Raw genomic sequence first — 60572 nt, 5'->3', positions numbered from 1 at the left:
GTAGACTTTTGGAGGAAGTAGGCCTTTGTGTGAATTCTAATCTTGAGAGATATTAAGACAGACAGAATCTCTCTCTCTATTGTTCTCTTTCTCGGTTCTCTTTGTATTTTTGCAACGTATCTCTCTCTCTCAACCGTATTTTGGCAGAAAAACCTAAAATAAGTATCAATGCAACATTCAATTCTATACTTATTTAATCCCAAATATTTCGTTAAGATTAGAAATAGAAGTACCCAAACTAAAATCAATTTTTTTAGTGATTTCTGTAATCTAAACAAACAAACAAAAAACAAAACAAAAGCAAATATCTAAAATTGAGAAAACAAACATTTTGATAGAGAATCCAAAAAACAAAAACGAATAAAATCTAAACCTACCGAACAAAAAAAAAAAAATCAATTAAAAGTAACGTTTTATACCCAAACCTACAAAATTGAGAAAAAAAAAATGTGTCGTTGTCGATGTCGGTTCCGACGATCTGATGGTTTGAATCTGGAAAGGGAACGGATGGTGGTGGGGAAACTGATGGTGATGGCCAGCCTTAGATATTTCTCTCTTCGCCGGTAAGAAGTTTCTGAAAAATTCAATGCGTACCTTCTAAATATGGAGTGAAGGGGATTGTTTTTGCTATTCAGTATATGGTTTCGACGAAATCTGCTCTTTTTCCCCACACAATGGACTGCCTTAGATATTTCTGCGTTTCAAAGCCATGGGCCAAACTAATCAAAGCCAGATTCATCAATACCCACTTCAAGCGCTCCATCAACAGCGACACTCTTGACCTCTATCAGCAATGAAATTGAACGAATATTTGCTCATTAGAGGATAGTATGGATTTTCTTTGCGGCGAAGAAGTGATAGAGTTAGGGACACACTACTCTATTATAAATATGTGCTCTGGAATGGTTTTTTTTTTTTTTTTTTTTTTTTTTTTTTTTTTTTTAACGGAGGTTTTTGTATCAGATTGAACGAAGCTTTATCGCCTCATCGCCTCTCTCTCTCTCTCTCGTCTCTCTCTCTCTCTCTCTCTCTCTCTCTCTCTTTGTGTGCATAGTATTTTCACTGGTTAATTTTTTTTATTTATAGAGAGGCTTTTAAACGGTGCTGCAAAATTGCTAAACAACATAATTTATTGCTTTTTAACTTATACGTGTTAGAATTTTAAAGGACCATTTTTCCTAACGTGGCAGCACCTCCTTAAAGACTTCTGCTATTATATATAGTATTAGATTATTAAACAAACATCTTTTTCATGTTTTTGATGTGGATTTAAGATCGAAGTTAGTTTTATGCATAAACATGTGATGAACAATCAAGAACATGTGAAGAACATATAAGAACATATAAGAACAATTAAGAACATTCAAACATATTCAAGGAAATTTAAATGATTATTATGATACTTTAATCTTAAACTCTTATCATGGCAACAAAAAAAAAGGGTAATAGATTATACCTTTATGCAAGATCCATATGGTAGAAGAGGAGACTCTTAAGGGAGGTCCTAAGGGTGGAGGAAAAGAAGAGTTAGGAGAGGAAGAGTGAGTCTCACTCAATATCTTGAGTCTCAAGAAGACCAAGATATGATAAGACTAATCAACTTCCTAGAACTTAAGAGAGGAGAAGAGAGGAGTTTTTTTTTTTTTTTTGTGTCCTTTGGAATGGAGGAGAGGGAGGGTTTATATAGTAGTAATTGAGGAAATATGAACGGAAGGTCATTTAATGAGGATTGACAAAGAATCATGAACCTAGATCTTATTTTAGTCTTTGGGGAAATCTAGTACATTAAATGTAGAGATTGGTGGGAGTGAGGAGCAAGCCAAAATTCGGTTTTTCCGTAGTTGCTGTAACAGTCTGTAGAGCCAACTTCGAAAAATCATATCTGACTCAATTCTGATTAGAATTGTCTCATTCTTATGTTCAAATTGAAGCTCCGGATGTCTAGTTTCTAGGAAAATTAACCTCATTCACAGATTCAAAATATTCTGAGAGATATCGATGAAATGGTGAGCAGAGGTCATTTGTTAGAAAATGATTTCAGCACAATTAACATTAAATGGCTCCAATCACTCCCATTTCAGACTTAATTAGTTTCAAATTTACCCTAATTAAAAGATAATTGCACAAATTACTCATTGAATAATTAATTTTTAACTATCTAGTTAATTTGGTGTGTGCAACCCTACTATAAAATGTAGTCCTAACTAATCAAATTATAACACATCATTGATCTCAAATTGATTATACTTATAACCAATTGAAATCAATTGTTCATAATTACATATAGTTGGACTCAATTTGTGATAGTGCATCTTAGCTATTAAAACTTGATTTGATGATAACTTTCAATCTGGTGGTCCGATTAGGGTTTATGACCAGTCGATTTAATCGTTACAATATCAAGATCATTTTGATGAAATTAGATTAAGGATCTAATGACTAGAATTAAGATACATATTTTCAAGGCAAAATTACCCTTTTACCCTCTAGGTGAGGTTAAATACGGGTTGCAAAATGAGGTGTCAACAGAATGTCCTTCATTGATAGAGCTTGAAGAGCAAATGTTAATGTATGAAAAAGACACCTAACTTTGCAATCAGTATTTAACCATGGTGAATGTATGATGCATGCAGATAAGAATGCGGATCGTCATGTAGTGGATCAAAATGTGGATTGAATCTCAGGAGAGATTGCCTACGTACCTTTTGGTGAAAGGATCAGGTCCAAACGTAGTTCATACATGTAGCTTTTTTTTTGAAAAAAAATGAGTACAAGACATGCTTTCCAATGGTCACGACAAAATGAGGATTTCAGTCGTGCTTTCCAGAGGACTAACAATCTTGAATTTTGGACGTGCTTCCTAGAGGTCCAAGGATTTGAATTTTGGACGTGCTTCCTAGAGGTCCAAGGATTGGAATTTTGGACGTATTTCCCATAGGTCCATTGAAATTGAATTTTGGACGTGCTTCTCAGAGGTCCAAGGATTTGAAGTTTGGACGTGCTCCGCAGAGGTCCGATGGATTTGAAGTTTAGATGTGCTTCCCAGAAGTTTGATGGATTTGTGGAAGGTGATATTTGTGCCAATGTGTATGGGTCCTTTACTCTAGTTCCTGCAAAATAAATATTTTCAATTAGTAATAGAGTTATTCGTTGAAAGAAATTGGACATACCAAGCCAATGCCCCTAGTTTGGGATATCTTGCATGTTTTGATGAATGCTAAGTGTGGATAGCTAACTTGCTATTGTGACCACTGGAGAATATGGAAGGAGATCGCAATCTGTCATTTGTTTTGGAGATCTTTCATTTGAAGCTATGCTCAAGAGATTTATCCTTTGAAGCTTTGACTCTGGAGATTTTTCCATTGAAGTTTTCAAAATTTTTAATGAAGATTTGTTCATTAGAGATTTTTCCTATAAAGATTTATTCATTGGAGATTTTTCCTTGAAAAATTGGGATTTTTTTTTTGAAGATTTATCCTTTAAACATTTGAAATTTTTTTTTAAAAGATTTATTCATGGAGATTTTTCCTTTGAAATATGGAGATTCTTTCTTGAAGATTCATTCTGGAGATTTTTCCATTGCAATTTTGAAAAACTTTAATGAAGATTTGTTCATAGAAGATTTTTCCTTGAAAAATAGTTTTGGAGATTTTTCCTTTGATAATTGGAAAATTTTTAATGAAGATTTATTCATTGGAGATTTTTCCTTGAGATTTTTCCTTTTGAAGATTTTTTCATGGAGATTTTTCCTTTGGAATATGGTTTTGGAGATTTTTCCTTTGAAAAATGGAGATTTTTCCTTTTGAAGATTTGTTCGTGGAGATTTTTCCTTGAAGATTTATTCTGGAGATTGAAATTTTGAAAATATTTTAATGAAGATTTGTTCATGGAGATTTTTCCTTGAAGATTTATTCTTAGAGATTTTTCCATTGAAGTTTTGGAAATTTTTATTGAAGATTTGTTCATTGGAAATTTTTCCTTTGGAATATGGTTTTGGAGATTTTTCCTTTGAAAAATGCATAATTTTCGTTTTGAAAATGGAGTTTTTTTTTTTTTTTTTTTTTTTTATGATCACAAAGTGAAGAAGATGAAGATGGACTAGAAATGATGAAGATTTATTCATGAGGCAAGAATGATGATGATTTTTTTTTTTTTTTTAATAAAAAAACCTAGACTTTGAATGAGAATAACTTTAGCCGGAAGTTGATGTGGATTGCTGGATAAGTCCTTGCTTAGTTCCTGTAAAAAGATCATTTCAATTAGCAATGAATTTTTTCATTGAAATGAATTGGAAGTACTTACCCAATGCCCCTAGTTTGGGGCATATTCCATGCTTTGATTGAACTTAATTTCATTTAATCTTGCGACCATTAGGGAACATGAAAACAGTTCGCGATCATTGGTTCCTACAAAATAGCTTTCTTTCTCTTGCTTATTAGAAACCAATTATCAAAAAAATATTTCTGACCAATGCCCCTAGTGTGGACATGCTGCCAAAAAAATGGATTGGTGCCTCAAATGAAAACATACTTTCATGCAAGAAGAACATATTTGCACACAATATAAATAGACCAATGCCCCAAGTTTAAGCACACTTGATGCAAAACAAATGAGCTTAGCCAATCATGCACCCAAACAATTTTGTCACATTGTTTTGAATTTGTTCTCCAAGGTTATTTGTGTGATTGGGACCGGGCCTTTGGAAGGTTGCCTACGTACCTCTTTCATAGAGGATCAGGTCAAGATGTAGTTTAAGATAACTGGATTTTGGAAAAGATTTTTTTTTTTTTTTGAAAAAAACAAATTTCCATTTTTTTTTTTGGAACAAGATGTGATCCTTTGAACAACCATTTTAGAAAATCATAGTGTTTAAGAACCAAACAAATCTCTTTGATTATGAAGGATCAAGATCATTAAACTCGTGTAATCAAATTTGCTTCATCCTTTTGAAAATCGTCAAATTAAGTCTCCAAAGGCAATCAAGAAATGAAATGTGATAATATTTATGAATCACATTGTTGGGTGCAAATAATGAGAGTGCTCCAAGTTTGGAAGTTCTTTTGAGTCATTTTGAGGATTTGAGAATTTGAGAAATTTTGTCCTCGGACATATCATCATGTGGGGTTTGTCAATTTTAAGCATTTTTTCTTTTTAATTCAAGAGAAAAATATTATTAGAGTTTAAAATGCGTCTACAATTAGCAAGACTTCAAGGAGGTCTTATTCATAGGTTGTAATGTAGGCCGGGTTTAGGTTACGAAATGAATGATATAAAAAGGCTCAAAATTCCCTATGATGTTCCCCCAAGTATGCATTACTCAAAAATCATGTTTTGGAGAAGTTTTCTCATTTCTTCGTTGTCATTTTCTCACTAGTCTTCACTGGTCACTTGTATTAACATTTGTTTTTATGCTCATTCATCTTGAATCATACCTTTAGACTTTCATCTTGTAAAATTCTTTTCTTTTTAGGTTGCATCCTCAAGTTTCCAACTTAGTAGGATTTTCCAATTTTTTATTTTCTTCTTCTTCTTCTTTCTTTGGCCCTAACTTTTACTTAGACCACCCTTTTGGGTTTTCATTTTTTTTTTTTTTTTTTTTTTTTTTTTTTTTTTTTTTTTTTTGTCTTCCATTTCTTGATTGAATGAACTTTTGGGGACATTTTTCCCTCCTTGTTTTCTCAGATTAAGGATTTTTGGTCATTTTGATGCAAACTCTAGACTTCTTTCTTGCTTCGATGCACTTGCACCTTTCTGTCCTTGATAAATTTTTTCCTTTTTCGATGAACTTTCTTTTGGATGAACCTTCTACTCTTCTTGGCATGATGAATTTTAGGTTCTTCAAACTTGATGCACATTTTGTTTTCTCTCACATTGATGGAATTTTGTTTCTCTTTCCTTGATTGAGTGAAAGCTCATTTTTCTTTGAGGATCTCTTATCTTCAGCTTAATGAATTCTCTACTTGTCTTTCATGTCTTCTAGGAGAGCTTTATCAATTAGCTTCAAAGCTACAAGGTCGACTCCTCCTCAACATGAAATTTAAGCCTGCATACTTTAATTTTTCCCACCCCAAGTTTAGATTTTAATGGGTTCATGCAAAAAAATGTTAAGTGTTTGAAGGCTCAAATGGACTAACAATGGATGATGAAAATTCTAGGTAATAGGAAATAATTTGGTTTAACCAAAGATTGCCCCTTATCCCTAGTAATGCATGCTTGTAGGCACAGTGATTCAAGCTCTTTCAATAAATTCATCTTAAAAGAAAATGTATGAATGCTCTAATGATGTGAAACAAAAGACTTTTGAAAATTGGATCAAGGGCATGGACTCTTGGGATTTTCCGATGGATAGATTCTTTTTTATTGCCTTTTAAGACCATTTCTTCTTATATTCTAAGTCAAGTAGCAAAGTCTTTACATGGATCAAATGAAATTAATCATTCCTTGGTATAAGTTGATTGCTCAAGCCTTTAAACATCAAGATTTAGAAAATGTTTTGTCCAAGGGATCCTTATGTACCATTTTGAAAAGGAGACTTTAAAAAAAAAAAAAAAAATCTTGAAAGAGAAAAAAAAAGGGGGTCTTTTTGAAAAAGTCACTAGGAAGTTCAATGGCCCTAGTTCAAAGATGTTTTTTTAAATGACTCAAAGGCCCAATGCCCCTAGTCCAAACACTTTCTCATTTGAATTTTTTTTGGAAGATTTGGGAATTTTTATTTTTTTTTTGAATTATTTTTTAAACATATACATGAACAAAGTACATTAAATGCTATGAGGATCTTTAGAATTCAAAGAAACATAGAAACATGGAATAAACAAAAAAACTTTAAGCTTAACCATGATATTGCAAACCAAATGTGAAGTGAGGCAAAGTTGGGTCACTTGCTTCTTCTTGGTCCATTTAGGATGCTTAAGACTGGGTATGCTTGAACCTTGATTATGATGAAATGGCTTGGGCTTGCACTTGGAAAGCTTAAGCCTTGATTATGATCTTTTGGTATTTGCTTGAAATGGCTTGAACCTTGATTATGATCTTTTGGAAGGCTTGAACCTTACACTTGGAAGGCATGCATCTTGTGAGCTTTTGGGCCTTTGATGTTGATCATGCGTATACACCTTTCATGTGCTCAAGTGGTGGGCTTAGAATGATTCAAGAAACAATTTTGGGTTTCCACACCAATTAGGGTTCAATCATTGGCTTTTGGGATTGAGTTCATTCATAACATACAAGGTTCAAACAATTATGATGGGTTCAAGCATTGGATTTGAGTCATCACGGCTTAAACAATGGCCACACACATGTGTAATGCAATGTAATTTACATGGACCAACCTAAAGGTAGGTTCTATGGGTCATTATAACATGGGTAGAAGGTAGGTTAAAGGTCCCCACAAGCTAGGATGCCATACTTCCCAACTTGTGACGCCAGAAGCACCACGTTGGTTCGAACGGTACAGTTTGTCCCTATGAACCATCATAGTATGACCATGATGATCCTTGTCACAGTGGATGGTAGGTTCACCGCTGGGTATGTGAGTCTCAAAAAGACCACAATCCACGACTAATACTACTGGGCTTCCGGGCTAGCACACAATCCACGACACCTATCATCATCTAATATTTTTCGTTTTGCCAAGTTACCTTGGTCGGAAGGATTTCATGGCAAACTCTCCACCTAAAAACCTTCAATTTGCTAGGAACTTTCAATCTCCTAGAGCTTTCCATGTTTGCTGTCCCTCTGCACTCCCCTCTGCACTCCTTGAATTTTCTGCCCAATTCTTAGTTGTCACCACTTTCCTAGTAATGTGATAGCCTGATTGGATCGAATATACACCATTTCTAGTGTGCATCCAGACCACTGAATATGCTACCCTCCTTCAGCTTAATGGAATTTTGCAAATAGCATTTGCATCATCTCTCTGAAAGCTCTCCATGATTATGTCTCGCCACCAACAATGTAAGTCTAGGTCTATAAGTTTTGAAACCACCCATTCCTCCACTTCCTCAGCCACCAGGCGCAACACCTTATTTGAGGGATAATTGGGGATCCATTTATCCTTCCTTACCCGAATATCTTCACCATTACCCACCCTCCAAAAGCAACCACTCTTTAAAATTGGCAAGGCAGCCAAGATACTCCTCCATATAAAGGAAATGTTAGGAGGAATAGCTGCATCTAGGAATTGGCATCGAGGGAAATATCTAGCTTTAAAGCATTTATAAAGAAGCGAATCCTTCTCATGCATCAACCTCCACCCTTGTTTTCCTAGCATTGCAAGATTGAATAATCTCAAATCTCTAAATCCCATCCCACCTTCATTTTTTGACCAAGAAAGAGTGGCCCAGCTTTTCTAGTGGATTTTCTTTTCATTCCCAACTTGACCCCACCAAAATTTAGCACATAAAGCATTTAATTCATCACACAGTTTGACAGGTAGCTAAAACACACCTATAGTGTATGTTGAGATAGCTTGAGCTATAGCCTTGATGAGTATTTATTTTCCAGCTTTAGGCAGCAAGCTTCCTTTCCAACCTTGCAATTTCTTCCAAACCCTATCTTTCAAATAGGAAAAAGTATGATACTTCGCCCTTCCCACCAAGGTAGGTAACCCCAAATATGTTTCAAAGTGCTCCACCTTCTTCACCCCAAGTGCTGAAACAATCTCTACTCTATGATTGGCTTAGGTGTTATTGCTAAAAAACACCGAAGATTTTTCCATATTAATACATTGCCCAGATGCATTAGCATATGTTCTAAAAATATCATTGATGACCTCAACCTCCCCAAGATTAGCTCGGCAAAATAGAATGAAATCATCTGCAAACATTAAATTTGTAACTGGTGGTGCCCTTCTGCATATAGAGACCCCTTTGATGCAACCCTCCATTTTTGTCCTTAGTAGTAGTAAATTAAAACCTTCTGCATTAATTAGAATAGAAAAAGAAGGTATAGTAACACACCCCATTACCCAATTAATCCATACATTTGGGAACCCCAATTTGGTCATAATACCCTTCAAAAATAGCCATTTCACCCTATCATATGTCTTACTGATATCAAGTTTCAATGCAAGAGAACCTTTTTTGCCTTTCTTCCTGGACTGCATAGTGTGTAGTAACTCATATGCCACTAGGACATTATCAGTTATGAGCTGGCCTAGAACAAAAGCACTCTAAGTAGTTGAGATAACACTTAGGAGGATTTTTTTCAACCTACTTGCCAACACCTTGGAAATAATTTTGTAAATGACATTACATAGGCTAATAGACCGAAAACTAGACATTTTCTTAGGTAGTTTTACTTTAGGAATCAACACAATATTAGTATGGTTAATTTCAAGCGCCATAAATCCCATATTCAAATAATCCATAACAATAGCAATAACACTGTCACCCATAACATGCCAAAATTTTTGGTAGAAAAGTGCGTTCATACCATTAGGTCCAGGTGCCTTTGTTGGTCCCATTTGGAACACTGCAGTCTTGATCTCAGTAACAGTAAACTCACTGGACAGCATCTGTTGCATGTCTGGGGTCACCTTGCTCATGACCGTATTAAGACATTCATTCATCTGGAAGCATGTACCTGCATTAAACAAACTATTAAAATAGTTAGTTGCCACCTCAGCAATGTCTTCTTTCTCCTCCACCCAATTGCCATCCCTGTCTTTAATGCCTTGTATATGATTCCTTCTCCTTCTCTGTGAGGCTTTAGCATGAAAAAATTTAGTGTTTTTATCCCCATGCTTTAGCCAGGAAATTCTAGACCTTTGAGCCCAATAAATCTCCTGTTTCATTAGTAAATCATCTAAGGTCTTGCTTTCTTCCAAGAATTCAACCTTTGACTCCTCAGTGACCTCCTCACTGTTTAACACTTCCATTTTCTTCTGAAGTAGTTTTATTTCCTCCGCATTCGGCTTTGTTTTAGACAGCCCCCACATCCTCAAATTCTCTCCACATACTCGAATTTTCTGCTTTATATCTTCCAACCCGTGCCCATCATTTACAGTAGCCTCCTATGACTTTTTAACATCCTCCTCATAGTCCTTCCATAACAGCCAAACCTTTTCAAATTTAAATCCTAGCCCTCTCTGCATGCTATTCTTTCTATATTGGTCTGTTTGGAGGATTAAAGGTAGATGATCCGATGCATGAGGGGGTAGATGAGTGACTGAACTAAGCTGAAATCTATTTTTCCACTCCACTGTTGCTACTGCTCTGTCCAGCCTAAGCTTTGTATTCACCTCCCCCGGTCTTTTATTATTCCATGTAAACGAGTTGACACCCTTCCAGAGCTTCACAAAATGCATCAATGTGATTCAATTATGGATGTCATTTACTTAGCTTCTTTGTAGAATGAAGAATGGCATTAGAGTCTCCAATACACATCCAAGATTCACCCACAAAATATTTAAGGTGAGCTAGTAACTCCCACAACCTACTCTTTGATTCACATCTGGCCATCCATAAAAACACGTCAACCACCACTCATACTCATCATCTTCTTTAAATTTTACAAGTATATGGTTGGTTGTATAATTGATTAACTCCATCTGCACTTCATTCTTCCATATTAAGGTCAAACCTCCCCCAGAGTCAGGCTTTTTAACAACAATTTTATTCGGAAAGGGTAATTCACCATAGAGTTTGTCAAATCCTTCTTTGTCCAGCTGTGTCTCCATAAGGAAACACACATTAGGAGCTTGTTCCCTCACAATTTTGCCAAGGCTTAATTCGACTTGTCCAAGGGTTCCCAATCCCTTGACAGTTCCAGCTTGAGAGCCTCATTGTTCCTAGTAAGGGTGATTATTCACCCTCGTCGATATATCATTAGAATCTTGACCCACTTTTTCCCACTTCATTCTCTGAATTTTCTCCTCATCCCCCTGTATGGAAAGGTTAGTATTTTGTGTACTAACTCTCGTCCCAAGTATTGGTACATCCACTTCCTTAATTGCACTCCCCAATCCAAAGTCCATTCTCATAATTCTAGTCCATGTGGATCTTGGTTTGGAGACTTTTGGTCCATTCAATTCACCACCTTGCATGTCGTGCATGTTTTTTAAATTCTCAGAAATTGTCTCCAAGTTTCCAGCAACCTCTTCCTCAATAATAGGATCCAGCATATCCCTTGGAGTCTCAGAATTCAAGTTAGACTCAACTACATCCCCATTCCCGATTTTACTGTCGTGCACATCGTCAAGAATATCACAATTTGAATTTAAATTATCCATATCCTCTTCCACGATAGACTTACCTTCCTGATACTTCTCTACCCCATCATTCACGGGCTTGGACTGCTAAATATCTGGGTTTATCCCTTTTTTTTCGCCGTGTAATGCTCGTGGATCACCAACCATTCCCTGATTCACGGACCTCCATGGTTGCTGCTTGGGACTAGCAGTTCTGTCACGAGGTGGTGATCTTTGACGTCCATTGGAAGCTCTCAACCAATCTCCATACTGATAATCAACCTCTCCACTAAGTTTTCCTGCAGCAAAGTGTTTCGCACTGTGATTAAAGTCATGCCCCAAGAGGCCACAAAAGTGACAAAATATGGGGAGTCTTTCATACTTAAAATGCAACCACGTTCGTCCCCCCTCTGAATCTGCAATGAACCCACCATGCCTTAGAGGTTTTGAAATAGGCAGTGCCACTCAAACTTATGCGTACACAAATCTGTTCTAGCGTGCGTGATGCCGTTACCTAGAAAACCCTAATTTTTGTTTGTTTTGATTCTGTCTTCACATGTTTGTCTGCATAGCCTCCTTTTCACATGTTTTTATGCCTCGTAAATGTTTGCTCATCTTTTTAACATGCATCTTTGTTATCACATGTCTATATCTATGCTTTGAGAATGAATTGTCTAAGTTTGTAGATGAAGTTATGAAATATGAAATTATTAATTTTCATTTATTTGTAATCTAAATAATTCATTTCGTGTTAGAGAATTATTTATTTTTGTTATAAATACAAGGTTAGTGAATATGATCATTTCTATAAGTTCATGAATGAAAAACTTGTCTAAAAAGTAAATTGATCAAGATTCAATATATTATTTAGCTTGGTGCTACGTTTGATCTCTACTTGTATTCAAGAGAAAATTAAACAAACCAGTAGAAGTATAAAAATAAAATTGTAGATAAAAATTTTGTGAGAATTTAAGATTTGGGAGTTAGGAGAAGTACAACACATAAGTTTATTGTGTTTTGAATTCGATAAAATTTGAGGCAACTATAGAATGTTCTCTCATATATTTATGCACATTGATTCGTGTATGTCATTTTTAATTATTTAAACTTTTAAGGTAATGAAAATAATCATTTTATTGGACAAATTAAAAAAGCATGACAAATTTATGTGGTATTTAATGAAAAATATGGACGGAATGGCTGATGATGCAAACCGAATAGAATTTTAGAGGCTAAAATTTAAATTCTAAAACTTCAGAGTGTAAAATCTAAATATTTCTAAACTTTAGGATTGTAGTTTGCAATTTAATCTAAAATTTTACCACATCCCTAGTATTTCCAAACCCCCCCCAAAACAAAAATATTAACGTAGAGGAATACGAAGAGCATGACCAAAGGTTTTATCCAAAGTTTCAATGAATGAAATATGAAAAACTTTTATCGTATACCAGCTCTGTGCATTGCCTCTAGATTACAATGCCACAAAAACCTGAGCTTTCTTGTCCAAAGTTGGAATAAGAACATGTTTAATTCATGCATATATTCATATGGCTTGGAGGCCCAATGTTATTTGTTGTTGTCAATTAAATCCATTGGGTTTAGAGGCTCAATGTTTTGTAACGTTGTCCCTTAAGAACGATTGGGCTAGGGCCCAATGCAGTGCGGCCCAAAAAAATTGAGAGTTGTTCTCTCAAAAATGTGTGATACCTGCACTCCTAAACTCTTATTGCTGAAAGGGAAGAAAATCTATGAAGATGGGCCTAAAAACTCGGCCCAAATGTTCAAGAAGTTTCTCAGTTGATAAAAAATTAAAAAGTCTTTATAAACCAAATTTCATATATTTCCTAAAGCAATCTAATCTATATATATATATATATATATATATATATATATAAAACCGAAGCTTTTGACTTTTTATTGGCCCCTTCAAAATTTACCACATTATTATTATTTTTTTTTCAATAAAATTATTTTTGTTTAGTTCAAACTTAATAAGGAGTGAAACTCTATTTCTCTAACAAGTCTAACTTAAACTCAAACTCAAACGTTGATAATTTATTTCCAAATTTGCGAGGTTAATCATGAACACTGTAAAAGTAGTGTAAACTCTAATATTTTTTTTTAAAGTCGAGTAGAGGTATGAGCTCTTCTTCTATTATTTTCTTTTCCTTTACTTTGTTAAATTTTTTATTTTATTTTATGGTTTTTCACGTATTTTTAAAAAGCAATTTTCGTACATGAACAACCAAACTTTCTTTAGCCGTTTTTTACAAGAAAAAAAGCTTGCAATAATTGAAATTTAAGGTTGCTACTACTGCATATGTTTTTACTTCACCTCATGATATGAAAATATGTTAATTTCTTGGGCAGAAAACTTATATACGATATATAAAGAGGAGATATGACTTTCATTATTTCAATGTGGACACCTGCTCATCATTATTTAGGGTGGTCCACATGCTGATAAGGTTCGTTTAAAGTTTAGATTTGTTATACCTTTTTTTCGATCAAAAAAAAAAAGTTTAGATCCATTAAAATTAAAATTTATTACTTTATGAGTTTGTGTACTTTTTTCTTTTCTTTTTTTGTATTTCTCTTTTGAATAATCATATATTTTTTGAATTGTTTCAATAACTTATTCTTTAATTATATATATTTTTTGGTATTTTGAAAGTTTTAACATCTGAATTTATGTAGTCACACACACACACACACACATATATATATATATATATATATATATGTATATATTACCTATAATTCGTAAGCTCTAAATCTTTTGATTCCTTTCAATAGTTATAGCCATAAATTATTCTTTTAAATGTAATCCATCTTTCTTTTATATTTCTCTATTGTTTAGTCATATATATTTTATTTTGTTTCAATAATTTCTAAGCAGTGAACCATCTGATTCTTTAATATTTTTTGGTTTTTTAGAAGTTTTGATATCTGAAATTTTGAGTTATTTTTTTACAGTATCTGAAACTGTCTAAAATTTTTTTTGTAAGTCATTACATGTTCAATCAACAACTTCTTCATCAAATTCTAATACAAATTGAAGTCATACAAGAGCAAATCATGTAATGGTGTAGTTTCTTAATCAATTTAAGATTTTATAAAATTATTTTAGTCTACCTCACAAATAGGTAGATTCTTGTATATAGCATGGGTTAGCAACTAGTTTCACGTATGGGAGAGTTCAATGAATATAAGTCCATTTATACAAAAATTTCAATATAATATGTTCAAAGAAATCAACCCATTTTATCCTACACACTATGCATGTTTGCATTATTTTTTATTGATAATCTATTATAAATTTTTGGTTTGATAAAAACGGTCTTACAAGATGTAGTTTTGCATGTACTTAAAATTGTACTTAAAATATGAGTGTATGAATTAAATAAAATAAATATTCAATTAAAATGAAATTTGAAGTGTCTTGAAAACATAAAGATAAGATGTAATCCAAAAATAGGATTTTTAAAATATTAATCTAAAAAAAAATTATTAAATGATATATTGTCAAGTAAGAATTACACATGATGTAACTATATCTTAGCCTCTTTTATATATCTTTGAATAATATTAATATAGTAAGAGAAAAATATATTATTATGCCACTAATTGCTTAGAAATTTTAGGTATTAATATTATCTTGAAATTCTCGAGTTTGCATTAACTCAGGTTAACATTAGCATGTTCTAATAGCTAGAGAAGATAGACTTCATTAGTTAGGAAAATACTCACTTATATTATGTTTTAATTTGTTTGAGGGAAAGAGGAGGGAAACAAAGAGAAATTAAGTCTTTTCTGCTGTTTGGATAAAGCATGAGAAAAAAAGAAAATGAGCTAAATTTGATGAAAAATATATCACTTGAACCAACATTTTTCCCTTACCCTTAGTCTCTATCTCTTCTTTTCCATTCCTTTCCCTTAAACCAAACATAGGGTCAATCATTTCGAGTCTCCTCTCCACAAGTGTTATCGATCCCAGATCTGTGTAATCTTATCTGTTTATAGTTGTAACATGTAGGGAAAATGTGTACAATATCATGTTATGAATCCGGCATATATTATCAACCAGTGTAAAATGTGCTCCTAGTCGTCATATCTTTCTTTTCTTTTGTTTTCTATTTTTAAGAGGAAAAGAAATTACGCAGATACTGGTCCAAGCTCATCTTCACCTTTTGGAACAAAAAACCCAATGTGCGTTTTAAGCAGGAATTAGAAAATTAAGTTTTACATGGTGCAAACAAAAAATCCCAGCATTCAAAAAAAGTGAAACTAGTCATATTCCACTGACTAAGAACGAAGGCTGCCAAAAATGTAGAGTTTTGGAGTGTTATTTTGCCTTTTCAATCATGAATAGTTACAAAGGATCCCCTAGGCCCCATATTTTTATGGGCTCCAATAGTGTTTGCTAGCGATTTTTCATATCCAATAATGTTGCACACTACTTCTGGGAATCGAGTACACACATTCATCACTTCAGCAAAAAAACAACATCATGAAAAGATGAAATCGCACTGGAAAGATATAAAGATGAAGTCTGTTTCACATCTTCAATGTCGATGACACTTAGCTATGAATGGTACATGGCCTTGTCAGTTTGCCACATGTTTTTATTCTCTTTTGTCGTATCATATATCTTTACCAGGTCATGGTCATGGGCCAAGTTTGATAAGGAGATTAGAAAAAATAATCTGGCTCTTTCTCAAACACGTTGATGATGAAACTAGTGTACTGTACATCCAAAAACAGAAGTCCAGAAGCCCAAAATAAAACACGTGGACCAACACTTTTTTTTCACTTTCCAGATAAAGAAATTGATATTTTCAGTGTGAATTTATCAGCTCCCCTTCAAGTGATGACAATAAATGATTCTATGTGTATTAGAGGGGTCTTGATAAGATTATCATTATGGGTACAACAAGGATTTAGATGATATGTGAGAATATGTGAGAATTCTATTTGTTTTGTTTAGAGGGAGATAAAATTGTTTTTCAAAAGGGGAGAATATAAAAACTTTTATGTTTATATATCTTTCTTTTCACACATGCGGTGATGTGTTTGTTGAGTGTTTCAGGAAAAACAGGTACATTCTGATCAAGACCTTCTACCTCTTCTTGCAACTTCTAAGTTAGGAGTCTTAGATTGGGATTTTTGATATAATTGGGCATTTTATTGTATTGAGTTGTTCTTGTATTTGAGCATTTCATATTGTATGTAAGTTTTGTCATGAATTGCCAAAGGGGGAGATTGTTAGGTTTTAAATGTTTAGAACAATTGGCAAATCGTGAATACAAACTTGTCTAGATATAGATCTTAGAGTCTATAGGTATTATTAGACAATGCTCAAGGTGATTCAAGTCAAGATTCAAGAACATATAAGCTGCAGGAAGAAGATTTCATAATCAGCCTGGTTCGATCAATCGAAAGACAGGCTTAACCGATTTAAAGTCGTATCTGCAGAATTTTAATTAAGCCCAAACAGCAGTTCAAGCCCATTAATGATTAGGGTTTTTGATCTATTTCACCCAGAATTTAAAGGAAACCCTAAGCACGTTTTTATGAGCCTTTTCAGAGAGAGAAGAGTGTGTCTCTTTTGTATTTAGGGTTTTGTACCTAAAAATCCCTCTTATATTTTCTACTGGTGTTATTCCTTGAAGAATCTCAAGATTCAATATTGTAGAAGTTGTTGCCTTCTCTAGTTATCAAAAGTGCTGATGATCTAAACCTTTAATGGTGGTCTTGGAGTCACAAACATGAGAGTTTGTGTTGCTAAACCTTTGAGTGTGATCTCAAAGTCACAAACGTGGTTGTTTGTGTTTTGTAAAGGCCAAGGAAAAAAGTAGTTCGTGGACTTGGAGCTATTATGGGATTATGGTAGTAAGTTTTCTACTCGAGATAGTAATAGAATGTTTGTGGTCTAAGTCGTTATTGTGTAAACTTCAATTCTTTCATAGTGGATTTGCTTTTTACCTTGACGATAGCTAGGTTAAATCCTCCCTAGGTTTTTTACTGGTTTGGTTTTCCTGGGTTATCATATTGTTGTGTTCTTTATTTTCCACACTTTACAATAATATGATATATGTGTGTTAACCTAGACTTGATAATTTGACTAAGTAATCACTTGGCTAATTACCTAGGTTAATCTGGTTGTGTTTTAAGGGGTCTAAAAACAAACGAAAATTATTGATGCAGTTGATCTAACAGTTAGACCTCAAACCTAAAAACACCTATAATGGAAAAGAGAAAAAAAATATATATATTGAGAAGGAATCACCAAAAGTGGCTGCTAGGGTTTATGTGAATAGCTTAGAAGTTAAATTATTCTTATAAGGGATTTACTAATGTGTGCCCTTAGGGCATACATCAGTAAACCATTTTAGAAAACTTTTTATGAAAAAACGAAAAAGTAATTAATTTTTTTAATAGTTTTTTCAATTTTTCATAAAAATTTTCTCAAAATTGATGGTTAGGACATACATTAATTGGACCCTTCTTATAAATGTGATTCTAATTAGGACTTGTGGTGATTGGTCCTCAAGCAAAATCAATTTTCTTAACATTTAGATGTAATCAGGATTTATAATGGGAAGAGATTCTTAGATACAGGATTAAAAAAAAAAAAAAATTATGGAAGATATAGGGGTTTTTTTTTTTTTTTTTTTTTTTTGTTTTTTGAAAATCAATAATGCAATTCTTAGGATTCCTTCTCGAAACAGTAGCTCATCAGATTAAATCAGGTCCACAGCATTTGAAACGTGCCCATGAATAGTGACATCCTATTGGGGTTGTTTATTTAAAGTGACATCTTTAAGCTGCATATTATTTACACTTTTCTGTGTTTAAAAAGGAACACACGAGTACAAGATATCATGCGAATAATATGTAGCATCTGTAGCCTGAATTCAAATGCGTTCGATCCCACACGTCAAACATGTCATATCATTACTGATTATATATTATGGTTTGTTTTTTTTTTTTTGACCATTCTTTTGATATCACTTGCTCTAGCTACCATTCTAGTTAAATAATAATATATCCTTCAAATTCGACTGAGTCCATAATAATAATAATAATAAAATTAGTGATTTTCTCTTTAACAATATCGTAGGTCAAGACTTTCTGATTTGGGTACCTCTCAAAAAAAGAAAAAACGTGGAACACATTTTTTAGAAAAGTGAAATTTTAATAAGCAACAAACCATTAGTTGAAAGTCTAAGGATAGCCTTGTCATGAAAGGTTGAGAGAATAGAATGGAATTATTCAGTACATTTGAATGCCCTCATCTATATATATATATATATATATATATATATATATATAAAACCGAAGCCATAAAAGCTCCCACAATTTTCCACATCATCATTATTTTTAAATATCAGCATTATAAAACAAAAATTCTGATTTTAATAACTATTTCTCCCCGATACTCCTTCTCCTTCCTTATAAAAACCCGATCAACTCTTTCTCCTCCCATCTTCCTCTATATCACAAGCGTAGCACAATCCAAAACCAAATCAAAACAATAAACCAACCAAAAGTTTCTCCAAAAAAAAAAAAAAAAAAAAACCCCAAAATAAACCCATCTCCCTCTTCGTCATCTTCCTTCTTATTCCATCCACCCAAAAACTCCATTAAAACACCTCTGAAATTCCAACAACCCAAAAACTCTATTAAAACACCTCTGAAATTCCAACCACCCAAAAACACCCACTAACAGCAAAACCCATGGCCATCCATGGCTACCCACGACCCCACGGCTACCCACGGCCACCCACAACCCCACGCCGGTCTGAAGCCAATCTGAAGCCACCCACGCCACCCTCGTTGATCTGAAGCCCACCTGAAGCCCACCCACCCAAAGCCGATTTGAATCCCACCCACCCAAAGCCGATCTTGAGAAGAGAGAGGCTTCACCGTGAGTCATGAGAGGAAGAGAGTAGAGAGTGTGAGAGAAAGAGATGAGAAAAAAGAAGAAAATAAGAAGAGAGAGATCAGAGGAGTTTGAAGTGAGAGGAAGAGAGAAGGTAGAGAGAACGCAGGAAGAGAGAAGGTAGAGAGAATGCAGAACAGAGAGAAAGAGAAACAGTGAGAGAGAGATGACATTTATGACACCATCACATGCCTTATTATTCACAAAACTGCCATTACAACATTTTATAAAAATATTTTTTTTAAATAAATAATCAGATAATCATTTTTAAATATTTTAGCTTAATAATAACAGTAAATAAATTTTGACATAAAAAAAAAAGTAGTAAACAAATAACTTTATTTCAATTTAGGAAAAAAAAAAAAAACTTATTTCGGCCCAAAAATAGTAGAAGTAATAACCATATTATTATTGTCTAAAGTCTAATTGAAATGCACAAAAAAAAATAAAATTGCATAGATAGGTGATAGCTTAAACACTTCATTCATTGTTTTTTATTTATTTATTTTATTATTTTTTTAAAAAAATTTAAGTAATAGCTTAAATTCTTCATTCATTATTGGAATTTTTTTTCATAATCAATAATTTTCCGTGCATCGCACGGGTTAGTGACTAGTTTCATATAAAGATGGATCCATCATGGGTTGTACATAATAGAATCAATTTTTATACAAGAGGAAGGTATAATATGTCGAATATACAAAATAATTTTTCATATGCTATATGATTTTTAATCGTTTGACCTAATGTGACATTTTTAATCACAAAATGCTGTAGTTAATTAGCATTGTGTCTGTGCATGCAAGTTAATTGACAACATATTTTTCAACATCAATTTTTCACTATTAGTTTAAAAGTAAATTTCCTTTAGAATATTTGGTGTTAAAATTTAATTGAACAGTATTTCAAACTTTTTGATACTAGAATTTCAATTAGAAAAAATATCTTAATGATTGGATTAATTTTGAATTAAAAAAAAGAAGAAGAAAAAAAAGAAAATACCATATGGTATACTGATAGGAAGCATGTCTAAGACTAAATTTTTTTAATATTACATATGAAATAATGTGCAATTAATAACACAAAATATTTAGGCGTCGTGATGCAATCATATCACACTTCAACTGGCTATGTATATATATTTAGGATTTCTCAGTTTTGGTACTGGAACACCAATTTGAATTGCTCCTACAATATAAATAAAAAAATAAAGTCAAGCTAGTAATTGGATTTTTTATACTACCAAATAAATATTGGTATCGAATGAGAACCCTTAATTAAATAACTAATTAACTATACAATGAAAATCAAGCTGATCAATTTTTTCATCCTTGAATATCAATTTCTCTCCTGTTTGATCTTTTGTGAAACTTACAGAAAAAATTGCAAATGGTAAGAGCAATTGCATCAGTTGATGCAACAAATTTTCCATTTTGCATATCTAAAACCTACTTTTTCTATTTTACACACCAATTTTTACAAAACACCCACATCAGTTTATCTATTCTACACATTTATTCAATAAAATATTCATTTTTTCCCACTGTCATCTCTCTCACAAACCCAAGATAGCCCACACAACCACCATCATCCAACCACCCAACCATCATCATCAAGCCACACAACAACCCAGCCACCATCCCATTCAACCAAGCTACCATCAATGAAATTCACATACCCATTCAACCGAGCCACCATCATCAACCTACCCAAATCCAAAGATCCAAAAACCCATTTATCAGAAAGAGTGAGGGATGGCGGTAAGGGTCAAAGAGAGTGAGGGACGGCGATGACCTGAGCAATAACAAGATTGACGCCTCCAGCTTCAGCAACAAGATTGAGCCCACTGATCAAACAACGAGATTGAGGCCCTGAGCAACAAGATCGAGAGATGATGGCCTGAGCACTGAGCACTGAGCACTGATCGACACCTCTGGCTTGAAGCTTGAGTTAGAGATCGACGCCTCCAGAGATTTATGAGATGAGAGAAAGAGAGTGAGGTGAGAATCAGGTATAAAGAGGAGAGAGAAAAAGAGAGTTGATCTGAGAGAGAAAAAATTATTAAAATATTAAATGCACATGCTACACTAACCATGCATATTTGCATATTTATTGTAGCAATTGTGCATTTATGCACAAGTTTACACCCACTGAGTACATTTTTCCATTTTGCACAATTTTGCATCAACTGATGCAATTGCTCTAACAATGAAGATGTAGCTGATGACTTTTATCATCATTATAAGGTACCCTATTGTACTATTTGTAGACATGTTCAATGTTATTATTTGTATTGATAATTATGAAATGGGGGACGGGTTCCTCTCCCGTTTGTTACTCTCCAGTTCTCTCATGTTTTAATATGGATGAATGCCACGTGGAAGCAAAACAATCCAAAGGCCAAAAAATAAACCACGAAATTATATCTGTTGTTTTGCCTCTCTCTCCATCACTTCACCTCTTTTCTCTCTTTCTCTCTCTTTTCAAGCAAACCAAACTTGAGCATCAAACTATCAGAGGCATCAAAACAAAAAGAACAAAGGATGTGAGTGCTGTGCTTGAGATTTATCATTCTTGGCAAGAGTGGTCAGATTGGGTTCCTCCTAGGGATGGCAATTTTTCCCTGCCCCGCTTAACCCGCCCCTCCCCGCTTCGTCCCGTGCGGGTTTTCCCCGCCCCGCAAAGGTGGTGGGGTGGGGATGGGGCAAGATTTTAGCCCCGCACCACGGGGCGGGGCGGGGATGGGTTTAGGCTTTTTAGACCCACCCCGCCCCGCATTACTAAAAGTTATAATTGTGAAATTTTCATACCTTAAAACCCTACTATTTAAACAAACATATTAATATTAGCATATTTTATTCTACCCAATGTGATTTTCTGCCTTTATTTTGTTGCGTTATACTATGAGATATATATATATATATATATATTTTTAATGATTGTCTTGATAAACACTTGGATATATTATTTAATTTTTTCTAAAAATTGATTTGATTTGATGGGATAAATTTAGTTGTAATTTCAAGTATATTTTTATTAATGAAATAGGTTTTATTAAAAAAATTGTACTAGTTATAGGGCAAATTAACAAAAAGTAGAGTTTTACAGGGTGGGGCGGGGCTTCGTGGGTCCCCAAGGGGCGGGGATGGGGTGAGAAAGTATTCCCCGTCATGCGGGGCGGGGCGGGGATGGGGCAAGATAAAATCATGCGGGGCGGGGACGAAGACCCCATCCTTCGGCCCCGCCCCGCCCCATTGCCATCCCTAGTTCCTCCCAATAGAAGGTTAGGTATAAGGGTAAGGATAGTAATCTCACACCCACCTTACACAGCAGTATTGTCTTGGCTTCCCCTGAGAGAATAGAGATCTTTAACTCCTTTTTGGTCTCCTCAAGCACCGATGTGGGTTGCACAGAACCCACATCCTTTGTCCCCCCCCCCCCCCCCCCCCCCGTTTTTTTTTTTTTTTGAGAAACTCCTTTGTCCCTTTTGTTTTGATGCTTATGATGCTCAAGTTTGGTCTGTTTAGAGAAAGAGGAAAAAGAGGAGAAAGAGAGAGAGAATAGTTGAAAGTAACAGGAGAGTGGAGAAAGAAGAGAGAATTTCATGGCTTATTTTTTGGCCTTTGGATTGTTTTGTTTCCACGTGGCATTCATCCATATTAAAACGGGAGAGAACTGGAGAATTAACAAACGGGAGAGAAGCCCGTCCCACGAAATGGTATAGGGGGACATAAATTGATGAAAAAATTGGATAGGACTCTTTTAGATTCTCAATTTCATGGTCAGGAATGTTACCTAGTAAGATTTCTCACTTGAACCAATTCTCATAATTTATAATTATAAGTCTCTACCTAGTAATTAAGTATCTAATTAAGATGGGTTCCATTAAGAAAAACTTCAATCTAATTTGAAGGTCAAAATGGTGGATCAGCAATGAGTTGATGTTGGTTCATTCAGGAAAACCCACTAGTTGATGTTGTTGTTGAATCATTTCAATTTTGTTTACAGAGAGAAAAATAAGCAGGGGAGTGAACCCACAAGGTGTTAAATTCTACAACTTCATCAACGAGCTCCTGTCGAATGGTGAAATTATACTTCATTTTATTTTCGGCTATAATTTTTGTAATGTCAAACATATATGGGCAAAACCATTAGTATAGTAATAATTAGCTACACAATAAGAAAGATGTACGCTGGTGATTTTATGAATGGTTACATATATAAAAGAGAAGATTTTTCCAACCCAATTTGGAAAAAAAAAAAAAAAAAACTTTAACAGAATATATTTTAGTAGTTTTATTAGAATGGTCTAAAAACGTAAAAATTGATATTTTTAGCATTTTTTGCATAAATGTTTTCTCCAAACTTCAGTTTCACATTGTGGGCAGGTATCAAGCCCCTAGTGACTTTGTTCCATTTTGACATTCCACAAGCACTTGAAGATGAGTATGGCGGACTTTTAAGCCCTAAGATAGTGTAAGGATTAACAATTGAACAAAATAGAGACCTTCCAATGCTCAAAACATTGTGCCAGAAATAATAATTAACTGTTTGGTTGTATATGAATAGGAAGGATTATCTAGATTATGTGGATTTTTGCTTCAAAACATTTGGGGATCAAGTTAAGCTATGGGTCACAATGAACGAACCAAATGGGCTATGCATCAATGGGTACACCTTTGGTATTTTTGCACCAGGACGATCTTCTAATTATGCTGGAAATTGTACTGTCGGTAACTCTGCCACCGGGCCCTATATTGTTGCCCATAACTTACTTCTTGCTCATGGAGGTGCCGTGAAGTTGTACAAGGACAAGTACCAGGTTTGTATAATTGAAAAAAGAAAAAAAGTTATTCAACTTATTAGTATTTGATTGGAAAGGGAAAAAAAGTCAGCATATTGGGTTTTTAATTTTACTCCCATCTATTTTACCGTTCTTTCATTAAATAAGCAATCAGGAATGTGAATCAAAATGCTCTCTAAGTTTGTGCACAACTTGTTTAAAGTTTGTTTGTTTTGTTTTTTGTTTTTTGTTTGTTTGTTTTTTTTTTTTTTTAGTACAATTGTATTTTGTTTAGCTTTTATGATAATTTGATAAAGTTAATATGTGATGTTAGACAAATTGTGATTGACTTAATGTGCTTGCAGCCATATCAACATGGGAAAATTGGGATTTCAATAGTGACACATTGGTTTGTACCAAAATACCAAACTTCAACCAAAAGGCTACCTATAGAGTTCTTGATTTCTTTTTTGGTTGGTGAGTACATATTGCAACAAAGATTAATTTCTAAAGCCATCCTTAGTTATTAATCATATTCATTCTTCTATATATTTAAACTTTCATAACTCTTCTTGAAGGCCTCTAATGGTAATTTTACATTAAAAATAAAATCTTATTTGCAAGGAAATTTACTTTATTATTCATTTATATGCACAAAAATGCTTGATAATTATCCACAATTTGTATATATAGGTTTGTCCATCCGGTCATATATGGTGACTATCCTAAAAGCATGAAATCTTTGGTGGGTAATTGATTGCCCAGATTCACTGAAGCTCAATCCAAGTTACTAAAAGGGTCCCTCGATTTTCTTGGTGTAAATTACTACACTACAAATTATGTAGAAAGTGCTCCCTCATCTAATGGTGTTAATGTTAGTTGTCTCTGATAGGCAAGCTACTCTCACAAGTATGCTTAAAAATTTTAGAACCATTTTATTTTCTCTTCCCATTTTATTTACTCTTTGATCATTATATCCTTCGTCAATTTAATGTGTACTTTGTTTCACAGCTGATAAAAATGGAACTCCCATTGGTACACCGGTATGTGCGTGCGTGCATGCATGTTTATGTATATTTTTTGTCTCATGTTGCATGCATGCCATTTCCTAATGAATGTGGTGCAACAAATTGTTTTCCAGACAGCTTTGAATTGGCTATTCATCTATCCTAAGGGGCTTCAAGAGCTTTTGCTATATATAAAGGAAAATTACAACAATCCAGTAATATACATAACAGAGAACGGTACTACAATTTTCTCTGTCATTTTTTTATCAGAATATTTTTGCAGTGTCTTAAATAATATTACTAGAGTAATTTATTGCACTCTTCTTTTGTAGGAATGGCTGATGCAAATAATAGATCTTTGCCAATTAAAGATGCCCTCAAAGATAGTCTGAGGATAAGATACCATTATGGACATTTATCATATCTTTTCAAAGCAATCAAGTGAGTGTTAATGAAAAACATTTTTGTGTCATTTTTTAATTTGGTTATGGTAGAAAAATATATAGGAGGACAGACAAAATAGAATTAAATTTAAAGAATATATATTTATATAATTTTTTGATAATAAAAAATGATTTTAATAGTGAAATTTTGGCAGGGAGGGCGTGAATGTGAAGGGATACTATGTTTGGTCATTCTTTGATGACTTTGAATGGGATGCTAGTTACACTGTTCAGTTTGGCCTAATCTTTGTTGATTTTAATAACAATTTGAGGAGATACCTCAAGTACTCTGCCTATATGTTCAAGTTGTTTCTCCTAAAATAAGTTGTAACTCTTGAGCCATAAGAGAGGAAATTGTCTTTTTCTAACCTAGCCTTATTGTTTATTGAAGATTTTTCCACTTATATGATCTTTTGAACAAACTATTGCCTGGTGTGATTGGATTCATGATTTTTCTAAAATATTTCATAAATAGAGTGGTTCAACTTGTAATTAACTTGATTATTTATTTATTTATTAAGACTAGCAGTCTAGCATGTAATTCATTGAGTGAATAAGTTTGCACTTAAGATTAATCACAATAAGATATACATGATTTTTCTATTTTATGTATTAATCTTAATAAATAAAAGGAATCTCACTTGTCTCTTGTTTTATATTTTTGTACTATAAAACTTAGATTCTTAGGTGCGATACATTAGGTTGTTTTGAATTTAATTTTCATTGAAAAAGATAACTTTATTTGTATTTTATTGGTCAATACAATCACGTGTTTAAATCTAATTGAGGAACTTAATGTACTGCACCTAAGGTATCATATCTAAGCTTTATCCTTAACATGGTTGGTCGCATAGATGGAAGCAGTTGAGGAGGCTTGGATGAGCATAATTATGCGAATTTTTGCTTGAAGGACATAATTAACCGGTTAAAGATAAAAAAGAAGATAATTATGAGGAAATGAAGACTCACAATTCACACGGATAAAAAAATCCACTAATGGGCAATATGTTAAAGTTGAATGATATTTATAACCATATAGTACAAGAAAATGCTGATAAGGTCATTGAGGAAATTTTTTAAGGTAAATAGCATGGAAAGAAATATTTAACTGAACATTCAGTTGCAAGTCAACATACAAATAAATGTGTACAACTGAGGTTATCGATGGTGGGCACAAGGTGTGTGACTATGTTCCCAACCACGGTTCCATTTTGGAACCAGCGTCCATTGCCATTTTCTTGAAAGAAAGTGAATTGGAAGTCATCTAGTATGCATTACTATTGAGAAGCAGTGTAAAAATAAGGATACATTCAATTTTGAGTGGAAAAACATGTGCTTGTGTAACCAAGATACTCATTGATTTTGAAATATATGTTTTCATAAATTAGAGTTAGCGTAAGGCAATATGTTAGTACGAAGTCATCTTGCTAACTATACCAAATCCCCTACGCTATTGTGTGCTCAAGTGGGAGATGTAAGTTCTTGAAGTGATAATACCATAACATAGTACGCCCTGATGTAATGCAAAAATTATCTTATATAGTGGTTGTATGTAGCCTCTCTCTCATAGCATTTGTGGGCACCATACACTATGAGAAGTGGATTCATATAGCTGCTCTATAAGATGCGCCCCCATTGAAATGAAGTCTACTTCACAATATGGTTGTATTATTTGGTGATGTGTTGCAAACCTTGAGAGAGACATAACTTTTCAAAGTGTTGTTACTCTCCTACTTCAAAAAATTCCTCTATATATGATCACCATCCTCATGAAATTGTCATCCTTTCTCATGGACCAACAAAGACTATTATTTGTTAACATTAGCCACGTCTTGTCTATATTCCAATAAGAACTAATCAATTACAATTAGGATTTCTCGTAATCATTTACATAACTTGTTTGACCTAAAAAAACATTCCATGTGAGATTCAATACATACCCGCACAACCCAAATTTATCTAATCCATATAATTTGAGATATCACAATCTCTCCCATTTAAATTCTTGACGTTTTCTTTAGGGCTCACATTGTGTTGCAGTGCCTCTAAGCCACATGATGTTATAAATTATGAAAAACTTAGACAAACATCAACTTAAAAAGTAGACCTAATTCATATTGCAACAATAGTAATAACATATTCAACGAGAGAATTAAAATTAAAACATAAGAGGTCATTCCACCTAAAACAGAGAATATTGTCCAAGGAGCACATAAAAAAAAAAAAAAAAATCTAGCAAAACTTAAATCACAAGTTGTTATGTATCATTACTAAAATTTAAATAAAATTAAGAGCTCTAAATCAACTAGCAAATGCCCTAAAAATTCCCCTTCAAAATAATGTTATATTTTCATGTGTAGTTAAAAATGTTAGAATAGTTGATGATCAGTAGTTTCCCAAGCCTTCACATGAGCTCAACGGAGTCATGCCAATCCTCTGACCAACCAAGTGACCAACAAGCCTAAACAGTAAACACTAAGATTAGTTAGTCAATGGGGTGCAACTTAGTCAGACCAAACTAACGTTGCTGAAGCGATAATTTGGTCAGACTCTCTCTCTCTCTCTCTCTCTCTCGATAAGATAATCAACGAAAGTGATACTCAACACACGTCCACACAACATATATCTATTCCTTCCAATCCACATGATTTGACGTTTCACACCTAATGTGAACCACAAACAAATAATAAGAATAATCTCAATGCAACACAAGTGTAGAAAAGCAATGCTACAAGTGTGCACCACAAATATTTCATGGGGTTGGTTAGTGCACCTGTCAAACTCAGTCCATAATTCAGATTCCTATGGCATTAATCTGAAGGCCCCAGAATTAGAATGATATGGATTTATTTCTTATCAAATAAATAAATAAATTAGAATTGTCTGCCTAGTAGTTTTACCTTTTTTTTGGCTGGATCATAGTAGTTTTACTTTTAGGGCCTGTTTGAGATTTTTGAATAAACTGAAATTTTTTTTGTTAAAATTATTATAGATAAAATTAAAAATTAATTGAAATAGTATATTAGGACTTATAAATAATATCAAAAAGTGTACTAAGACCAATAAATAGTAAAAAAAATAAGTTAAATAATAAAATAATTTGACAAAATTAATCATACCAAATTGACACAACACTAACAAAAAACTTTAAAATGCAGTAAAAAAAAAAAAAAGGGTTTGACCTCGTGGAAATCTATGGGACTGGTCTATCCTACGGTTTATCTTTATTCTTACTAATATTACGGATAAACTATATCAGCAACCCGTTTTTTCTATATACAGAAACCAAAGCTAGAAGGCTTGGAGGTATAGTTTTCAGCATAGCAAATTAAGTTAGCCATATGGGAACTCGAGCTCCTTTTCTGCTATGTCTCCTGGCCTTAGTTGCCTTGTGTGATAGCACACAAGGTGCAAAACCAACCAATTATTCTGTTCCTTTTAACCGCACCATTTTCCCAACTGGTTTCATATTTGGAGCTGGTTCAGCTGCTTACCAGGTAAATATTGTAATGGGATTAATCAGTTACTCTTAAAGAGTTCTAGAGAAACTCATAAAATTAAAGCCTGCACACATGGTAGCATATAATGTTTGTTTGGTTTTCTCTTTTCTCAGTCCGAAGGAGCAGCATTCACTGATGGTAAAGGACTTAATATTTGGGATGTTTTCACCAGGAAACAGCCAGGTCTCTCTCTCTCTCTCTCTCTCTCTCTCTCTCAATTGAATCAGAAATATCAAAGTGGTGCATAGGCTCCATATCCTTTTCCATAGACTATTAGTAACTTGCTACTTGCATGTATTGGCTAAGAAAATTGTTAGAAGAGTAAATTATAAAAACCTACCCGACGTTTGGGGTAGTACCAAACACGTCCAAAACTTTTTTAAAATCACCAATTTGTTCTTTAAACAGCAGTGTAGAGCATGAGTTTGTGGGTAAACCGGCTCTAAAACCGTTTTAGTGGCATAGGTTTTTGGTCCTTCACTGAGTCTATGAATTTGAGCTTGAGCTTGAGAATGAGAGAGAGATGTTTGGTCTCTATGAAGAAGAGAGAGAGCAAAAGAAAAGGGGAAAATGAAATTAACTAACGGGGTTTGGTTTACAAACGGCGTTAGCATTTAGGACTAATTTGGTCATTTTGAAAAGTTTTGGATGTATTTGGTATTATCTCAAATCTCAGGGTAAGTTATCATAATTTACTCCTGTTAAAAATTTACAAACTAATATGACAACAAATGTGATTAATGTCATAAATAATGTTAATGATAAGCCTTCATTCAAACTTTAGCTTATTGCTATGATACTTGTTGATGAGTTAACACATTGTGGAGACTCCAAGTGAGACCTCAAACACATGGAGACACTATTAAATTCAAAAACTTAAAACTACGTGTCCAATTATATTTATACAAATTCTTTGACTCATTTGGTCCTTTTTTTTTTTCTTCTTTTCTTTTTTATGTGAGATTTCTGACAAGCCAAGAATGTATTAATCCCTTGTGAAGAATTAATAAATTAATTAGCCAAGTTAATTAATTAATTCAACTAGCATGCAATACGCGTGGTAGCACAAATAAATCACTAATTAACTAAATACAGCGGAAATTAAATTGACACGGTGATTTGTTTACGAATGGGGAAAACCTATACGGCAAAAATCCCACCAGGTGATTTTAAGGTCACCACTCTCGAGAATTTACTATTATCATAACAAGCAGTTACAAGTAAAAGAATCCCAATTCCTTATACTAACCTACAGTTGAACCCTTACCCCAATACCCAATTGGACTTGTTCTGTAGTGACAATCTCTCCTTGTAATACACGGCTCCCAGTACATGACTAACCAATTCGATGCGTGGATCTCAGTACGCGGCTTACTCACCAACTTGAGAAAGGTGTTGGTTGCAAAGTTCTTCAGTTCATCGTACGATAAAGATCATGAAGCTCATTGGTTACAAAACCCTACGGTGTACAAACACAGCAGCTTCTTCAAAAGAAAGATGAATTAGGGCAAATTTTGTCTCCGATCACAATTTGCATGAACACAACTTTGCTTCACACTTGCGCAACCTTTGACAGCCTTTAAAACAATCCTTATATATGTTTAGGATTGTGAGAAAAGAAAACCTAAACATGTATTCACGGATTGGATTGAAATCAGTTCTGAAAAACTGAATTTCATAAACCTCAATAGATAACTTATCTGTTAAGCTAGCTGTCGAGCATCAGGCTTCAACAGTTTTTTAAACCTCGATAGGTACTAACTGTCGAGCTTTAAAATCCAGCATTTCTTTACTTGTTTCTTAGACAAACTTGCATGGCTTAACACTTAATCTTGAAACCTTGTTTCTTGAAGTATTAAACACATCTTAGATCTACCCAAATACAAATAAAGTGTGTTTCTTCAAAAGATTAGCCAATTCTAATTTGACATATGTTCCTAATATTAAATCATATATGTCCTAACAATCTCCTCCTGGACAATCCGTGACAAAACCACAACAAACAAATGAATATATGAGAGAAGTCATAGATCACTCAACTCATATTCATTTGTTGAATATAATAAAATCTATCCTAACACAAACTCTTGAAAAACTTTGCAAGAAGAGAGTTTATGACAAGAAGACTTTGACAACCTTTATTTCTGAAACACTTTAAACAAAACTCATCACGGCATCTTAGTGTGAAACATAAATTATATATTGCATACACTATATAAGAATCATGTGCATAAAGAGAGAATGAGAGGGGGAAAAAAAAAAAAAAAAAACAACAACAACAACACATGTAAAGATAGATGAATAACATACATCAGTAGATATAAACCAAATATAAGTACAATGTATGTCAAATGGTCAAAGACCAATATACACGAGGTAAATGTAAAAGAAGAAAAAGAAGATATATAAAAACCTCACTACATCCCTCATAGACACTCCCTCTATCACAAAAATCTCCTATACTACTCTCGTATCAAAACTACTCCCTTTTTTTGTCACAAGTGACAAAGGGTAAGTACATCAAGTAGACATCCCATCATCACTAGGCGAGCTAGCATCCTCATTCTCATCAACATCATCACTGCTGGAGCCATCATCACTCTCATCCTCTAAAGCCGGTGGAGATGAAGAGGTATAAGTAATGAAACCACCCATGACATCCTGTCATCATGCGATACGACCAATACGGGTTTTCACTTGACATAACTCATCACTGAGTGTGTCAAGGCGAGCATCCTTGCACACAGGTTGTGCCATGATGGCCTCGAGAGTCATTCCATCGGAAAAAGATCTTTGCAGAGGTGGATAAAGCGGTAGAAGCTGGAGGAGTCATCGTCTCTGTCCGGGGTTGCCTCAGTCTAAGCTGTGCCTCACTCTATCGAATGATAGCAGCGTCTATGACACTCATAACTGTGAAATGAGGATACTCGGGAAAGGAGACAGAAAAATGGTGAAAAAGCCTCGTGATAACGGAAGGAAAAATGAGCTTATCACGGGTCGTCGTATCCTTATAGACATCTATAAGGGATAGAATAAAATGAGAAGGGAAGTCAATAGAAATATCCTCAAAGAGGGATAACAAAAATCGAGCACAAGACTCTATAATAGAGTTATAGTGAGACAAATGATGAAAAATGAATGACATTACCATCTAAAGGAATCTCGGACCTTTTGTAATGCCCGAGTAAGGGGTGTTTTGACGGTCACACCAAGATGAGGGTGTCTCACAAAAAAGAGATGAGAGTTCGTCTTTGGACACAATCCTCAAACGATCGCAACCGGGGTAGTTAGGATGCGCTACCCTAGGAATGTGTAGTACCTCGGATACAATATCCGAAGTAACTACGATGCGCATACCTCGAACGCGAGAGAAAAAATGAGGTAGAGAAGTATCAAATCCGTGCATATTGGAGTAAAACTCCTATATAATCACAGAGGGATAAGTGACTGGGATGTCACACAGTGACCCCCAACCCCTACTGTAGTTGACAATGGGAAGGTCAGTATCGGAATAATCCGATAGGATTGTTAGGACATATGTGATTCACTTGTTAGGAACATATGTCACTATTTTATGTAATAGACTAATCCTTTAACAAAACGCACTTTACTTATATTTGGGTATGTTTGTTTGTAGACCTCTTAAAATCACAACAAGATTAACCTAGGTAATTAGCCAAGTGATTACTTAGTCAAATTATCAAATCTAGGTTAACACACATATATCATATTATTGTAGAGTACGGAAAATAAAGAACACAACAATATGATAACCTAGGAAAACTAAATCGGTAAAAAACTTGGGGAAGATTTAACCTAGTTATCCTCAAGGTAAAACTGAATCCACTATGAAAGAATTGAAGTTTATACAATAGCGACTTAGACCACTAACATCTTATTACTACTTCAAGTAGAAAACTTACTACCACGACCACGTGATAGCTCCGAGTTCACGAACTACTTCTTTCTTGGATTTCTAGCAAGTACAAGCACTTTTGCTTATGTATCTTTAAGCGCTTGAATTTGCAACTGAATTGATCACCAAGTTCTTGACATAATTTTGAATCTTGGATACCCTAAGTGTATGTGAAGGCAACCACCTCTAGATTTCACAAGAGATTCACACACACAGTATAAAGAGTAACCTCAAAATGTGGCTAGGGTTTTCTCTTTTATACTTAAGGTAAAACATAAAACCTTACACGTCAAACGAGCTTGGGCTGAGTTGGAAATTCTGTAGAAAAAACAATCTACACGAATTTCGATCGATCGAGCCAGGCAGATTTACACAGTAAATCCTACAGCTACTCGATTTCAACTTTACATACAACCATATACTTTGAGCAAGTCTAAACAAGACTAAAACGTTTTGATCATGGTTTGCCAACATTACAAAATGAATTTCTAATACATTAATTCCTAATTCCTTAGAACCTAACAGGGTAGATCTAGGATGTGTTTAATACTTCAAGAAATAAGGTTTCAAGTTCAAGTGTTAAAGCCATGCAAGTCTGTCTAAGATTCAAGTGTGAAAAGTGTTGTTCATTAAAACTCGACAACTAGCATCTATTGAGCCTTGAAGAGCTGTTCCAGCCTGTGGCTCGACAGCAGCTTAACAGTTAGGATATCTGTTGAGGTTTATGAAATTCAAATTTTCTGTTTTTTTTTTTCATTCAATCCGTGATTATATGTTTGGGCTTTCTTTTCTCACAACCCTAGACATATAAAATGATTATTTTAAAGGCCGTCAAAGTTGACATAAGTTGCATAAGTGTTGAGCAAAGTTTGTTCAAGTAAATTATGACTGGAGACAAAATTTGCCCTAGTTCATCTTTCTTGTGAAGAAGCTGCTGTGTTTGTGCACCGTAGGGGTTTTGTAACCCAGGAGCTTCTCAATATTCATCGTGTGATGAACTGAAGAACTTTGCACCTAACAACCTTCTCTAGTTGGTGATTGACTGGGATCCGCGTAATTGATTAGTCATATATTGGGAGCCGTGCATTAAAAGGAGAGATTGTCACTACAGAACAAGTCCAATTGAGTATTGGGGTAAGGGTTCAACTATAGGTTGGTATAAGGTACTGGGATTCCTTTACTTGTAACCGCTTGTTTTGATAATAGTGGATTCTCGGGAGTTGTGACCTTTGATAGGCCAAAAACGAATTAACCCCTTGTGATAAATTAACCAATTAATTTAACCAAGTGAATTAATTAAGTTAATTAACATGCAAATGCATGGTAGCACAAACAAATCACCAACAAACTAATTATGCAGCAGAAAATAAATAACACGGTGATTTGTTTACGAATGGGGAAAACTTAATGGCAAAAACCCCATCGGGTGATTTTCAGGTCACCACTCCCGAAACTCCACTATTATCACAACAAGCGGTTACAAGTAAAGGAATCCCAAGTACCTTACCAACTTACAGTTGAACTCTTACCCCAATACCTAATTGGACTTGTTCTATAGTGACAATTTCCCCTTTTGATGCACGATTCTTGAGTACGTGACTAACCAATTGTGCGGATCCCAGTACGTGACTTCAATCACTAACTAAGAAGGTTGTTGGCTGCAAAGTTCTTCAGTTCATCCACATGATGAAGATCAAGAAGATGCTTGGTCACAAAACCCTACAGTATACATACACAGCAACTTCTTCAAGAGAAAGAGATGAACACTAGCAAGAACTTCGTCTCCGGTCACAATTTTTTTGAACAGAGTTTGCTCAATGCTTGTGCAACTTGTGAACACTTTGACAGCCCTTAAAACAATCCTTTTATATGTCTAGGGTTAGGAGAAAAGAAGGCCCAAAGACACATCTACGGATCCCAAGAACAACATATCAGAAATTCTATTTTTGTAAATCTCGACAGATAGAAGTTTTCAAGCATCTGTCAAGCTAGCTGTCGAGCCACGGGGCTGAAATAGCTTCTTAAACCTCGACACATGCTAGCTGTCGAGCTTTAGTAACTTTTCACTTTCAGTTTGTTTTCTTGGACAGACTTGAAGGTTTCAACACTTAATCTTGAAACATGGTTTCTTGAAGTATTTAAACACATCCTAAATTTATCCAAATACAAATAAAGTACGTTTTGTCAAAGGATAAGTCAATTACATAAAATAGTGACATATGTTCCTAACAAGTGAATCACATATGTCCTAATAATCTCTCCCTTTGGCAATCCGTGACAAAACCACAACAAACAAATGAACATATGAGAGAAGTCATAAATCACTCAACTCATATTCACTTGTTGAATACAATAAAATCTATCCTAACACAAACTTTTGAAAAACTTTTTAAGAAGAGAGTTTATGGCAAGTAGACTTTGACAATCTGTATTTCTGAAACACTTTAAACAAAACTCATCAAGGCATCTTTGTGTGAAACAGAAATAATAGATTGCATACAAGTAATAAGAAGCATGTGCATAAAGAGAGAAAAGAAACAACACATGTAAGGGGGTGAAAAACATACATCAACATATATAAAGAAGATAAGTACAATGTATGTAAAAAAATGGTCACAAGACCTAAAGTACAAGAACAATGTATCTATAAAAGAAAGAATAGATACATAAAATCCTCACTACATCCCTCATATCAACACTCCCCTTAACAAAATGTTCTATACTAACTCTCCCCCTAAGTATGACTACTCTCATATCAAAACTACTCCCTATTTTTGTCACGAGTGATAAAGGGTAAGAGTGTCAAATAGACATCTCATCGGTCGAGCTAGCATCTCCATCATCATCATCCTCAGAAGCATCATCGTCATCACCATCATCATCAGAATCAGAATCAACAGAAGGTGGTGAAGGAGTAGCCTCGGGAGCAAATCTGCACATGGTCGCCTGTCGTTGTGCAATATGGCCAACACGGACGTTCATCTGATACATCTCTGTAGAGAGTGTATCTAGACGAGCATCCATGCACTGAAACTCCACCATGATGTCTCCTAGTGACATATTGCTCGTAGAAGAGGAGGGAGCGGATATGGATCGAGTAAATCGAGATGGAGTCGGACGAGTGGAAGGTGTTGAATCTGTCTGTCGCGACCTAAATTGAGCCTCACTACGTTTAATGGTAGCGTAATCTATGGCACACATGAAGGTGAAAGGGTCGGACGCTGGAAGAAGGACGGAAAAATGGCGTAAGATCCTCTCAATAGCAGATGGAAAGATAAGCTTATCACGAGATGCCGAAACTAGATGAACATCTATGATGGAAAGAATAAAATGAAAAGGGAAATCAATCGTAAGATGCTTAAGAAGGGACAACAGAAATTGAGCACGAGACTCAGTGATAGAGTTATAATGAGAGAGAGGATGGAGTACAAAGGTCATCACCATATTCAAAAACCGCGGGCCTTTTGCAAAGGCCGAATAGTAAGTGAACTGGCACTCACCCCACTCGGAAGGACGCTTACAAAAAGCTGATTTGAGCTCATCCTTCGACATAGTCTGCAGACGCTTAAAACTAGGATAGTTAGGAAACTCTACCCTAAGAACCCTAAGCACATCCACAACAAGCTACGATGTGACAGGAATGCACGTATCTCAAATGCGAGTAAAGAAAAGAGGTATTGAACAATCAATCCTGTGCATGTTGGAGTAAAACTCCTGGATAAGCACGAGAGGACATGTGACTGGGACGTCACACAGTGACTCCCATCCCTGACTGTGAATGATAGTGGGAAGGTCGGTGTTGGCGAAGTCCGCCAGAATGACTTGGCGTTCACAATGAGTGCTGTGTCTAGAAAAGTTCTCTGAGAATGCCTTGTGGGCATTATCATCACAGAACTGAAGAAGAGAGAGAGGAGTAGAATCAAAAGACGAAGAGGGTTCCGGGCCAGAGTGGACTTACGCTTAGGTGCCATAGACATAACTAACGTAAACAGAATAGAGAGGGGGAAGAAAGAAACAATCAGAAAAGCTCCAAAACAGTTCAAACATAACAAGTATATTGAAAAGTAGAGAACGTATGCATGAGAAATGCATGAACATGTGACATGCAAAAGAAATTGCATCATTGGCTTAGCCCAATCCAATCCTATCAGCACACAAACAGATTGCAGACATCTAAATGCATGATAATACTGTTATAATGCAAATGTGATGTAATGCATGAAGTTTTTAAGATCAAATCTTCAAAACCCATCCCAAAATTTCAACAAAAACTCAACAATTTTGAAAAGCCCCAAAATTTTTCAAAAATCCCAAATCCTAGGTTTCAAAACATGAAATGCATGAATATGAGAGATTAGAAGCTTACCAAGTGAAGAAAGACTTGAAAAAGCTTGAAGAAACCTTGAGGAAGAAGATTGGAGTGAGTGAGAGAGGTTTGGGAGATGAAAAGACAGAGCAATCGAGAGGGAGATCGACAAAAAAGAGAGGCGAATCGCACGAGGTGTTTAAATAGAGACTTAGTAAATCTCGATAGATTAAGGTGTTGAGAGGTGTCGAGACATCTGTTGAGGTAGGTGTCGAGAAAAAGGCCGTCAACAGATGTAGGTGTCGAGCATGTGTTGAGGAACAAACCACCATATCAAGAACAGAAGCTCGATCGATCGACCTAGCTGTCGAGAAGCTATCGAGGAGACAGGAACTTTCTCGATCAATCTACCAGGTGTCGAGGAGGTGTCGAGATTGCGATAAGAAAAAAAGCTTGGAAGCTCGACAGATAGCCAGGTGTCGAGAAGGTATCGAGGAGGTGTCGAGCAAGCTTTTAAAAACAGTTTTTCGAGAAGAGAAAAACATAGATATGAATGTAATCAAACATGAAACACAACCAATGATCCAAACACCATATAAACCTCTCAAAATCATCTCTCAACAGCAATTTTAAACACATGGATCCCAAAAACACACACACACACACACAACAAGTCTAACCAACTTTTATATTTCAAAAGGCAAGTTAAGACAGTTTAGTGGGCATACATTAACACATGTAAAATCTTGTGATGGTCAAATCACATTGTACTTGCACATGTATCAAGAGTAGCAAAGAATATTGCATGTTGTGTGTGAAAAATATCGCAAGATTACATAAGTGTATACATGTTATGATGATTTGAGATATGAGAAAATCAATTTAACTCACACACAATCATAATTGCTTGATGGGGACTATCACCTTCGAGGTACATCCTATAACTCCTACATCTCCTAGAATACACGCTTGCAATCATATTTAAAGTATTTTTAATCTTTTTTGCTTTTTATTTTCTTTGCATATTTTACTTTTAAGCAAATCATGCATAGGCATATAAAAGATAGAAAAGAAATACCCAATGATGGTAAGCATTTGACATTCCAATTTTGCTATGCCGAAGCACACAAATGTCATTGACACTGAACTTTTGCAATATCGAAGCATACAGATGTCATATTATGATTGGCGGGCAACAATGGTGAGATGGTTATTTATGCATTTCTCTTAGGATTTTCTAGTCCTTCCCGTAAAAAAGAATGATACTAGTGTTAAGTATAAGAGATAACTTAATCTTACTCATCACAAACAAGAGCCACAAAACTCACTTGTTTAGTTGTGTATAGAGATGCTCATCTAAGCTACAAGAGATACAAAATTTAGAAAACTTTATTTCAATGGCCATCCAAAGTACACAAGTACCAATGTACACAAAAACATACATTGTTTTTGTATTTTTTTGATTTTTGAAATTTTTGATTTTTGATTTTTATATGAAAAACAAAACAAAGCAAAACTGAAAAATAACCAAACAAAAACATGTTAAACAAAGCAAAGCATAAAAACTAGACTGACTCAAAACTTGAGAGCAAAACACACAAGTAATAAACACACAAAAACAAGAAGAAAGAAGGAGAAAAGTGATAGAATCGCTTGGATCCCTTTTCCTTCCACACCCTGAAAGAACCTTTCCTTTGATTAAACCCTTGAACCGGTGGTGAGGGGGAAGAATTAAAACCGTTCAAGTTCGAAAGGAACATGAGGGCTTTGAAAAGATCTCCAAGGGGAGCAAGAGACGATTGAAGCTGATTCTGGCTTCCAGATGCTATCATGCCATTGCTTTGTTGAGTGGCAAGCCACTTATAGCAATTTGGTCGAGTATGACTGGCAACTCCACAATGATGACAGAAATACTACTTCTTTTGTTTAGCTTTTTGAGAGTTAGCCTTCTTAGCCCTAGGGTTCATAGCTTCCTTCTTATCTTGCTTAGGGGGTGCTCCTAAGATGGATTTACCTTTGTCTAAGTTCTCACTAGCTAAATCAGTTTTAACATCATTGTTCTCAATTTCAACATTATTGCTAGGAGGAACAAAAACAGTAGTACTAATAGAAGTAGTATTAGAGGAAAAGAAATCATACCCTAAACCTGTTTGATCAGAAGCAGATTTCTGAAGACTGAGCATCTCATCAAGTTTTGCACTTGAAGTCCTCTCCAATTGAGCTCTGACTTGAAACAGCTCCGCTTCAAGCTTCTTAGTCTTTTCAGCCAAGAAATTATTCTTGAACCTCAGTGCTCCAATAGTCTGATTAACCACATCAAACTTTGTGGGAAGCTCTTCACGATCAAGTTCCACATCACTGAGCTTTTTGGTGGTCAGTCTATACAGTTTCTCATGCGTCTTAGAAAGCTTGTACAATTTCTCATAGGCTGTATGGATGTCATCCTGTTCATCCATCTTCTCAAACTTGGACTCCACCAATTCCTCTTCTTCAACCACATCTTCAATAATCCCATCAGTAGGATTAACAGTGGCAGTGAAGGCATTCAAGATTCAGTCATCCTCATTGTCGGAATCATCCTCAGGCTCGGTGTCGCTCTAGGTAGCAGCAAGCGCCTTGCTCTTCCCATTGCTCATGAGATATGTAGGACACTCGTGTTTCATGTGATCGAAGCCTTGACACTCAAAGCACTTAGGTCTTACGGGAATAGTGTATTGACCGCCATCCCTTACATCCTTCTTCCCTTTATCTTGGCTCTTGTGCTGAGAAGAACTGGATTGCCTACGGTCCTTGTCAAAGCCCTTCCCAATGGCATTCTTCATGAATTTTTTGAACTGCCTGGTGATGTAGGACTTCATCTTAAAATCTTCATCATCTGAAGACTCATCTGTCTTACTACTCTTGGCTTTCAGTGCCACGATCTTGCCTTTACCCGTCTTGCCAATCTTTGATAACCCTAGCTCGTAGGTCTGTAGATTACCAACCAGCTCTGTCAAAGGAATCTTGTCAATATCCTTTGATTCCTCAATTGCGGTGATCTTGGCATGGAATCTCTCGGGTAGCGATTTGAGAACTTTTCTCACATCTTGGGTTCAGGAATGGTTTCCCCAAGATTGAAAGCAAAGTTCACTATGTCCTTCAGCTTGGCATAGAACTCATCAAACGACTCATCCTCCTCCATCTTAATCTCTTCAAAGCTTGTAGTGAGCCTCTGTAGCATTGAATCCTTGACAGCCTTGGTTCCCTCATAGGTTGTCAGGAGGATTGTCCATGCTTCCTCAGCAGTTTCAATGGAGGATATCTTCTTAAACTCCTCATTGGTGACTACACTAAATAAGGCATTCAATGCTCTGCTGTTGAAGTTTGCCGCCTTGATCTTGGCATCATCCCAGTCGATAGGCTATTCCTTCGGCTTGGTCTAACCTATCTCAACAGCTTGCCACACTTTCGCATCTAAAGACTGCAAGAAAGCTTTCATGCGTACTTTCCAGTATGTATAGTTAGTGCCATCAAATAAAGGAGGTATGATTAACAACTATCCTTTATCCATGGCAAACAGGGGTCAATGGATCAACATAGCAAAGATTAAACCATAATCAGAGTGTGCCTGCTTTGATACCACTTGATAGGCCAAAAACGAATTGACCTCTTGTGATAAATTAACCAATTAATTTAACCAAGTGAATTAATTAAGTTAATTAACATGCAAATGCGTGGTAGCACAAACAAATCACCAATAAACTAATTATGTAGCAGAAAATAAATAACATGGTGATTTGTTTACGAATGGAGAAAACCTAACGGCAAAAACCCTATCGTGTGATTTTCAGGTCACTACTCCCAAAACTTCACTATTATCACAACAAGCGGTTACAAGTAAAGGAATCCCAAATACCTTAACAACCTACAGTTAAACCCTGACCCTAATACCCAATTGGACTTGTTCTGTAGTAACAGTTTCTCCTTTTGATGCACGGCTCCCAAGTACGTGACTAACCAATTGTGCGGATCCCAACACGCAACTTCAATCACCAACTAAGAAGGTTGTTGATTGCAAAATTCTTCAGTTCATCTACACGATGAAGATCAAGAAGATACTTGGTCACAAAACCCTACGATGCACATACACAGCAACTTCTTCAAGAGAAAGAGATGAACTAGGGTAAGAACTTCGTCTTGGGTCACAATTTGCTTGAACAAAGTTTGCTCAATACTTGTGCAACTTGTGAACACTTTGACGGCCCTTAAAACAATCCTTTTATATGTCTAGGGTTTGGAGAAAAGAAGGCCCAAAGACACATCTACGGATCCTAAGAAAAATAGATAAGAAATTCTGTTTTTGTAAACCTCGACAGATAGAAGCTGTCGAGCATTTGTTGAGCTAGCTATCGAGCCACGAGGTTGAAACAGCTTCTTAAACCTCGACATATGGTAGCTGTCGAGCTTTAGTAACTCTGCACTTTTAGCTTGTTTTCTTGGACAGACTTGAAGGCTTCAACACTTGATCTTGAAACATGGTTTCTTGAAATATTTAAATACATCCTAAATCTACACAAATACAAGTAAAGTGCATTTTGTCAAAGGATAAGCCAATTACATAAAATAGTGACATATGTTCCTAACAAGTGAATCACATATGTTCTAACAACCTTAAAATCACCTGATGGGGTTTTTGTCATGTAGGTTTTCCCCATTCGTAAACAAATCACCGTGTCAATTTAATTTCCACTGCATACTTAGTTTAATTGGTGATTTGTTTGTGCTCCTACATACATTACATGTTAATTTGATTAATTAATAAACTTGGCTAATTAATCAATTAATTCATTACAAGGGGTCAATACATTCTTGGCCTATCAAGGATAACTTAGTGTTCCGAATGAATGCCTCGTCGAGAAAAGTTCTCTAAAAAGTCCTTTCGGGCTTTATCATCACAGAACCATACGTGAGAATGAGTAGGGTCAGAAGAAGAAGTGGATGCCCTAGAACAAAGAGTGTTCTAGGACGGAGTGAATTTGCGTTTGGGTGCCATAGAGTAAACTAATGCAAGAAAGAGAGAAAGGGAGAGAGAGAGACAATCAGAAAAGCACCAACAAAACAATATAAAACAATATAAAGAATTGAAGGTACGTATGCATGAAAATACATGAACATGTGACATGCAAACTTAAAAGCATCATGGGCTCAACCCAATCTAAACCTACCAGCAAACAACAGTTTAACATAGTAATCACACATCTAAAATGCATGAAAATATAGTTAAAATGCAAATGTGATGCAATACATGAACATTTAGGATTATTTAGACAAAACCCATCCCAAAAATTTACAAAAACTTCATCAATTTTGAAAAATCCCAAAAAATTTTAAAAACACAAAAACCTAGGTCTAATGTGTGAAATGTATGAAGAATGAAGGATTAAGGACCTTTACCAGAGAGGAAGAACAATATCTAGGCCAAAGAACACTTGGGAATGAAGCATAGAGTGAGATAGAGGGAGAGAGGTTTTGGAAGGTGAATAGACGAGATTTGTCGAAAGAGATTGGGGAAAATGAGAGAAAAGATCACGCTGACCGTATATATAGAAAGTCATAAAGCTCGACAGATCAAGAGGTGTCGAGAAGTGTTGAGCTTTAAAACGCATGAATCAACTGTTGAAGAGCTGTCCAGGATCTGTCGAGAGGTGTCCACAGCAAAAGGATCTCGATGGATCGAGAAGCTATTCAGAAAGTTTTAAGATCACCACTCTCAAGAATTCACTATTATCACAACAAGCGGTTGCAAGTAAACGAATCCCAGTACCTTATACCAACCTACATTTGAACTCTTACCCCAATATCCAATTGGACTTGTTCTGTAGTGACAATCTCTCCTTGTAATGCACAGCTCCCAGTACGTGACTAACCAATTCAATGTGCGGATCCTAGTACGCAGCTTACTCACCAACTTGAGAAAGATGTTGGTTGCAAAGTTCTTCAGTTCATCATACGATGAAGATCACAAAACTCCTTAACTCTACGGTGTACAAACACAGTAGCTTCTTCAAGAGAAAGATGAACTAGGGCAAATTCTGTATCCAATCACAATATGCATGAACACAACTTTGCTTCACACTTGCGCAACCTTTGACGGCCCTTAAAACAATCCTTATATATGTTTAGGGTTGTGAGAAAAGAAAACCCAAACATGTATTCACAGATTGGATTGAAATCAGCTCTGAAAAACTGAATTTCATAAACCTCGATAGATAGCTTATTTGTCAAGCTAGCTGTCGAGCATCGGGCTTCAGCAGCTTTTTAAACCTCAATAGATACTAGCTGTCGAGCTTTAAAATCTAGCACTTCTTCACTTGTTTCTTGAATAGACTCGCATGGATTTAACACTTAATCTTCAAACCTTGTTTCTTGAAACATTAAACACATCCTAGATCTACCCAAATACAAGTAAAGTGCGTTTTGTCAAATGATTAGCCAATTCTAATTTGACATATGTTCCTAACATTAAATCACATATGTCCTAACAATTTCTACTCACATGTATACATCCAACAAAATACTAAGAAAAATATAAGTAGAAGAGATTTAAGGATTTTCACTGGTCCAGTTTTTTTGTGTTGGATATCAATCTGCCACTAGACCCCAACTCCTTTAGTTTGTGAACTTCCTCACCCGCTTTCCACAAATGGTTTTGAAACACAATAGCTTCATTTTTATTTCAGAATTTGGATACATTAAACTCAGAGCCATGTAAAGGACCTTTATGTGATCACAATAAAATTTTTCCCGTTTTGATTTGAGAAATTTTCACTATGGTCTACAGCAAAAATTGCGGATTATAGCAACGCAGATGTGGCACAAGACTTCTATCATCGTTACAAGGTATGCCCAAAAACTCCAATGACCATCTATAGATTCTATACGTGTTTATCTGTTGTTTTTTTACAATAAGTTTAAAGACAAATATTTTTTATAAGTGTTGAGGTGGTATATATGTTCACATAGCAGTGCTAATAAAAATTGTGTTAGTGCTTGCTACATGTAAAATTTGTGAGAGTTAATGGATATATGAAGAAACAGAGTAGAGATAGATAACACAAAGTTTACATGAATTGGTTGAGTGGCATATGTTGACGGCTACCTTTTAACTGTAATCTCAATCCTTCAGGGTATGTATAAAAATTTGGAGGTAGAATTAGACATGTGTGGTCTAAGTAATATAGGGTCTGTTTGGATAAAACTTATTTTGCTGAAACTGAAAACTGAAAATACTGTAGCAAAATAATTTTTAAATATGTGAATAGTATTGTGAAATCCATTTTTAATAAAAAAATTGTTAAAAAATGAGATTTGTAGGTCCCGTAACTGAAAAGTTGCTGAAAATTTATGTAAAAGGTACTGAAAAATTAATTAAAATAATTTTTAAACGCTGAAAAGTTGATTAAAGTGCTGACAAGTTACTGAGGTGTGCAATAAGTTTGGTACCAAAGTCAACAATCACGACACAATTGAGAAAGAAAAAAAAAAATGACTGAAACGCGCAACAGTGCAAACGCAAACGTGAATATTCCGTATCCAAATCAACACATAATTGGACCTCTTTTGGCCAACATATAAACCTAATGATAATACCTCTAAAAAAATTATAAGTTGTTCTAATCACAACTTACCATCTTAATAGAAATGAAGAAAAAATATAAAAAATATTTTTTATTTTTATTTTCTAATTAATTTCTAAAAATGTTGCAGGAAGACGTACAATTAGTGAAAAAGATTGGTTTGGACTCCTTCAGATTCTCCATCTCATGGTCCAGATTGTTCCCAAGTAAGGCCTTTACACTAGATCAATCTCAATGTTCAAAATTCATTGGCTATTGATGTGATCTCAGTTGGGTCCCATGACACTGACAGTGATAGAGGAGGCAGCATTGCTCCGGCGGCAGAGAAAATCACTGTTGTTGGAATGTGATATATAATATATATATTTGTCGTATTGCAAATGGGACATATGATAACATTGAATAATGTACTTTTGTCTCCAGAGGGCAAAGTAAGCGGGGGAGTGAACCCAAAAGCTGTGACTTTCTACAACAACCTCATCAACGAGCTCCTCTCCAATGGTGAAGTTCAAAATTTTTTTTATTTTTATTTTCAGCGAATGCAATGTTACCAATGCTATACATATCAAACTATATGCTATACACAATAATGTATAATCAAAGCCCTCTCCTTTCATGAAATGAGCTGAATACTTATTTCTAGAATTAAAAAATAATGGAATGTGGGGGGGGGGGGGGGGGGGGGGAAGGAATAATAAGGTATAATTTGTTATGACCTTCAATGGGTTTATTAAATTGGTTTAAAAGAATTAAAAAAAAATTTGAAAATTTTACTATTTTTAAATATATGCCATTTCTAAATTTGAATTCAAATTGCGGGCAGGTATCACACCCTTTGTGACTTTGCTCCATTTTGATACTCCCCAAGCACTAGATGAGGGGTATGGTGCATTCTTAAGCCCCAAGATAGTGTAAGTCTAGACAATGGGACAAAATATATGCATTGCAATTCTTAAAATTAAGCTTGCAATATGAATAACTAATAACCATCTGGTTTTATCAATAGGGAGGATTATATGGCTTATGTTAATTTTTGCTTCAAAACATTTGGAGATCGAGTTAAGCATTGGATTACGATGAATGAACCAAATGGATGGACCATGTATGGGTATAGCTCTGGTACTGCTGCACCGGGGCGATGTTCTAGCTATGCTGGAAATTGTACTGCTGGTAACTCAGCCACTGAACCCTACATTGTTGCCCATCACTTGCTTCTTGCTCATGCATATGCTGTGAAGTTGTATAGGGAGAAATACAAGGTTTGTATATATATATATATATTTCGAAACAAAATTACAAAGTGAAATAAACAAAAAGGATTATATTATAATATTTCATTTTGATGAAAAAAAAAATTCATATTTCCCACTAATAAACGTTGTAATGTTAATTTAACAAAGTGATTATGTCATGTTGGAAAAATTGTGATGGACTTTAATATGAGTGCAGCCACAGCAAAAGGGAGAAATTGGGATTACAATTGTGACCCATTGGTTTATACCAAAAGACCAGTCTTCTACCAGCATAAAGGCAGCCTCCAGAGCTCTTGATTTCATGTTTGGTTGGTGAGTATTGATTGTGACATAAATTTTTGGTCCCTTTCAGCACATGAATATCCCACACGGCTATAAGGTCCATACAATGTCAGCGGGAGGATATATACCAATGATGCAAAAATTGTCAGCAAGCCACACAGTCTTCACGTGCTCATGACAACATCTGAACAACACACAAGAAGGCCTTAGGAGAGTACTGGTGCAGTACCGGCCAAAGACCTTCCGAAGGTTAAGTTAGATAGCTTCTTACAACTCTAGAGTGCTAGAGCTGGGATGAATTATGCGTACCTTGGTTTGTGAGTGCTTTAGGGTTTTTATAGTAGTGTAGAACCGACTTTTTCTTTCTTGGGGAAGAGTAACTTTTCCTTATAAGGAAGATCCTCATAAGAGCCCGTATTTTACGAGATTCTTTCTATATAACAATTTTGTTGATTAGGGTTAATCGTGAGGTGCAAGATATTTCCTTTTGAGGTTTCTTGAGGACTACTTAAATCATGTGGATGCCACATGACTTTGCCCCCGTTTACTTTATATTTGTCCATTTTCTCATTCGTCCTCTTACGCACCCCGTCTTCATCTCTCATCTTGATCATGAGCTAAAAGCATCGTCACTCGTGACAGATTCCGTAGAAGGAGACCGTCTACATCCATTTTACCCTCTTCAGTTGCCCCCTTACTCTACGGATCTGTCACACTATGTTAGGACAGATCCGTGGAGTGACAACCTATCTTTAACTTTGGGAGATGCACTCTGATTGACAGGATAGCATAGGGTCATAAATGTTGTAGGTATACATGGCACATTTTTAATGGTTAATTGCTTCGAACGGAAGTGTCCTTTGTCTTTCGTGCCATTACCTCTATATATACGTACTTCTTTACCTTTCATTTTCAATTTCTGCAACGAATCTACAATCAGAGCGCTACCATCCTCTTTACCAAACCAGCATACCGTCTATTTGGTGTTACCATCTTCTTGGCGTTACCGTTTACTTGGCGCTCCGTCAACTGTAACTTTTTTCTATTGCCTTCTCTGCTCTGCTTAATCGGTAAGTATCCTCAGTTGAAATTCCTTTGTCATTTATTTAAATTTCGCCAACCCGTCGTCTATATAGACCATCAGAGTCTTAGGGTTTGTCCGTCACTTGTAGGTGACAGATGTCTAGTGCATTGAGTGAACAGTTGTGTGTCCGCGAGAGAGTGGGCTACGATGAGGTGTATCTGTTAGGTCAGGACGACCCCGGCACCTCTTCCGACGAAAGGGTCTCGTCCGCCAACTCACCTTCCACAGAAGATGATGATTTGGACATAGATGGATTAGAAAGTGATTCAAATGAAGGCATAAGAAATGATGAGCCCCCCATCTAGTCCATCATAGGCCCTGATGGATTTAGGGAGTTCATTATGCTCCCGTTGTGGATGATAAATGATCTCTACTCATTCCTTAAACAACAACACTTCAACACACTTAGGGAGAAGTACCAGATACCCATCAACATTCCGATACGTCTACCCCTCAAACGTGAAAAATGTTACTACAAGGGCGTAGAAGACGTCGGTGTATATGAGCAAATGCTGAAAACGAGACTTAGGTTCCCTCTAAGTTCTCTTTACCGTCGTCTTCTCCAATATCTTGGACTGGCAATCACCCAAATTTCTTCGAACACTTGGAAAGTATTTCTGGGCGTGGAAGTGCTCTATGGGGTGACAACCGATGGGGCATGTAGGATAACGATGGAAGAGTTCTTCCATTGTTACCGTCCATCCGAAATTACTCAGTCAAGAGGCATGTATACTTTCGTGCCAAGAAGCCTGTTGCTTAGACTAGTATCCGACACCCCTAACTCTAATAGGAACTGGAAGAGTCACTATTTCTTCATCTAAGGTGACGAATGGATGTGTCATCTTGGTGATGAAGAGTACATGCCCGTGGGCAAAACCCCATTATGCCCTCATCTGGTATGTATCCATTTGTATTAGGATTTTACTTGTTTTTGCTATATTTGATATTCTAACCGTCTCCTATTACAACTCAGGACCGTCCAGAAGTCACACTTGAGGAATGGACCTTCTTGGAAAAGATTTTCACAACTACCAAGCTGTTTGAGAGATCGTGGACTAAGCTCGTCACCTTGGACACTCTACATTGGTATTGTGACGGTCCCGAACCAACTGTGGCAGCCTGTCGCTACAACAAACAAGTTCGCAAGTGTAAGTCCATCGCCTAATATCTTGATTTCTTTCTTTGCTTTTAAGTCTTCTAACCCTTTTATCCATCCACCTTTGTGCAGAAATGGAAGAAAGCAAGAGAAGAGCTTATATCAAGTAGAAAGCTGCTAAGAAAAAGCAGGAGGAGAGCTTACCTCCTAAGGCGACGGACCAGGCCAATCCGTTTGCCAAAAGGAAGCCGTCTGAGAAGGTGGACTGTCCACATAAGAAACCCAAAGTGGTTACGGAGCCAATTGTTGGTGAGACTGCTGCCACCCGCAAGCTGCCCTCTAAGCTTGGATTGAGGAAAAGGAAGGGACTGATGATGGGTGCTAGCTCCGTTACCGAGAAGTGCCTCGTCCTCCTCTGTAAGGACTTAGGGTATGCGCTCAAGCAGTTGTCGTACATCATCTAGGATGACGATTATGAAGACTTGGGCAATCATGCCACTGGGGCCATGGGGGAGATGGGCCTATTTAGTTTGGTTCAAGTATGTTTTTTCGTCCTCTTTCCTCTGTTCCTTCCCATTGTTGTCTCGTTCTAACATTAGTCTTTAACTCTTGCAAGCGGTTGTCATGATGAAAGATCTCATGGACTGATGTACGTCCCATGAGATGGTGATCACCCATCTAAGGGAGAAGGTGGAGGCGAAGGACTCAGAGCTGAGGGAGCTAATGGCCTGGAAGGATGTCTAGGTTACAAGGCTTGATTATACAAAGCAGCTCTTGAAGGAGTCGGAGGTGCAAGTTGAGGCGCTGAAGAAGATTCTTAAGGATAAGGAGGCGGAGATCTCGAAGGCAAAGTGTCACCTCCATCTGGTAAAGAGGATGCGATGTGAGAGTACCGTGACTCCGATGCCCTATTGAAGGAGCTTGGTGGCTCCTTTGCTAACAATTTTGAGACTGCTTCCATCAAGTCAAAGCCTCCTTCCTTGACCTGGATCTTTCTCTTGTTTCCATCGACGCCTAGGCTTAGACTCCTGCCCAGCCCGTCTACTCCAAAGGAACCAAGGAGCTCTTTGCTAATGAGACCAACCTTGACCCTCAAGGTGATAGTGATGGTGTTAATGTTAACCATGAAAAATCTGTGGAGGACGCTACCCGTCACCTTGAAGGTGATTAGATCGTGGAGGAGAAGGCCGAAGATACCCCTGCCGTCTAGTCATAGATTTTTCTTTTTTACTTGTAAATTTCTAGCTTTTAACTTTTTTGAGAGAACTATACTTATTTTCTTTTGTTGATCCAAGATGTAAACATTTGTCTTTTTGTGGGTTTTTATTAATTATCTCTATTTATCCGTTGCTTATGCATGTTCATTCATATGTTGCTTTCTGTTTCCAAATTCTTGCTAATTTGACTATTTATTTGAGAATTTAATATACCCATCCATCTGTTTACTTGTGGACTTTACAATATTTATGCTATCCTCAGGGGTGGGCCTGTCCTATCATGACTTTTTGATAATTCTTTTGGATGAACTCGTCCATTTATAATTTTGACTCGTCCCTTGAGATGAACCCGCCCACTTAAAGTGAACCCTGTCCATTTATGGATTTTATATTATCTTTGATTACCCCTCATGATAAACCCGTCCACTTATGGACTTTTAGTTCATTCTTTGGTGAACCCGTACACTTTTGGACTAATTTTTAGCTCACCCTTTGGTGAATCCATCCACTTAAGGACTTGATATAATCTTGATCACCCTTTAAGATGGACCCATCCATTTATGGACTAATTTCAACTCACTCTCCAGTGAACCTGTCCACTTGTGGACTAATTTTTAGTTCACTCTTTAGTGAACCGTCTACTTATGGACTTGATATAATCTTGATCACCCCTCAAGATGAACCCATCCACTTATGGACTAATTTCATCTCATTATTTGGTGAACCCGTCCACTTGTGGACTAATTTTTAGTTCACTCTTTGGTGAACCCATCCATTTATGGTTTTGATATAGTCTTGATCACCCCTTAGGATGAATTTGTCCATTGTGGATTTAATAATGAAAATGTAGATAGCATACACATGGTATTTCCGAATAACTCCCCTTATTATGTGATAAATATGCGTAGAAATTGTCTTTTTAAACAAGAAAAAGTAGGAAACTGCTGTTCGGGCTTAAAAGTACTGTAAATAATAAAAATTAACTAAAAGGAAGTAAACTAGAAATGAGGAGTGTCGTTTTTTGCGTCACTGTTCTACCGGTAGTACTTCTTCAGGTGCTCCGTGTTCTATGGGTGATGCAACTTTTGCCTGTCCAGTGTCTCCAAGTGGTATGTTCCCTTCCTATGCCATGATGCAATTCTGTAAGAACTTTTCTAGTTAGGTCCTAGCTTTCATTGGAAGGCGTCCTTTGTGGCGCCTGTTACCTTTCTCAAGATAAGATCTCCAACCTGAAAGTCCTTGTGTCTGACTTTGGAGTTGTAGTGCTTGGCCATAAGGTTCTGGTATTGTGCTAACCTTTGATTAGCCATTATTCTGACTTCGTCCACTAGATCAAGCTGCAAGCGCATTGCTTCATCATTTTTGCTCTCGTTATGGTTCCCTACTCTGTAGCTTGTAAGTCCTACTTTAGTCGGGATGACCACCTCGATTTTGTATGCTAGTCAAAATGGTGTCTCCCCTGTAGGCGTCCTTACCGTCGTCCTATATGCTTATAAAACACTTGGTAGTTTGTCCGACCATATACCCTTTGCCCCCTCGAGCCGAGTTTTGATGATTTTGAGTGAGAATCAGTTTGTGACCTCAACTTGTCCATTGGCTTAAGGGTGGGCAGGCGATGAGTAGTGGTTTTTGATCCCTAGCTGCGAGCAAAAGTCTCTAAATGCGTTGTTGTCGAATTGCTTCCCGTTGTCCGAGACTAGCACTCTAGGAATATCGTACCTGCAAATGATGTTCTTCCATACGAAGCTTCGCACATTCTTCTCTGTGATGGTGGCCAAGGCATCAACTTCTACCCACTTAGTGAAGTAGTCTATACTAACTACTAGGAACTTTAATTGTCTAACTGTTATTGGGAGAGGGCCCATGATATCCAACCCCCATTGAGCAAACAGCCATGGGGCTGTCCTTGGGGTGAGCTCCTCTGTAGGTTGCTTGATAAGGTTGCCAAATCTTTGACACTTGTTGCAAGTTTTGACGTACGCATGGGCATCTTTTTGCATGGTTGGCCAGTAGTATCCCGCCCGGATTAGTTTGTGCACTAATGACCATGATCCAAAACGGTTTCTGTAGACTTCTTCATGGACTTCTTGCATGACATAGTTTACCTCTTCAAGGATGAGGCACCTCAGGTACGATCAGGAGAAGCCCCTCTTATATAGTCTTTAATCAGAATGAAACATGCTGCTTGAACCTTCAACTTCCTTGCAGCCTCCTTTCCATTAGGCAACATGCTGTCCTTCAGGTAGGAGATTATTGGTGTTGTCCAATAGTTCCCGAGACCTATTTCCTGTACACTGATGCCGTCTATTAATGGTGAGATTTGTACGAAGGATAGTACCTTACTGGAAATGAGCATGTACTCTGCCGACGCAGCTTTAGCAAGACAGTTGGCATTCTCATTTTCCTTGATATCTGAAAAAATTTTACTTGGAGGTCGCCTACCCGATTCTTCACTTGCTCTAGGTATTTCTTCATCCGTTCGTTCTTGCAGTCATAGTTGCCGTTAACTTGACTAGTCACTACTTGGGAATCGCATTACACGACCATATTTGCAACCCCTACCGCCTTGGCGAGATCCAAACCTGCTATCAAAGCTTCGTACTCTGCCTTGTTATTGGTTGTGGGGAAATCAAGATGGACCATACATTCGACCTTATCCCCTTCTGGGCTGTGGAGTACCACGCCAACTCTGTCTACTTGCTTGTTGGAAGATCCGTCTGTGTGGATACTCTATTGTGAGCTCGATTCTGCCCCCTAGCCCTTCCATGGGGGTGAACTCTACGATGAAGTTAGTGATTACTTGCCCCTTTATAGTCATATGTGGTTGATACTGTATGTTGAACTCGCTCAATTCAACCACCCATAACGCCATTTGTCCAATAGCTTCAGGACTGCTCATTGCTCTTCGCAATGGCTTATCTGTTAGGACGACTACAGTGTGTGCTTGGAAATACGGCTTAAGCTTCCCTGCCACAGTTAATAACAAGAAAGTAAGCTTTTCCATTGAGGGGTATTTCACTTCCGCTCCTTGGAGTGCTCGGCTTGTGAAGTACACGTGCTTCTGTACCTCATCCTCTTCCCTGATTAAAGCTGTGCTGATAGCGGTCGGGGAGACGGCTAGGTATAGGAACAGTTCTTCCCCGGGTTTAGACGGGCTTAGCAATGGCGGGGAAGAAAGATATGCCTTCAGGACTTCTTCAATGTGCAAAAGAAAGGTAGGCACTTATCCATTGCTCTTGAGACGAATTTGTTTAATGCAACTACCTTGCCGTTCAGGCTCTGTACCTCCTTGGCTGTCTTTGGCGGTGTTAACTCCATTATGGCCTATATCTTTTCCGGGTTGACTTCAATACCCCTTTGGGATACCATGAATCCCAAGAATTTTCCTGCCGTCACCTCGAACGTACACTTGCTTGGATTCAATTTCATGTTGTAAGATCGAAGGGTGTCGAAGGTCGCTTGGAGATCGTTCAAGTGGTCATCCTCCTGTATGCTTTTTACCAGCATGTCGTCCATGTAAATTTGCACATTCCTTCCAATCTGATGTGTGAACATTCTGTTCATCAGCCTTTGAAACGAAGCGCTCATATTCTTGAGTCTGAATGGCATCACTTTGTAGCAAAAGAGACCCTGGTTGGTGACAAATGAAGTTTTCTCTTTATCAGCCTCATTTAGCTTGATCTGGTTGTACCCAGAGAAAACTTCCATGAAAATTAGCAGTCGGTGTCTTGCGGTTAAGTCCACCAAGATATCAATCTGCGGGATAGGATAGCTATCCTTGGGGCAGGCCCTGTTTAGGTCTATGAAGTCCACACACATCCTCCACTTTCTGTTAGCTTTCTTGGCCATCACTACGTTGGCTAGCCAGTCGGGGTAGTATACTTCTCGGATGAAGTCTGCTTCCTATAATTTGTGAACTTCTTCTACTATGGCCTTGTCACGCTTCTGTGCGAATACCTGCTTTTTTTGACTGATAGGGGAGAAGGAGGGTGACACATTTAACCTATGGACTATGATGGATGGATCAATTTGGGGCATGTCCTCATGACTCCAGGCGAATACGTCCTGGTTTTCCTTCAGAAATGTCATTAGTGCTTGATGGACTAGCGGGCTAGCTAGAGTGCCGATCCTGGTTGTTCATTCAGGCCTGGAGTCGTCAAGGAGTACTTCTTCCAATCCTTCCACCGGTTCTGCCACCATCCGATGTTCTTCTGTACACATGGTCTGCAATTGATCGTCCATTTCCAGCATAGCAATGTAGCATTCGTGCACCTCTACTTGATCTCCTCGTACCACTCCGTTGGGAACTTAATCATCAAATGGTAAGTTGAAGTTACGGCCTTCCATGAATTCAAAGTAGGACGACCTAATATGGCATTGTAAGCGGACGAATAGTCAACAATAGGAACGTGACATCCCTGGTGATCTATTGTGGGTAATCTCTGACTGTTATGGACAAAGTGACTGCCCCTAAGGGGTGTACCCTTGTTCCTCTGAATTCGACAAGTGGCGCGTTCACTGGAATTAGTCGTTCCCTATTAATCCTCATCTGCTGGAACGCTGGGTAGTAGAGGATGTTGATAGAAATCCCATTATCCATAAGGACTCGATGGATGTTGTAGTCCTCCATCCGAATGCTAACCACGAGCGCATCGTCGTGAGGGTGGTGAAGATGCCTAGCATCTTCCTCTGTAAACCCAATGACAGGGTTGTCGATCGGTGCCATCTTTGGGACAAATCCTGTCAACTGGACGTTCTGAACCATCTGCAGGTAAGTTTTGCATGCCTTCTTAGATGAGCCAGATGTCATGGTTCCTTCTACGATCATCCTTATGTCTCCTAACGAGGGTCTAGGATGCTCGTTTTCTCTCCTAGCAGGTGGTTCTTGGGGCTGGTCTGTCCTTTCCTTACCGATGAACCTTTGTAACTTCCTTTGCTTGATAAAAGCTTCTATCTGCTGCTTTAAGTCATAGTAATCAAATGTGTCATGACTGTGGTCGCGGTGGAACCGACAGTATTTGTCTTTAAACCTCTTGCTAGGGTCTCCCTTCAGCTTGCCAGGGAATGTCAGGGCTCCTTCGTCTTTGATCTGCATCAAGACTTGATCAATCGGGGTGTCCAGCGGGGTGAAGCACGCAAATCTTCCGATGGGAGGTTTGGAGCATCCATCTTCCTTTCTATCTCTTTTCCTGGCTATCTTTCACCCCCGGTCCTGTAGTGATTCCTCCTGTCTTTCTCTCTTCTTGGGCTTCTCTTCGCAAGCCAACAGTGCATCTTCCATGTTCTTGTATTTAGTAGCCCTGTAGAATACATTCGACATAGTCTTTAGGTCGTTTTTGTATAAAGAAAACAAAAACTTACCCTTTCGTAGCCCATTGGTGAATGTGGCCACGAGTATCTTGTCATCGGCTTCATCGATTAAGAGGGCCACTTTGTTAAAGTGGGTCACGTACAACCTCAGCATCTTATCCTCCTGTTGCTTAATGTTCATCGGGCACACAGTAGACTTCTTGTACTGGTGCTCCTCTATAAAGTGTGAGACAAACTGGGCGCTTAACTCCTTAAAGGTATTAATGGAGTTGGATGTCAACTTGCTGAACCAAATCCTCACGGGGCCCTTTAACGTAGTAGGGAAGGCCCTACACATGATCTCCTCCGCCACTCCTTACAGGTGCATTAGGGTCTTAAAAGACTCTAGGTGATCTAAGGGATCCTTTGACCTGTCGTAGGCTTCTACTTGTGGCATGTGGAACTTTGATGGAAGGGGGAGTGAGTTGACCATTGCAATAAAGGGTGAGTCCATCCGATGGACTAGCTCGTCAAGGTCGCTTGACATTCATCCTCTGAGGGCATTCATCATGAAGTCCATCCGTTCCTTCATCATCTACATCTCTGCGACTATGCATGGTGGAGTAGAATCCGCGGCGGATGCATAGCTTGTATCTTATCGCTCTTGTCTGCTTGGGGCATTGCTGCCTTCTAGCCGCTCTTGGTTCCTTCTTTCAGTGTTGGTACCTTCCTGGTCCTTCTCTTGGGTGTTAAGTGTTGCGTTCCTTTGGCGCAGTGGCTACTCTAGGTCATGATTCTACTTGGTGTGCGTTCCTTTGGCGCAACTGCTACTCTAGGTCATGATTCTACTTGGTGAGGCATTCCACTGCTATTGCGAGAGTTTGAACCTGTCTCTCTTGTATGGTTCATCACCCTGATGGTTGGTGGTGGTTTCCATTAAACAAGTAAGTACCATGCAACTTTTTATCTGGGAAGCGGTAAGTACGGCTTACTTCCTATCACTTGTTCCCACAGACGGCACCAACTGATGATGCTGAAAATCATCAATAAATCACGCAGTCCTCACGTGCTCAAGGCAACACCTGCACAACACAGAACAAGAAGGCCTTAGGAGAGTACCAGTGCGGTACCGACCAAAGACCCTTCGAAGGTTAAGTTAAAAAGCTTCTTACAACTCTAGAGTGCCAGAGCTGGGATGAATTATGCGTACCTTGGTTTGTGAGTGCTTTGGGGTTTTTATAATAGTGTAGAACCGACTTTCTCTTTCTTGGGGAAGAGGAACTTTTCCTTATAAGGAAGATCCTCATAAAAGCCCGTATTTTACGGGATTCTTTCTATATAACAATTTTGTTGATTAGGGTTAATTGTGAGGCGCAAGATATTCCCTTTTGAGGTTTCTTGAGGACTACTTAAATCATGTGGATGCCACATGACTTTGCCCCCGTCCACTTTGTATCCGTCCATTTTCTCATCCATCCTCCACGGAGGATCCGTCCTCTTACGCACCCCGTCTTCATCCCTCATCTTGATCATGAGCTAAAAGCACCGTCGCTCATGACAGATTCTGTAGAATGAGACCGTCTACATCCATTTTACCCTCTTCATATACATTTGATGTATGAGATAATTATTACTCTTAAAAACAAACTTTTTTTTTCTTATCATTTTTTCCCCTATATGTTCATATTTTTCTTTGAAAAATGTTATAAATATTTCAAATTTTACTATATAATCTTTGAAAACTAACATAGAAATAAATGTGATTAATAGGTGACTACAACATAATAAATAAATGTTAGAATTAATTAATTATTTTTTTGTTACTGTTGACATTGTAAAAGTTATATGGTAAAATTTATAGTAACATCACTCATTTTCTACATTGTAGTATTTATATGAAAAGCGTCCATTAGCACAATAATTTAACACTATTATATATGAAAAAAAAAATTTACTGAAATATCATCCACTATTTGTATAGGTTTGCCCATCCAATCACATTTGGTGACTATCCCCAGAGCTTGAAAGCAGCAGTAAAGGAACGACTACCCAGATTCACAGAAGCTCAATCCCAGTTGCTAAAAGGGTCCATTGATTTCCTTAGTATAAACTATTACACTTCAAATTATGCAGAAAATGCTCCCTCAGCCAACGGTGTCAACGTTACTTATTTCACAGATAGAGCAACCACTCTCACTAGTAAGCAAATAATGATAATAATAATAATAATAATATTCTTTTCATTTTCTTTGCCAGTCCAGGATTATAATACATTTTTCTTTGCTTCACAGCTGAAAAAAATGGGGTTTCTATCGGTACAGCGGTACATATTCTTCTATCTCTCTGTGTACTCACGCAGGTGTGTTATTTTCTTTTTCATGTTGCTTGTATGCTATTTTACCTAATGAATATAGTGCAAATTGTTTTGTAGACTGCATTGAGCTGGCTTTTCATCTATCCTAAGGGCCTTCGAGAACTTCTGCTATATGTAAAGAAGAATTACAACGATCCAGAAGTGTACATAACGGAGAATGGTAACAAAAATTTTCCGTCATGTTTTTGCATTGTCTTAACTAATATTTTTAGTGGAATTGATTGTGCTCTTCTTTTTGCAGGAATGGCTGATGCAAATAATAGCTCCTTGCCAGTTAAAGAGGCCATCAAAGATAGTTTGAGGTTAAGATACCATTATGGACATTTATCATATCTTTCACAAGCTATCAGGTGAGTGTCAATGAAAATAATGTCCTGTTATTTTCTACTTGATTTGAATTCATTTGGATGAGTTCATTTTTATCTTAAAATAGATTATACAACCTTTTAAAGTATCACTTTTTTTTCTAAGGTATAACTGTACATAATACACAATAAACAAAATAAAATGATGAAAATAAGCTTATCAAAAAAGGCGAAGAATATTTTCGTCAGTAAATATACATTTTGTTGTGAAGACTAATAGTGTGATTTTGGCAGGGAGGGTGTCAAAGTGAAGGGATACTACGTGTGGTCTTTCCAGGACGATTTTGAGTGGGATGCTGGTTTCACGGCTCGATTTGGCCTTACTTATATTGATTATAAGGACAACTTGAAAAGACACCTTAAATACTCTGCCTACTGGTTCAAGTCGTTCCTCCTAAAATAAATCATCATTGTGCCAGTGTGATCTGTGAGAATAAGGAGAGCTAGCTATGTCTTCTTTCTCCAAACTTCGTCTTGTTTATTGGAGAGATTATCGTGTTTTGTATGTGATGTCTTAAGTAGAAAGGTTTGTTGATGTAATTAAGGAGATGTAATCTTCTTCATCCAAACCCGGCGATGTTTAGACATTTCTCTAAATAAGGAAAAGTCCTATTCATGTCTCATTTTTTCTATTTTTTACATTTTATTGTTATGTATGTTCAAAATTATCAATTATCCTAAAATATAAACGGATTAAAAAAAATCTTAAATATTTATGTTGTAGCAATCAGAAAAAGAGACTTCTTTTCTTCTTCTTCTTCTTCTTCTTCTTCTTTTTTTTTTTTTTTTTTTTTGGTGTGGAGAAATACACCCATTTGACATTCATTTGTATGAAAAATTTATATAGAGTATTCACAACATAATAAATAGAACATACCTTGAACTATAATTATTCAAGTACCTTCAAGACAAAACCTAAAATTTTATAAAGATTCTTTTAGTCTATGATCGACCTTTATAAATATTTTTTGATGGAAACACAGAACTCAACAAGGGACTCCTTTTCTTTCTCAAAAAAACAAGGGACTCCTTTTGTGCAGTCTCTTTATAAACTTTTCCCAATTCCCATTAAGGAGTTATTAATTGTTATTTGATGTGATTTTTCATAAATATCTATTCACCTTGTAGCTCTTCACAATTAGAATCCTAATGGGCTGGCCCTTTGTTTGTGACTCATAATATTAAACACGCAAATATGATAACTTTTTTTTTTTTTTTTTGGAGAGAGAGTTTCTACCTATGACGTCCACTCCTAATGATATCTCTTTATCATCAAACCAAGACACCAATCAATTATTTTGGTATAGGCGGAGATTGAACCCCAGATCTCTTATATAATAACTAATAACTAATAATTAGGATAAAAACTTTATTCGGGCCATATTAAGTCTGTTATACAACAATTCCCTCAATGAAATCAAATAGGGTAACAATATTGTGTTATTGACCTTAACATGGTTTGATAAATTAACTTCATACATATATCCAAGTGCAACGCCAACTTAAAAAAAAAAAAAAAAAAAAAAAAAAAAAAAAAAAGGGATTACATCCACACATAAATTCTCACAAACATAACTAATCCAAAATCCCAATATACCCAAAACTACTCCCTCAAAACTTTTGTAATGATGTCTATATATTTCAATACAAATTCCATGATGGACAAGGAACATAGCATTATCTCTTTCACAATGAATTAGCTTTTTTTTTTTTTTTTCCACACCAAAAAAATCACAAATAATAAACCAAGTAATACTAGTAAACCCAAACTATTCATCTTACACACTAGATTTAACAAATCACCACCGGCATGAGGTGCCTTACTAGTACTACAGGTGAGCAAAACATTACCAGAGCCGACCCAACCGACTGGCACTGACGACACTGTCCCGACACTAGCACCGACCGAATGAGCTGAGGCCGGTGTTTGGAGGGCGAGGCCGGTGTTCGAAGGGCGAAGCCCGTTCCGATACCGGTGCAATGCGGTCATCGGAGCCGGAAATCTGAAACCAATTTAAGCTAAACCAAACCGATACCAATATTCATTTCTCCCTAAATTTAGATACATTCGTTTCACAAGTTCTGATTTTAATTTTCTTTTAATAAAACGACGTCGTTTGGGTGTTATTAAAAACAAAAAAACAAAAGCAAAACGGTGCATTTTATGCTAGGTTTTCAGATTCTCTAGGGGTATAAATTCATTCTTCTCTCTCAAAATCCTTTAACTCTCTCTCTCTCTCGCTCTCACTCTCGCCTCTCTCTTGGCATAGCGACGCCTTGCCTAAGCTCTCGCCATCACCTGATGCATCGATGCCTCGCCTGAGCTCTCACCATCGCTCACCAGTCACGGCAAACCAACGGTAAGCCTCTGCAAAATCCTTTAACTCTCTCTTTTGTGTTTTGTCTTTGTCATTTCACTAATTTGTCGTCATGTTTTGTTTGTCTTCGTGTTTTTTCCTTTTCATTTGTTTGGGCAAGCATGAATGATTAAGTTTGGGAAAGCATGAATGTCTTCATTTTTTTTTTTTTTTTTTTAAAGAAGTTGGTTTGATTAAGTTAAGGTTGTGATTTTTTATATAAGACTTTAATAGTGGAAAGTGAAACTGGAAAGACTATTATATTATATTGTCTAATACTTAGCTGGTTAGCCCCCCAAAAGAAAAAAATGCTATACTCTAATATGTCTTACTGTCTTTAAGAAATTAATATGTCTTAGGGTTATAACTAACTTACTTTAATATGTATTAAGTAACTTACTTTAGTCCCACTTACTTTAATATGCCTTAACTAACTTATTTTAATATTTCTTAAGTAACTTTCTTTAATATGTGTCACAATCTACTAAGTACTACTAACTTTTTTTTTTTCCTCGGCATTTTAATTTTTGAGGGAGACAGAGATTGAGAGA

The 60572-nt window shown here is 36.4% G+C and overlaps 1 protein-coding gene and 1 pseudogene across 3 annotated transcripts; both read left to right on the top strand.

The window, feature by feature from the left end:
- The first annotated feature begins 20887 nt into the window (after positions 1-20887).
- Positions 20888-25690, top strand: LOC115984419 (annotated as a pseudogene).
- Positions 25691-28624: 2934 nt separating this feature from the next.
- Positions 28625-58287, top strand: LOC115983529 (vicianin hydrolase-like). 3 transcript variants are annotated; one of them, XM_031106235.1, is made up of 13 exons: positions 28631-28863; positions 28980-29049; positions 43909-43967; positions 44835-44910; positions 45128-45205; positions 45528-45615; positions 45711-45963; positions 46154-46269; positions 56907-57124; positions 57217-57248; positions 57357-57459; positions 57541-57649; positions 57899-58287. In XM_031106235.1, the coding sequence occupies exons 1-13, from the start codon at positions 28708-28710 to the stop codon at positions 58065-58067; spliced, it is 1527 nt and encodes a 508-aa protein (XP_030962095.1). In that variant the 5' UTR covers positions 28631-28707; the 3' UTR covers positions 58068-58287. The 3 variants fall into 3 exon arrangements, 2 of the variants coding, with proteins under 2 accessions (XP_030962095.1, XP_030962094.1); XM_031106234.1 differs by having other exon boundaries at positions 57217-57284; XR_004090089.1 differs by lacking the exons at positions 56907-57124; positions 57217-57248; positions 57357-57459; positions 57541-57649; positions 57899-58287 and adding exons at positions 48297-48471; positions 48552-48958; positions 49036-49771 and having other exon boundaries at positions 28625-28863.
- The last annotated feature ends 2285 nt before the right edge of the window (positions 58288-60572 follow it).

The sequence above is a fragment of the Quercus lobata genome, chromosome 4 (assembly GCF_001633185.2).
Source record: "Quercus lobata isolate SW786 chromosome 4, ValleyOak3.0 Primary Assembly, whole genome shotgun sequence".
Taxonomy (NCBI): domain Eukaryota; kingdom Viridiplantae; phylum Streptophyta; class Magnoliopsida; order Fagales; family Fagaceae; genus Quercus; species Quercus lobata.
The sequence above is the reverse complement of the archived record's forward strand: the minus strand, read 5'-3'. Positions and strand labels throughout refer to the sequence as shown.

What these genes read in the sequence shown, in the direction of transcription:
- LOC115983529 (XM_031106234.1), top strand. Translation starts at nt 28,708, where the DNA reads ATGGGAACTCGAGCTCCTTTTCTGCTATGTCTCCTGGCCTTAGTTGCC. An exon ending in CTTGATTTCATGTTTGGTTG is followed by an intron (nt 46,270 to 56,906) that starts GTGAGTATTGAT and finishes CTATTTGTATAG; the next exon opens with GTTTGCCCATCCAATCACAT. An exon ending in TAGAGCAACCACTCTCACTA is followed by an intron (nt 57,125 to 57,216) that starts GTAAGCAAATAA and finishes TTTGCTTCACAG; the next exon opens with CTGAAAAAAATGGGGTTTCT.